Raw genomic sequence first — 72,089 nt, forward strand, 5'->3', positions numbered from 1 at the left:
TAATAAATAAATAAATAGAAGATTTTCACTATAATTAATAATTAAGATTCTAGAATCACGTAAAGAAGTTTGAGATTATTTGAAAGAAGAATACGATGGGAAAAAAATAAGAATTGAGATATGAGAGCATTATAAGAAATTTTGAATTGAATGCGATGAAAGAGTTAAAGAAAAATAAAAAATACTCAAATAAATTGTTAGGTATTATTAACCGGATAAAATTTTGGTAATGGGGTTGGAGAATTATGAAACATTTATTACTTCGTTAGAAAACACAAATAATTTGTCAACAATTACTTTGATAGAATTGATACATTTGTTGCAAGCACAAAAGCAACAAAGATTAATAAGAGGAGTCTCTACCATTACCATTGAGGGTAAGATAAAAGTTTTTTCGCAATCAAGAACTACAAAAGGAGTAAATACAACAAAAACAAAAGACATAAATTTTCCATCTTGTTCCTACTCCAAAAAAAATCACCAACATAACAAATGTTAATGAACGCCAATTGTAAAATGCTAAGTTGGGATATGTGGAAAATATATGCAAATCCCAATATTCATAAGAAAATGTTAAGATTGTAAAGGAATAGTGAATTAGAAGACGAACTACTTCTTGCATTGCAACTGCATTTGTTACAACCAACAAATCTAGAAAACATTGGCTTATAGATAGTGGTCTTTACAAAACACATGACCTATAATGAATAACTTTTGAAAGAGCTTAATAAATCATATATTTCTAAAGTAAGATTTGTGAATGGAAAATAACTTATTGTCGAAGGTATATAGAATTGCAATTAAAAATCATTTAATTGTCAACTTAATTTTTGATATCTTATAAATAATCGAGATTAATCAAAATTTGTTAAGTGTTGCTCAACAAGGTTATAAGGAGTACTTTGAAAACAAAATTTTTGCTTTGAATTTGATGAAAAATGAGTTTGTTACAAATAAAGAAAATATAAAAAAAAGGTCAAAATAAAAAGAAGATGAATATTTTTTGAAAAAAATTCATGTCCAATAGAAAGTATACGAAGAACCACATTCTAACGTCCATCAAAAGTACAACATGAAATTAGTAATAGACAAAGAAGATGAGATTGATGAAAGAAGAATTACAATTTCAAAATGAATAAAAAAAATATATAAGAACTATGAATAAAAAAGAGAATATATGTCAAACATTAAAAAAAATGATAATAAAATTTAAAATTCAAATAAATAAATATTAAGAAAATAATAAATATTGAAAACATTTACTTAATATATTTCATTGTTTTTCACAAAAAAGATATTAATTTTTTAAGATAAAAATATACTTGATAATATTTTAATATTTAATATTCCGTTAAATAAAATAAATCACAAATTTCTCCATCTAACATTTCTCTATTTTCAAAATGTCAACAATTTTTCCTCTTTCATAGAATTTAGTTTTTATTTTATTATTCTTTAATTTTAATTAAAAGATTTAGTGTTTTTATTAGATTTATTTAAAAAAAAAGCGACTAAATAGTCATTATTGTCCCGGTAGGACTACTTATAAGATGGGTTTTCAACCAAATTCTTCCTCTCTATCTTTTATATACACCTGCTTTTTAATTGCACGCCCATTTAACTTAAATAACAGATAAGCTTCTTTTCTCATAACTTAATACATTCTTTTCGTTTTTTCCTCTGTCCTTATGAGCTTACTTTTCTTTACATTTTTACTGGTTTCAGTATATTACGCGAAGCATTCAACTAACAGTTAAATTAGGTAAATCCGTTAGTAATAATCGATCATGCTTAAGAAATAAATTCAACAGCGTCTATTACATCGTACAAAAAAGTTGATTAATGGATTAATTAAACAATAAAAATAATAATTAGAATTAAAATCGTTAATATTTACCCGTGTATAATGTTTTGACCTGGGGGGCTGTAACCGAAACTGTCATGCTTGAAGCTGCTGCTGCTGCTTATGTCTCGACACATGAACCTTTTTCAAATTTAACTACAACGAACAGTACAAAATTATTAGAAACTTTTTCGAGTGAAGGATTTTTTAAAAGTTATATATAAATAATTTCCTCATTAATTTTAGTACTGTAGAAGTAAGAGTAATAAATTAAAAAATAAAATGTCTTCTTTCAATCTTACTTTTGTTTGATTGGGATGACATGACAGGGAAGTGAGTTTGATGAAAATTTTGAGGGCCAATTATCAAATTCAAGTATTATCTATTTTATAGGTCTGTATTTTGTTATAATTTTATTTTAAAAAAATATTTTAGTGAGTTAGAGGAGAGATGAGTATATACATTATAGAAAATATTGATGATAGTCTTTAAAAAAACTCACTAAATAATAATTAGAGTGAATTTAATTTTTCTTAAGATTAACATTAATATTTTTATAGTGATAAATAATGTACTGCCGGAGAAAAAAAAATGTGAAGGCAGTTAATATTAAAAGGAATATGATGAATAAAAAAAAAGTAGGATTGAGAGGAAAGTTACGTCAACATCAGATAGATTTGATGAAAGATGAGGAAATATAAGCCATAATGCATGTGTTAACTAAAAATAAGTTGAAGATGCATAATAACATATATAACATAACATAGCAAAACAAAGAAGAGAAGATACGGATCCCACCCAAAATTATTGTGTGTACTCTAGACAGATCTCTGACTTGTCTATTTTGGTTGAAATTTATTTTGATGTTTTTGTATAGATTGAGAGGAGATAAAAAGATAATATTTGATTGATTTGGTATTATCCATTTTTGTAATTTTGTTGATAAGAAAAGGTGAAGTGGGCAGTCTAATCACATAAAAATGTGGGAACGGCCCCCAATAATTGATGCAGAAAGGTCCTTGATCACCACTCTTTATTACTTTCATTCTCCTCTCAACTCACAACTCACGCTAATTGCATCCCTTGTCGTTTCGTATAATCGCAAACTAGTTAAAATAGCCAAGCATTTCAACTTTCAATTCATTGAGTCAGACACACTTTAGCCAAAACAAGATAAACGAATAAAGCATCCAACCATCCTTCATATTTTACAACATCCCAAACTACTTTCTTCTAATCCTCTTACAACACCCTAATCACTAACCCCTTCAAAACCCAACCTCCTTTGCTCCATTTCCTTATAAGGAAAACCCATCCTTAACAACATTTTTTTTCATCAATTTCAAATTAAGACGAAAAAGGGTTTGGGTGGGAAGTTAGAGGCATTGGTGAAGTGGTAGATGGACTTCATCATGTGATGCTCCAAAAACAGCCAAAACGGACGGATAGACGTCTGATGGGACCTTCTGACACACGCACACAGAGAGTACTCAATCTCTTTGTCGTGTCGTGTATGGGTGTTTCACATTTTTTTTTATTTTCATTTTAATTAAATATGTCAACATATTATTGTTTTTCACTTCATTTAACATGTATTACGCTGCAGATTTGCATTTTTATTTTTCAAACGAATCATCATTGCATGATAATAACCATTAGAGTGTATATATTGTTTATTTCTTAAATAAAAATGATGGTTTGATTGGTATGCTCAGCGTTGCTGTTGTTTACTGATATAATATATATATATATATATATATATATATATATTTTTTTTTTGTTGTGTCAGCTGGCGGGAAACCGCAGATAGAACAAGACAGAATGAGAAACAATAAACTTTTTATGTGTACTGTGTTGTGTCACCTACCACAACCATGAACCAAACCAAACCAACAACACATGCACCACTCTCTCTCTCCGTTGAGTGATGGCACAAGCCCTTTCTCCCCGTTGAGGTAGAATGATGAAGAAAATAAGAACGGGACGGAAAAGTTGTGCTGTGCCCGTTGAGGTAGCTCCAGGGTGAGAGTGAGAGAGAGAGAAAGAGGGAATTGCGGGGAAAAGGGAAGTGGATAGTGACAAGACAAGAAAAAGAATGGGACGACCGTGATTTGCATTTCTATATTCTCTTGCAGCTTTTCTCTCTCTCTCTCTCTCTCTTACACAGTACGTACTAATAACACAAACACACACACTCACACACATTCATACACACACATACGTATACACTGAAAACTGTGGCCCCCATACTTGAACAGAACCCCCAGCTTGCTTGTCGCACCACCATCACCTCCATCCATTCATTCACCAACAATTCACCTTTTTCTTCGCTTTTTCTCTGCCGTTTCTACTGTTTCTTTCTATGCTTGCATATCAAGTGTAATCACCTTGCATTTTTTAATTCCTAATATATATAAATGAGTGTTTGAAAGTCAGATATGATTCTTCTTCCAGTGAGCTTGGCTCACTACGCAAACACACAGTCCTGAACACACATGTTCTTTCCTTTTCCCCTCTGCATCTTTTTCACGAATTTGGGTTTTCTATCCTATACATATGTCCGCAAGCAAACCAGAAAAAACACTCCTCAGAAGTTAAGAATCATCATGCACATCACTCCCATCTCATCTCGTCTCGTCATTGCACACCCATCATTAGGACCACTTCTTTTATTTTATGTCTCTAATTCACAGAAACAAAGACTAATCTAATCATCTTAATCTTTTGCTTTCACCCACCATCTACTCTTAATCTCGCATCACCTCAGGCTAACAAAAAATATACACTTGATTCTTCCATTAACTCCAACAAGGCTAAGCATCGTCATTCTATTTTATAAGGATTTCAGTTCAGATTGCCAATGTAAAGACTTTGTTAATAGTGATTTCAAAACCACTTTTATATCAAGTATGTTTTAACCCTAATTAATAAACACTAAAACAACATTGCTTTATAATTCTATCTTTTAACTAAGTAATCTATTATCTAAATTTCAACAATGTTATTTTAAGTATGGAAAAAATCCTGAAAATATAATATATAAGTTTGTGCACTGATGGCCCTTAATTGCATTAAAAAACTGCAAACATCATTAAATGAACCACTAAATTCTAATACTATCAGGCTAAATTTTTCTAGTAAAAAGAGTTGGTTCTATTAACTATTCTCTCCTAAGTTCAAATTCTAATGTATGCAATTTATCATAATTTTTAGAATTTATTACATAAATATCCCTTCAGATTTACCTTAATTACACATGCATCCTTTTATTTTCAGAAACATACCAATGACACTCCTCCCCTGACGAAGTTAATGGTATAACGATCTTAAAATTAAAATTAAATATATTTTGAGTTCATTATTGTGAAAGTCCTAAATTGTTCTTCAATTAAGTTAGATAGAAAGTTGTGGATCCCTCATTTTGTAAAGTCTCTAGTTTGGATTTTGATTTTTCTCTCTCAACTTCATTTACCTTTGAATGTTTCTCATGGATTTAAGTCTGCAATTTTACACAGATTTGGGTTTGAACACCTAGTGTTCATTATATACAAAAAAAAATTAAAATGTTGATAAAAAGAAAACACCGATTAATAAGGGAATTGATGTTTGTGTTTTTCGTTTTCTATTCTTTTGTATATAAGAGTTGAAACATAACTAAAATGTTTAATTTAATTTAATTTATTCTTTGTTGATAAAAAAAATAACTGATTTATTAGTTTATTTAAGAATTGATGTAGTAGGACAAATTATATTGGTTTCTTAGGTGTAGTATATGTGTTTTTAGGTTAGTTTACAACTAAATGTTCTCTTCAGTTTCCTTCTTTGTGTTGTATTTTTTTGTCATCCTTTATAAATTCTTTTTTTTTTACACTTCAAGTCTTTATAAAAAAATGTACATTAATATATTTAGGTATTACATATGTTTATAAAACTGTGATTTTTTATGTTAGAAATATATATTACATAGAAATGTATATATTGTAAAATAGACTATACAAATATATATTTATTTGTTGATACAAACTATTTGTTTCTGTATCTAGATAATAATAAATATATTTTTTCAGTTGACTTAGAGATTTGCTTATTGTAATTGAAAGATACTCTTTTTTTTCTGATTTTTTGGGATTATGCAAAAAAAAATTATAATCTGAATAAAGATTGTAACTAGTACCTGTGCAACACACAAACTTTTACAAAAGTCTTAATTTTAAATTATAATATTATAAAAATATAATTTTTTGGATATTATATTAAATCTGGTATTACAAAATACAAATATAAGTCCTTCAATTATTAAGAATATAAGATAGTTAGAAGAAATAAAAATTTTATGTAAAAAGGATAATTGAAATTAATAAATATGAAATTGACAAAATTTTAAAAAATGAGATGAGACATGGTAAATATTAATATTTTTGGGTTAATTATCTTATTTTTAATGTCAATCACGTGAAAATACGAAGTCAACACAATCTTAATAAGACATCAAGTTACAACAGACAGAATATAAACTTATATGAGAGAATGAAAATGAGATAACGTATGTTTGTTTGAGTTAGGAGTGATAATACGGGTTAGTCGCATTGGTCTATCTCGCATTTAACCCACAAAATATGGATCGGGTTGATCCATTTCACAAAAGTGACACAAACTGAATTTGTTGGTCTATACTGTATAAGAATTTTATTTATTTCAATTTTTTATTACATAGTACATTAAACAATTTAATATTTATACTTATTTAAGATTTTGAATAATTTAGAAATTTTATGTATTTACTTTTTATTGAAATAGTTCATTAAATAATTTAGAATTTTTCTTTAGAGTTGATGGTTGAAGTATTTTGAAATGTTTAATATTTATTTATTAATTACTAATAAAAAAAATATTTATTTGTTGCCTTCTTTTAAAGTGGTACAATATTAGAATAAAGTGTTCATTTTCTTAAATGGCTTGATTTTTTAAAGAAAAGTGGACATACAAGAACAAATTTCTTAAAGCCTTACTAGAGTAAATTGCTCTAAGATTTTCCAAAAGAAACTTATTTGACAATACCGTAATACAAAAAGGAGAGGTAGCAACAATTAATGCGCAGATAACGACCATATTCTGCAAGAGATTTTAATAAACTAAAGACAATAAAAATTATGAAATATGACAAAATCAGCCTCGTGTCCTTCTTTCATAATTCGATCTACATGTTTTGTACCATTCACTATTATGGTAGGCATTATAGATATAAACATGAGACATATGTTGGAAATCCTAAATATACTATGAATAAAACCAAGCCAAATTGTAATATATTTAAAAACTACAGGTCTTAATATTAAAAAAAATAAACAAGAGTTTAATATATGATTATTCATTTGTAATAAAGATATATATTTTTTTTTTAAGAAGTGAAGTTTAAATATAACTCAATCTTATAAAATTTAGTTTGTAAGTTGAAATTTGTAGTTATTTATATTTTATAAATTAATTTTATCTTATCTCTATTTAATATGAGATTTTCACATCATTCTCACATTGAAACTGTTAACTCATTCATGAGACTAGATATTTATGAGTAGTCCAGTATTTAGTAGTGAATAATACCATATATTTAATAAACTCTCGTTATAATAAACTTTAAATAAATCTAATATAAATTTAGAAGTGAATTTTAAACATAATTTAACTTATGTTGAATTGTGTAAAATAAAATTTACACTAATTTATATAGTATAAATTGTTCTTATCTCTCCAACAACTTTATTTTATTTCTTTTTCTTTTTTAGAGATACTTTTATTAGGTATTATTATTTGATTCCATCTCACATGTCTATTTTTGTGTGATATTATTGTAAAAAATGTATAAAATTGATTTCATGTGTTGTTTTATTTTGAAGAAATTGTAAAGAAAAGAATGGTGCTATATTTGGGGTGACAGGGTGAAATGGTTGCTCCACTTGCATCCAGCTTGCACCAAAATGGAAGATACCCAGTGACTCTTCACCTGTTCTTGCGTGTCCTCACCCATCCCTCAATGCATCATGACCACCATGTGTCAATTTATGACAATCGCATCATCATGTCCCTAAATTCTTAAATATATGCTTATCTAGATTCCATTTCCTTTTATTTTTTCCCCACATTTTCTTATATTTCTACCAATATACCATGCTGACATCCTTTTGATTTTCCATAAATAACGAATTACAAAAAATAGGAACACTAAAACTATAATTAAATCTTATATTTATGACTCAATTTTGGTTTAGGTTTTGAATTAAGTGAAAAAAAATGTACCAAATAGATTAGTTTTTAGACTGTGTTGGCCGAATTCAAACCCAATCAACAAACATCGGTTGATTGAATTTAATTTAATTCATTGAGCTTAAAAACACTATTGTTTCTGACATTTTTTTAATTTCTATTGGTATGCTATTTTTCATTCTAGTCCTTTTTTCTATTGGTATTCCAATTTAATTCAATTTAATATTCTTTGTTAAAGTGGAGTAGAAAAGCAATAAGAAAAAAAAGGTTAAAAGGTCAAAACAAAAAGCAAATATCGTGTCCCTTAAGACATCAGTATATATATACTGATGTTATTCTTAGTGAGATTGCAGTCCACTATTTCACCATGTTATTCTTAATTAAATCTATTTACTTAAATTTTACTCAATTATTTTAATCTTAGTCTTTAGTTCAAATTTAGGAGAAACTGAAGTTTGTTTAGTAGTATTAGTATTTTCTAAACTAGTTATTACTTTATGATTAAATTACACTTCTAATCTTGTAATTTTGGACCACTCTCTTTTTAATACAATTTTTAAAACTTATAACCGGGAATGGCTTAAAACCTAAAATTTAATTTGTTTAAGATTTGGCCTATAACATTTCTAAGGTTCTTTAAGTAATCAGTTTATGGTTGGGTATCTCTCAAATGCCATCAGTTTATGTTTGTATTTTTTATTTGTAAACTAAATCACTATCTTCACCACCATTGCAATAAAATCATTACAACAATTAATTTAAAAAGATAATAATAATTAAGTTTAATACTTTCTATAAATTAAAAAAGTTAATGTTATTTAAAATAATTTTTATTATTAATACAAATTAATAAAATAATTTATAAATTTATATATGAAATTATTTATAAATATTTTAATTATTAATTACTTTAGATTCTAAATTAGTCTTGTGATTAATTTAAAAATTAAAATACTTAGTAACTAAAATCTTGTTAATTAATATTAGATAACAATTTAAAAATTATTTTATAAAATTTTATTAATGATATAAACTATTTTAGATACTAATAATTTTTTAATTTTAAAAAATAATATTTAATTTAATAAATAATATTTAATTAAGAAATATTAATTATTTTTTGTTTTTAAAATGTAGTGAAATTAGATCTGTGTTTTTTCATTAGAAGTCTAACTTTTTTATATGGTAAAAAACTAATAAATTCTATCATTATTAATGGTGAAAAATCTATTTTGTCGGATAATAAAAATGAAGGGATATACTTTTTAATAAAAAAATAACGGAAACAAATTATTTAAATCAAAACTCTATTTTATATTTATAAAACTAATGTGATCATTAAAAATTAAAATGAAATAGAAAACAGTTTTTTTAGTTTAACATAGTATGTCACAAATTTAATTTTAATTTAAATATCAATGGGAATTAATCAAATTTAAGATATAATATTTGAAATGTATGAAAAATATAATTAAAAATTAAATGAAATACTCTAACTCACTTAATCTGCCTACTTAATCCATTAATATTGTCATACATGTTCAAATCAATTTATAGTTTTATAAATTTAGAAAAGATAAATTTATATACATAATACAAAAAATAAGTAATATGATAAAAGCACTACTAGAAAATTATTAGATAGAAATCAATTTTGGAGACTAAAAATAATTATTTATTATATTGACTAAATTATATACTATTTTAGAGAAAAAAAATTATTTGTTTCTAAATTACTTTCTATTATTGATAAATAGTTTCTAAATCGGTATCAAATTAGCTACCAATATTTTAACTACCACAAGTTTTAATTACCAATTATTTAAATTCTAAACTTTGTAGCAAAAAAATTTGTGACTAATTAGATATCAATTTAAAAACTATTTATTAATAATAGAAACTAATTTAGAAATTAATAACTTTTTAGTCTCTAAAATAATATCTAATTTAGACAATATATCAATTAATTATTTTTTATCTATAAAATTAGTTTTTATTTAAAAGATTTACTAGTAGTGATGGAAATGAGTTGAAAATTTTAATATGTGTATATATAATTTTAGGTGATCTTTAACAATTTAACTTGTGAATCCATTTAAAAAAAAAAAAAAACTTGTGAATCCATTTCTAAAAGTGATGAGTTACATTTTTCATCCTATATTTACATGCTGTTAACCTAATCCTGCTTGACACGAATTTAGAGCATGTTAACTCTAATCGATTTTCTTTGTATTTGATAATTTATTTATATATTTGACTAAAATATATTCCAATCAAAATTTCGAGAATGAATAAAAAATTATTCTTTTAATTAATTTCTTAATGTGATTATTTTAAATTGATTCCTTTAAAAATTTTGAAAAAAAGCTAACAATATTAGGACTTAGTTGAATGTATTTTATTTTTTAGACTATTTTGTCAAACAATTTTACACTACATCTTTGAAAAGAAAAGAAAAATTGCTTGACTAAAAATAGACTTTTATTTTTGTTCAACTAACTCGTACCACTACCCCACTTCATAAAATAATTGCATATAATTATTTTAAAACCATGTGATTATTTACCCAACTCATCCCCAGACACGAAGAGAAATAACCGGGAAAAAGTGTAAAAGGGATTTATTTGTGGTAACTGCCACTTTCAAATGTTATTAGATTCTGAAAACGATTTCAGAAAATCAAATAAAATAAATAAATAAAAGCTAACACCACCAAATGCAATAAACCAAGAGATTTTTTTTTTTAAGTATTATTAATATAGTCCCACATCAATTAAGAATTGAAGTAAAAAACAATTTATATATACTTTTTACTCATGTCAAATACCTTTTAAAAACATGAACAAAATTTTCATAGGTCTTATTAGAAAAAAAAGAGACACACGTATATATTTTGAATGGTGTAATGTTTGATGTATTATATAGGAATATTGAAGTAATGGGCCCTGAAATGATAGCAAGTTTAGACATAGAATAGGGAGGCTAAAACTGGAGACATATATAATATAATGGCCTACAAAGTTAAGGTTGATAGAGCACACCGACATCACTCACCACGAACTTGTTACAAATTTCGTAGGGAAGCAAAGTACCGAATCATTTGGAGGAAGAAGTTTGAGAAGAAAAGCAATGATTTAATGGAACAGTGGAATTGCATACTTTTGGGTATCACAATGCCAAAATAAACTGGTTTAAATGGTTGTGCCCACTGTTCTGTACGATAAAACACTATCACACTGTTCCACTTCAAATCAGATACTATCCCATACATGCTACAGAGCTACACTTATATTTCCTTCGCTACTTGGGAATTTAATTTACAGTCAACGGAGGATGATTTTGAGTTGAAGTTATGAAGAGCATGCAAAAAGGAATAGTACTATTCTGGACAACAAGTAGTAGGGGTGCTAAAATAATTTTTACACCATTAACTTAAACCCATTCCAAAGCAACGTCAGAGGTAATGATTCATAGACCCATTTCATGAATTGAGTTTGTTTTTATCCACTAATATTGTTGAATAGTAAGTAGGAGGTGAAGCTAAATTTTGTTTGAATTATGTTTTTGGGCAGTTGAGAATGAGCTTAAATGGTTACTTTGCATGCTTTTCCTAAAATAATTGCTTTGCTTTGGTTCCACTTTTTGCTTGCAGCTTTAATTTCACCTAAAGATGGAACTGTAATAAAGCGTAATCTTACGAAATGACATTCCCGCGTGCAAATCAAATATATAAGTGGGTCATCTACACTTGCTTTATGCACAGTTAACTTGATTCCTAGATTAAGACATTCACTGTTTATACTTATATCACATTTCATAACTCCCATTCAAAAAGTAAACAACATCATTTACACAGCACTTCATTCACTTAAACCATAAATTCTTTTAAGACATTACTCACTATCAACTTTCCTTTCATGCTTTACATCTGTTATAAACTACATGTTAGAAATTTCATGTTTCTCATCTCTTAATCTTTTATATAGATTTTATAGCATCATGAGTTCGATAATACATATAATTAGGTCATCTACCTATATTCATATCAGACAATAATGTATTAGCACAAATCAAAAGATCTTGAGTAAATGGTAATATCAAAACCCAAAACAAAAGAAATATGATGAATGTATATATATAACAGAGAATACACCAAAGAAAAAACACATCACTTACTAATCGAGATTGAGAGTCCATTCACTCTTAACAACACTAAATATTTTAGGTTTGAGATCGCCGATACTCTTATCTGAAACAGTTTTATTTATAATTTTTAAATAGCCTTCGAGAAGTATGATTTAACTTAATTATTGACTTTAACGAAGGTGTCTCCATTGTGGTGAATCCTATACACTTTTCTTCTTTCATTTCTGCCTTTAGTATGATAAGAAAATGAGTTTGGGGTTGAATTAAAAATGGAAGAAAGCATGGATTACGGGCCTGTGAATTAATCTAAGGCCATAGTAGATTGTGGTCCACCTGAGGTATAGGCCAGGACCCAATTTCTTGAGATAATAAATTTGTATTAAGCTTGAAAGACACATCACCACCAAGCCCTAAACACCGGCCTATAGATACATGTGTTTTTTCCACTGAGAGAGAGAAGCACTTCAATTTTCAAACACCACCAACATTTATTTAGGTAAGAAAATTGATTAGAGGATTAAACCGGGCGTGTAGGAGGGGAAACAAAGGAAAAAGAAACAAGTAATGATTAGTGAGTGCCCCACTAGGGAAATTTTGAAGGATTCACTCTTAATTAAACGTCTTTTTCACATTGAGAACTAATTATATTTATACATAGTTGTAGAAAATTAAGAAAAATATTGTTTTACTTTCAACTTTGCCTCTCTGTTCTCCATTATTTACATGTGAGAAGAAGATAGCTGTATACCATTGGAATTTGGACGAGGAAAGACTTGAATGAATGTATAAATTCTTGTACTAATTGGAATCGAACAAATTATGGTTAGTATTTGATGAGTCATGTTAATTGATTTTAGTAATCGATCGACTGAATGAATCTTCATTCAAAGTAGTTACGATAAACAATTTAAGACAGTTGTAAGAATTTTTTAAGAATTTAGAATACATTCTACCAAATTCAGATAACACTCCTGTAAATCAAGAACTTTTCTAAAAAATAGCTAATGCTAAAATATGATAAATTTGACTCATTACAACAAACTACAAATGTGTAAGGTACGATTTTAATACCTTCTTAATTTATATTTCGTATACTAAGTACTTACTTGATTGTTTGAATATTTTTTTCAGATCAATATACAAGACTTAGAATAAAAAATAAGAAAACAACCTAACAACCAACTCGTTAACAATTCAACAACCAATTTCAGATATTATTTAAATTTATTTTATCTATACAATTCTTAATAGCTATATCTAACTTTTTTTTTTTTTTTGGATCTCTTGACCTTGATCAACAAGTTTTACAACCTTTGGAATCATCGAGACCTAGATTGAAAACAAAAACAATGAATAGGACGATGAAGATTATGTCATCTCCTTCGAAATACCAAAAACATTTTCTGAGACTATAGCGTTCGAGTGAGTGTAGTTTATTTGGAATAATTTTTCTTAAAATTGGGTTAGACAAGTCAATTTGAAATTGAACTATAACTTTTCTAGCTCAATTTATCCCTTACCAGATTAAGGGTCAAAAAAACCCTGCATATGGATCAATAATATTTTTACAGCCTACACAGAATGGATCCATCATTTCTTACACTATAAAAAATAAATATTATTAATATAAATTACCTTTTATATGATAAGATAATAAAATAATTTCACTTAATTAAGTTTTAAGTTATTATAAATTTAGACATCTTTAATTAATTTTTAATTACAAATTTTCGTTCTATTGAATATTAAAAGTATTTTTTTGTTTTTATTTAAATATTTTTTCATTTAATTATGTTGCCAACTAGATAATATAACGGTTACTTCCGTCTTCTCGTTTCTAAAAATAAATAAGTGATTGCGTGACGACAAAAATTAAGAAATAAGATACTTAGACAAAAAATGAAAAAAATATTTTAAACACTTAATTAATATATATATATATATTAAATTAAAATACTTAAATTTATAAGATACTGAAAATTTAATTAAATATATATTTTTAATGTTGTGCAGAGGTGTCTATTCTTTTATTTTTTTTTCAATAATAATATAAATAATCGCCAAAATATTTATCAGACATTAAATAATGATTAATGTATTAATGGTGGTACTTGTATATAGTAAAAGATCTATTTTATTAGTGAGAACTTAAATCATCTTTAAAATTATTTTTTCAATTCTGCTTTAATCTTTCAATAACTTTTACCTATTATCGCTAAAAAAAATTTAAAAAATGAAAAGATTTAACAAAAGATTAAATATTATCTTATGAAATAAATTTTATAAAATTTAGTTAAATTTAATTTTTTTAATATGATATAAAGTTATTATATAGTAGTGTTTGCTGGAAGTTGAAACTTGTGTCATCCATTACTAAATTCTCCTAATTTAATGTGAGATGTCCAATACTAAATGTAAAAGTGTATTGATCTATTATATTTATTTTATAGAATAACTCCAATAAATTGATTGAACCTCAAAATATTATGTACAACTATTTATTTATTTCTCATAATATTTAATATTAATGAATAACTCAATACCCATTGTGACACCATCCTATGAATCGTGTGAATGAAACCCAGCAGAGTTTCAAGATTATTGCCATCTGCAACAAAGAAGAAACAAATCAAATCTCAAAATTCAATGAAATTGTACGCTTAACCAATACTAATTAAATGGTAACAATGAACAAAATTACTAATTAAAGTATGAGATACCACTAATCAAGTTTTGAATTCGTATGAACTTCACGGTGGTAAATCACTACATGATCCTGAAATGCTTCCAACAATGAAACTTTGATGAAGATCGAGTGATGATTTATTTATATGAGATTTTCTAAATCTCAAATAAGAGTTTAAAGAGATATGAGAGGGATTAAATGAGTACAAATGTATTGAGTTGAATTGAGTAATTTCTGAAATTATATTTATAAGTTTTTGGTGTTGTTAAAATATAAAATATTTAATTAATTTATATATGTTGTCGAATATCAAGTCAATTTCAACATAGAAGTTAGTTTTTAAAGGTGTCCTATTTATTCAGACATGGAGGTACTTAATGTCTATTATTGCAAGTGAATATTATATTCTTAGTATTTTTTTATACTGGATATCTCTAATATGGATATTATATTCTTATTATTTTTTAATTTTGGATAGTACACATATTTTACTTTAATAAAAAATATCATAACATCTAAGTTAAAATAACTCCACAAAATTTAACAAAATCATATATCGATAAATGAAAAAATGTATAAAAAAAATAAAAAAAATATGAGAGAAACCAAACTCATATAAAAGAAACAAACAATAATCCAAAATAAAAGACTATACAAATTTAAAGTCTAAGCTCGTGTTTGGATTGGGGGGTGGCACTGTAGTCACAGACGAAAGTGGGGTGTCACCCCGTTTGGATCCGTTGATGGTGGAGGGTGTGGGTGAGGGTGAGGGGAAAGTTGGGCCGAATGAGAGAGCATTCAGAAGTGAAGAGAAAGGAGAGGGAGAGGGAGTGAGTGTCAAGTAGGATGAGTGCAATGTCATTTGTGCCTTCACTAGATTTTTTGACGTATTTGGACATTGGACATGAAGCATGCATGCGCATAACACTGTGAAGAGAAGCTTTTCAGCAAGCACAGGAGATTCCTGACCATTGTTCAGGATTCTCTTTGACCAACTTCAAAGCTCAATGAATGCATAGCCAAGTTGGTGAGAGAGTGGATGAGCGTAATAAAGAGGTGCAGCAGTATATATGTGGTTCCCAACCTCACAAACCTCACACAGTTGAGGCAATTCAGTTCTTCACAAAGCACATACCTAGAGAGCTTGGAGAGGGTCATGAGTAAGCATAGTGATAGGAGATTGCACTTGGTTCTTTGTTTGTGACCTCAGGTGAGCTGTGTGTGAGTTTATTTTCATTATTAACTGATTATCACTGAAAATGAACGTATGCCATAATCGATTATGTGAAAAAAAAAGAGTTGATAATTGATGAATATATATTTATTCACACACAATAGCCTTAATCATAGATTATTGGACTATAATAATAAATAAATTCATTGTTTTAATTAATATTCATATAATTGGTAATTAATATTATCTTTGGTAATTTTGTGTTTTTAGGGTAAATTATCTGAAGCATCTACCTTTGTGAATGAGCCAAACATGCAAAAGTCCAAGTTGCTTATTTGAATAAAAACAAAAAAACAAATTCTGAGGAGAAGAAAGAGAAAATAAAAGCTACAAGATTCCAGAAACAGAATTGGAAGCAAATCTTCTGTAAAATAAAAAGAATTATGGAAAGTGGAAACTGTTTAGAAAATCTTAAGTGCAATATTTTCCCAAGATCCTTGGAGCAGAAAAGTTTATAAAAGGACACAAGCATGAAGGAGAAAGGGAGAGAGCTTCATAGGGTTTTCTTAGTTTCTTTTCTTCTTTGTAATTCTTTTGTTTTGCCTCCGCATGGAAGGTTAAACCTTTTTGGTTGATTCTTTTGTAATTCCCCATTAAGTTCTGAGGTTTTTATTCAATAAAAGTTTCATTTTTCAATTTTTTATAACAATTGTTTTTATTGTCTAATCTTCTGGAAAACTAGTTTTTGTGAGAGGTTGGACTTGAACGCATGATTGAGAGTCTTCCTTATCTTAAACTTTGGTTTCTTAGTTAGTTCTCATTGTTCTAATTAATTTCTTGGCGCATGATTCAAGAGAGAGGATATAAGCATTCCTATGGAGTATACGCATGGAACAAAATGTCTATTGATTAAACCAGTAGACGCATGCTTTACTGGTGAGTTTCAGTTGAATCAGATCGGCGCATGTTCAATCTGGTTTAGCTCTGTTGGAGGATTGAAAAAAGATTAATCTTTAGAGAACCTGTGAAGAATTCAATGGTGGAAGAACTTGGGATCAACCACTTTTTTATTTTCTATTTCAATCTTTTTTATATTTTTCTTGTAGATAGATTTTGAATTCGGTTAACTGAATCACTATTGGATTCGTTGGGAGACAACTTAGGGTCATCTCTCTGGTGTTAGACAACTCTAGATTCATATTAATTTGACAGCAAAACGACAACTATAAATAATCGAGCATAAACATTTGGATAATCGATTATGATTTTAATTTCCCAGATTTTTTATTTTCTGTTTTTTGAAGTAATTTTTGCATGATTTTTTTGGATTGTGTTTTTTTTTTTAAATTGTGTTTGGATGTTTAGTTTTATTTTGAATTTAATTTGTTTAAATTATTTTAAAGTACTTGTTAATTAGTTTTTGTTAATTAGTTTTTAATTTTAGATGTGAATGTTTAGGAAAATTGATTATCTAAGATTTATATTGTTAATGTAAAAATTTCATGAAATTTGAATATAGAATTTTTGTAACATGAATTGAATTGAATTTATAGATTGAAATTAGAGATCTAAATCTGTTATTTTAAAATATTGTTATTAAAAAAATTATAAAAATTGTTACAGTAATTTAAAAACAGAAAAATCAAATATAGAGAAGATTTTTTTAACATTGTTAAATAAATTTATGAATGTATACATAGTAATTTTTTTTTTTAACTTTGAAGCTGTTAATAAAATAATTTTTTTGATTTAAACTTACAGAATAGACTATTTTTTAGAAATTATTATTTTTACAGAATGTAAATATAATTTTTAAAACAAATATTGTATTAATTAAAAAAACAGAAAAAGATTACATAATAAATTAGAATTTTTAATAATATGTGTACATAGTTATTATTTTTTGAACATTTAATTCTTTATAAAGAAATATATTTATTTATTTGAAATGATTATTTTTACATAATGTAAATAGAAATTTTGAATGCTATATTTTATATTTTTTTTGATATTTTACATACATTGTCATAGTTTACATAAATGGTTAATGTTATTATGAAAAAATTAAAACAAATATTGTAGTAATTAAAAAGAACAGAAAAAGATTACAGATTTTTTAATAAATTCGATTTTTTAATAATATGCGTAGATAGTTAATATTTTTTTAACATTTAATGCTTCATAAAAAAACATTTATTTTATAATTCATTTTAATTTTATATTAATTTTTAAGTTATAATTGAAACTTACAATTATTTTAATTATCAAAATTATGTACCAAATTAATAAATTTTTTTTATACATATGGATAAAAGTATACTTTATTATATATAACATAAAGTAATTGAAATTAAATAATATAATATTAATTATTTTAATTAATTTAAATATTCTTTAAACTAATTAATATTTCATTTTTCCCATTTATATATATAGAAGAATAAATTTATAATCTTACCATTTACACTATTCAAAATATATTAAAATACTTTCACAACTATCACATCATTCACACTTTTCAATAAACTTTCTTTACACATCCACTCTAACATCCCTCAATCCAAACATCCTCAACTTTCAACTTTCTCCACACTTTTTTCATATTTTCACTCCCACACCCTCAACTTTCCACTCACGAGTTGATAAGTGTTACAACAAAATATAAACTAATGTAAAACACTAAACCAAATAAATATATTTTCAATCCTAATATTCACAATGTTATGACCTTCACTTTTATATATATATATACTACAAGAAAATCATCAAATAGAAACTAATTTTTAGAGATCAAAATAATTAGTTGAAATAGTAACTAAATTGGAGACCATTTTAAAAACTAAAAAAAATTGATTTCTAAATTAGTAACTAATTATTTTTTGTCTCTAAAATTGGTTTTTATTTCATGATTTTTTTATAGTAATATATATATATATATATATATATATATATATATATATATATATAATCACAAATTTATTTGAGTCATCTATCTTAAAGAACTTAATAAAAAGTTTGAGGACTCAAAAAATTTAACAAATAAAAAGTAGAATCACACTTCTACCCAATACAAGAAAATTATTAATTAAAAACTAGTTTAAGATAAAAAAATAATTAGTGATTATATTTCTAAAATAAATATTATTTTATAGACTAAAAAATTATTGATATCTAAAGTAGTTTTTATTATTATAAAAAATTATAAATTAATTTTTAAATTGGTATCTAATTATTTAATTAATTTAATTAGCTAACATTTTTAGAACCTAAAATAGTTGATAACTAATTAGATACCAATTTTAGAATTTAAAGTAATTGATAGCTAATTAGATACTAATTTAAAATCTAGTTTATAAATTTTTATTAATAATAAAAAATACTTTAAATATTAATAATATTTTAATCTATAAAATAATATTTAATTTAATCAATATATAATTAATTATTTTTAATTATAAAATTATTTTATTTAATAATTATACTGTATTGACCATATACATGTAAATCTAAAGTGAATAAATAGAATAGTAACTACAAACTCTGCATATGAAGATTTATTAATATTAAAATAAAAAGTGGAACTTTTAATATATTCTTCATTGTTTCCTCTAAAAGTCACTATAATATAATCAAGACAATCTCTAACATTACCATCACTATTGACAAATAAATTAACTTATTAGTAATTAGTTCGTCAATTTAATAACTATATATAGAAGAGAGAAAAGTAAAATTTCATTTAAGAGTGGAGTTGATTGTAGAAATTAAATTACGTATAAAGTTAAGGGAGGGATATCTATTATTTTTTAATATGAATTGTAATTTTAACTTGAGATCTTCCTGTCTAGTTAAGTAATTAATAAGTAGAAAGCTTTATTAAAAAATATATTGAAGTTGTATTAGAAATTTTAGAAAAGTGGATCCAAGTAAATAACTTTCACTTTTAAATTTTTTTACTAGGTATTTTTCTGTAATTTATATATTTAATCTCTTGCAAACGTAACAACTATGATTGAATTGAAGTTTGAAAAACATTTTTCTGAATTTTATGATTATATGGTAATGTCACATTCGAGGATTACATAAAATAACGTAACGTGCAACATGAAACACGATTGTTCTAACACAACTTTCATCCATTCAATTTATTTCTTATATAAATAATTTTAAAATTAAAATTAATAAAATTTCATGGTTACCTAACATTTGTCTAGTTTGTCTGAAAAAAAATGTCCAACAATAAATTAAACTGGGCAAAATATAATCTGTCCATTGAAATTCTTAAAATATTAAATACAGATTTTTGTATTATTTTGTCACTCTAAACTTTTGAACTTTAAAGATATATATTTTAGGTGTTTCAAAAATTTATACATATTGATCTTTAATGGTAATAACACTAGATGGAAAAAAATTGTACAGATGATGGTCTTAATAGTGTTGATTATTATATTTAATAAAAAAAAGTGTGATAAAGTTGTCATGTATATAAGTTTATTTTTGTCGTTAGTACTAATGAAATCTAAAAGGTATGTTTAAATTTCAAAGGAATCAAAATAATATAATTTTTTATAAAAGTATTTAGTGTAATTAAATTTTAATATCTCGATTAGAGATTAAGATATTTCATTTTATAGTATATAAGCGGGTGTAAACTTTACTTCATAAGCTGATTTGGTTTAAACTTAAAGTTCACTTTTTAATATGATATAAGATCCATTTAAAGTCGAACTTAACTAGAGATTTTGTTAGTCTTACCAAACCATCTACTATCGGATCGTTATTGGATCATATATAAATATATAGTCTCATACACAAACAGTCACTCTCCGCGTGAGAAAATGTGTTAGAAAATTCACATAGATTAAGTGCAAACATTACCTTATAAGTCGATTTAAGTGCAAAAATTACCTTGTAAGTCGATTTTATGAGTTAGTTTTGAAATTATTTTTCAATATTCATATAAATTATTTTTTTAAGAATTAATATTAAACAAGCAGTAAAAAAATAATTATTATAAAAATATTAAAAATAACCATTTATCTAAAAATATATAAACTAAAAACACTCTTTTCGCAAGAATAAATATGACAGACAATGCCATTATTAGAATTTAGAACACACATGAAGGGGTTGGAGAATAATTTATTAACGTCTGGAGCAGCAGCACCTAGAAGCATTAAATATTCATAATTATTTGTAGTAACAACTATTTTTAATTTTATTGTTCTTTGATTATTATTCCACTACAACAGAATTGATAACCGATAACAGTTTTAAAACTTACTTAGCAACTGTTAAAACTATGGTCATAAAACTACATAGTGAATTTGTAGGCTATGATGAGTTTATATGTCTATTTGTTGGTTGCGGCTCAACCCAACATGTAAATTCGTTTTTGAGCTAAACTCGATTTGGTGAACTTGATATTAAGCACGTAAAATAAAATAAAATAAAAAGCACCATACTATTAAAATCACAAATGATAATAGAATGTTAAAAAAAAATGTTAACTCTTAGTAATTAACAAATAGGTTGAGAATCATGTTGCCCCAACAGGAAGAAAATGTTCTGTAGGAAGTGTAAGAGAAAAAAAAAATAATGTAACATGAATACTTTTTTTGTGTTGTTAAATTTAAATGAAAATCACAGGAACTTATATGTAATCGAGAACTATGTTTAATCAATTATCTTTTTTAAACCTATTATTTGATTACTTATTTTTAAAATTTATCTCAATTTATTACAAGAAAAATATTATAATAAGTTATTTATAAATATTTTCATCCATATAATTTTGCACTTTATATGCATATAAATGATTTCAAGTTAACTATTAATAATAAATTAGTTGTATTATAAATAAAAAACATTATAGTATATTTATTTTCAATTTAATTTTTATAAATAATTTAATTCTTATGTTTTTAAAATAAAATAGCTTTTTTTTTCAAAAAAAAGGTTCTTATACTGATAATCATTTAAATTAAAATCTGTTTCTTGTTTGATTCTTTTGAAAATATCAGTCATGCCAATGTGATAATATCCAAATTTTATATAATTTTTCAGTTATATGTTTTTTTCTAGTTATAATTGTTTTGTAAGTTTTTTTTATTTATTTCAGAAACTAATAAAATTTATTTTAAATAATAAAGATTCTCACATGATAAATAAAAACTTCAAATAAAATCTAAGGTCATTGTTTAACAAAATTTACAACCAGAGCAAATCACATTTCTTATATAAGGAATGAAGTTAGTGTAAACATTTCCAAAAATGCTTATGACCAGTTAAACAAATTTTAATTATTTTTAAGAAAATGATTCCGATATTCATGTTTTCCAAGAGTCTACATATGAGGTAGTGACAGAATTGTCATTCTACTACATATAAGCTCATAATGGACCTACTCTTTACAAAGCAGAATTGAACAACTGCACAACAAAAATAAATCTTTTCCACTGCATAGCAACTGCAAAACATATCAATTGCAGAATAAATCATAATCAACTGCATAACAAAATAAATCTTTCCATAATATTGAAATTTACTGTATTTTTCACCTACTACTTCAAATCTAAAATCATCATCTACTGAAATATTTCAAAACAAGCTCCTGGATTGTAAAACAACACCCACTAGTAATCCACTGCCAAGAGTAGAGCTTAAAATATTTCAACCATTTTCCACTTCCCTCCGAATGTTGAAAACATTTGAGAATTTTGGGCCAACCCTATTGACCACCAAACAATAGAAAACTATATAACATGCCACCTGATTCTATTATCTGAATCACAATTAAGAAATCCCAAACTTCTATTGCTCCATCAACTCAAGCACTAAACTCACCTGGAGAAGAATTCACATTCAAAATACAAGTGAACTAGAGTTTTGACTTCCTTATAAGGTACCTCTAGACATGACTTCAATGGTTGGAGTAATACCTCTATATGCTTGTTCTTAAGGGAGAAATCAATCTTGAGCTAGCTTCCAAATACAAGATTGAACCTTGAGTAAGTGTCATAGAACCTTATCCAGCCTAAATTTCGATAATAGAACCTTATATGCGATTTAACCAAGTAAGTGTGTCTATGTAATAAATAAATCATTTTCATGAAAGTTGAAACTTTATAAAATGAACTCAAATTTAAACCATTCATTGACGCTGGCTTCATATATTGGAGCTTATTGCGGAAAATCCTTATTAGTATATGACTTTAGAGGAGTTTTACAGTGTAATTACAAGATAGAATACTGACATAAAGTCTCCATAAGATTCAAGTTTTGATATGACCATCCTAAATCATCCTCTGAATGTTGTCAGTAAAATTAACCATAGTTTCAAGACTGTTATCATCTGCAACAATGAAGCACCAAATTAAAATCACAGATTTTCAGAGTTGAGACACATTATATGCACAAAACTAATATTCAAATGCGTCCTGGCACCAGTCATAGTTAGTTACAATGAAAGATCTACAATTTAAAGTAGGAGACACCACTAACCAAGTTTGGGGACTGTATGCCCTCTGGGGTGATGAATCACAACAGGATTCTGGAATGCTCCCAACAAAGCAACGCTCTCTTCCTTCATGAAATCTTTCTCCCCTTCACCACATAATAAGAATAGAAGATACAATACAACTTTCAAAGTTAAATGTAAAGGAAAATTTGCTTAAGCAGAATCACATATGAGGGACTTGAAATTACCAATAATGTGAAGAGATAAGCAATCAATTGGTTTTGAAAATGCATTAGAAGCCAATTTAGGCATTCCAAACTTGTTTCCACCAAACTTGGCACCAGATATCACAATCAAAAACTTGATCTTGTCTACCTTCCCAAGTGCTACACCCTATAAAAGTCATCATTCCCTTTAGTGAAATCAAATGCAGTTTTAACTAATTTAGCCTACTTAGAGCATCTCTAATGCCGCTGTTTACAAAAGTTGCTTAAAATGAATAGCATTGCTCAACAAAAATTGACATATAAGAAACATAAACTATTTTTATTTTAAAAAAATGTACATTTTCAAGTTAACAATCATCGTCAAGACAAAGAAACAAAGCTATACACCCATTTAAAAACTTTAGCATTAGAGTTAAAACTCAAGTATTCATTCTTTGACAATTTAAGAAATAAAACCGTATAAGCAAACCATGCTTCATGCTTCGTAGATACTCATTGAAAACTCAAATATTCATTCATTCTTTCACCAAAAGGGCATCATCAAGGAAGGAAAGATGAACTTAATATATAAAAGAGAAAGTGTAAACAGTAATAAGATGAGTTTCTTGTTCAGTACCTGCGCTTGCATTCCTGGCAATGCAGCCGCTAAAATTGCTCCCTGAGAGACAACATTCCTTATGTGTCAAAATTGTATAAACAAAAGATTACAAAAAGTTCACAAATAACATTGTAGCAGCAAAGTCCGCACCTGAGAGAAACCCAATACACCATCGAAAGGACCATTTTTGAGCATGTAATCTTCTATGTATGCTAAACAGGCTTCGAAGTTTCTATACTCAGAGAAGTCCTGTACATGAAAAGATAAACGTTAGCAGCATACTAGGATAATGTCGGTGGTGGGGATTACTAAGATGGACAGTCTTGTCTCTACAACAACCTCATTGGCTTGGAACCATTCATAGTAAGGAGGATCGAAAATGCCTTCAACGTCAGATCTTCCCTGCGCGGGAAATTGGCCATCGAGGAACACGAGGTCCAATTTTTGTATCACTGGTTCTGGCCATCTTAAGACTAGCTGCTTGAGGATTTCGCCACTGGTTCTGAATCCGTGGAGACACAGGATTCTGGGTTTTCTCTGGGTTTGGTCTTCTTCCATAATGCTCAAACTTTGACAGCAGATTATTGCTCAGGGTGCTTTCATGAAATCAAAATGAAAATTAGTACCAATTTCTTTAGATTTGGGCAAAATGTAAGGGCCGGCGCCGCCGAACCCATCATTTAATAAAATTGTAAAACATTGTAATTTTTAGATTTCATCTTATAAAATCAACTCAATCTAAATAAATAAATATATTTCAAATTTAAATTATATTATTATAATTAATTTTAATTTGAAATATAATAATTTAATATAGAAATTATAATGCATATATATGTTTAAATAAAATAACATTATTTTTATATTTTAAATAATTATTATTATTTTATAAAAAGATTATGTATAAGGCTATTTATAGGCCGAACCTGTTTAAATATATTACAAAAATAATTCAGTTTAATTTATATTATAATTTTTTGTAATTGAACCGTTTGATTATGTAGTTTTTTCATGTGTTAGCTACAAGACACTAGTCTATTTCAGCACAAATAAAAATAATTTATATATCACTCAAAGGATAGTTCTCGTAATTTATTCTCATGAAAGGTGTTTCCGTCTGTTGACTCGAACAATAGTCTTTGTCCCTCCTAACTCCGTCTGAGAATTGAACTTTCTTGATCGAAGAATCTCTCACCTGCAAAGACAAAGGGCGTCTTGACGGTCGTTTGCACTCCAACGCTCAAGTCAGTATAAGGGCAAAGAAAGACCAAGTGTATAAAGTAGTTTCAGTCTTAGAAATTGTGTACCTTGCTAGGATTCTTAGCACCCTTTATATAGGTTGAAACTAGGGTTTACCTTCGCTCATTTACCCATATCTAGGGTTCCTTCGAGAATGTCCCTACGCCGCTATTACATAATCTTAGCGTAATCTGATACATTGAACTTCCCTTAACTGGAGTGCAACGACTAACAGAATGGTCATCTGGGTACCAACTTGTGCACCTAATCTCTGGGGCCATCTATTACGCGGGTGTCTTAAGTATTCACGTGTCATGCATGCAGCTCCCTTCGGAAACCCTAACCCTAATGGGCCTTAGCGCCTCCAAGGACTGTTTACTCGTGTCGCGCCTGAATGCACTATACACACCACCTGCATGGATCCCTCGTGACTTAGGTTTTCCTTATATCTGTCGTTTTAACTGATAACTTAGTATAATTCTAGGGTCCACCTTACGTGGTCATATATAACTGTTCTGACCGTCAACATCCGATCTCTTCCTATTCTGGCAAGGTCTGATATCGATCTCCAACTTCGAGGTCTATGGTACTAGTGTCCGAACGCTGACCCACACCCTGATATGCGTATCTGGGACCCACCTTGTGTGGCCCATCTTTGCTATCAGGCACCGATGCGCGACGTCTGAGATCAGTCTCTGAAGTCGATGACCGATGACTGGTCGATACAAAAAGAAAAATAAATTATTAACATGTAGCATGATTAATCCGATTATAAAAAAAAATCCCATAAATTATTACATGCTAATATTTTTTTAAAAAATTATGAAATTGTCATGAATGTTATATCCTCATTTATTTTTTTAAAAAAATTCCTTACATAGAAGTAGGCCATTCAATTCTATATATATATTTGAAATTTGTAGTATATGTTGGTTATTAATTCAGATTTTATTATTATTAATTCTGATTTTATTACCCTTAAACTATTTTACCGTTATATTGCATTAATGGTCAGTTTACAGGCCTGTTAGTATTCTTATTTTATAGCTTCCAGTAATTGTAATTTTATTATATATATATATATATATATATATATATATGATTGAGTAAATCAAAATGAATAAGATCAGTTTTACAATTTTGTGCAATTACGTTCAATAGTTGCTACAACCTTTTGCCTTCTCTTATTTCCTTCAATTAATTCCTACAACTGGTATCAGAGTCAGTCTGTTATCATAAACTCTACCCAATTATCAGTCCCTATCCTTGATGGAAAAAATTACAATCGGTGGTGTGTGCAGATGAAAGTTTTGTTTGATTATCATGAGTTATGGGATGTCGTTGAGAGTGGAGTGTTTGCATTAGCTGCTAATGCAACTGAGGCACAACGAGTAGCGCATCGTGATCAGAAGAAGAAGAAGGACAATAAGGCTTTGTATCTCATCCATCAAGGGATGAATGACGAGACGTTTGAGCAGATAGAATGAGCAACAACTGGCAATGAGGCTTGGACAATTTTGTCAACCAATTATAAAGGTGATGATAAGATCAAAAGGCTGCGTCTTCAAACCCTAAGACGCCAATATGAATTGTTGCAGATGGAAATCACAGAGACTATTGATGTCTATATAAATAAAGTTCTTGCCTTCACAAATCAGATGAAGACCAATGGTGAAACACATTCGGAGCAGGCAAAGGTGGAAAAGATTTTGAGATCTTTAACTCCCAGATTTGAACATGTTGTTGCCGCAATTGAAGAGGCCAATGACATTTCAAAAATGACAGTAAGGTTATTGTTTGGTTCTCTACGAGCGCATGAGCAGCGGATGAATGACAATAAGATTGAAAAACCAATTGAACAGGCTTTAGAAGCACAAGCCTCAATTGGTAGCTCCTATAATAAACATGGTAGCTATTTCAGCAAAGGTCGTGGTGGCTAGAATCATGGAGGCGCTTGGCGCGGGGAACGTGGTCGCGGAGGACGAGGAGACATTTATAATAAATCAAATGTTGAGTGTTATAATTTCCATAAACGTGACCATTATGCAAATGAGTGCAGATCAAAAGGTGATAATCATGCTTCCAATTGTGCTCAAGAAGATAGCAATCACGAACAAGATGAAGAGGACCATGAAGTATTAATGACAACCACATCAAATGAAACTCCAAACAACCAGACTTGGTATTTGGATACAGGTTGCACGAATCATATGTGTGGTCAGAAGGAGCTGTTTGCAGATTTGAATGACTCATTTCGCACAAAAGTGAAATTCGGTGATGACAAGTTCATTCCAGTGATTGGAAAAGGGCAAATTCTTATTACATTGAAGAATGGTGATCACAGGTACAACTATGATGTTTTCTATGTACCTGACATGAAAAGTAATCTATTGAGTGTGGGACAACTGGCCGAAAAGGGTTACGTGATGCACATAGTTGAAAATAAATCTCAATTTTTTATAAAAAAAAGGTAATTTGATTCTTAAAATCTTTTTATCAAAAAACTGCATGTTTCCAGTAGATATTCATATGGGTGATTTCAAGTGCCTGAATGCAATAGTGAATAATGAATCGTGGTTATGGCATTTACGCTTTGGGCACTTAAATTTTCAGAGTTTGAAAAATCTTTCCAAAAGAAATTTAGGCTTTGTTTGGATTAGGGAGTGGAAATGAGGGAGTGGATTTGAGATGATTTGAAGAGAAACTGTAAAGAAAGTTAGGGTGTTTGGATTAAGGTAAAAAGAGGGGAAAGTGTAGGGAAAGTTTATAAAAGTTTGTGAGTGATGTGATGGATGTGATTGAAATTGTATTTTTTTTAATTGATAAAAATGTAACTTTACACATTTGCCCTTATATTTAAAAAATGATAAAAAAAATTATTTTGATTGATTATTTGTGAATTACATTTTTTTTAAATTAAAATTATTTTTTCGACAATTGAAACATTATTTTTGATACCGTGTTCGAGCTAACTTCGGAAAATTATAAATTATATAAATTTTTTGGATCATATTTATGATTGATAAACATTATTGAGAACAAAGTTGTAATTGTGAATTATTTATTTTTCAATTATAGTTGTATGCAATTAAAAGATTATTTTCGGTATGGAACAAATTATTTCTCATAATGTGTTGGATGTATAATTCGATAAAGGATTTTTTTTTTTAAGAAATAAATATTAATGTGTATTAATGCAGTATTTTAGTTTATTAAAGCAAAATTCATTGATAAATTTTGTGCATAATAATAATGATTCAGAAAATCATATGAATGATACAATGAAATATGTTTCATTCAAAATAGTCATGGAAGTCCTTAATTTGTTTAGGGATTCGTGTCATTAATAAGATTACAGATTCGAAAAGAAAAACACATATGCATAATAAAGTACAACCAAATTTTTACGTAGTTTAGGGATTTGTAGTCATTATCTTGACCAGCTTTCTCATTCTTCGCTCAAGAGGCAGGCCAAAGAGTTGTTTTACCGCATTAGGATGACCACACAAGAAGTCGTAACAATTATCTAACAAATCTCCATCTTGTATGTTCATCTCCACTAACATTTCCCAGATGTCATATTCAGAGTACTGGAAAGTCGATGTACGAGGAAGTGTGCGCGTGTGTTCACGAAATATGGAGTTTCGTTCTTCTTCTGCAACAACATGGCGTCTGTTATATTGCAGATTTTCTTCCGTAGCATTAGCCACTCGCTGTGATGACAAAGCGACAACCTTAGATGAAATGGCTTGTCGCTCAGCAATATGACATAACCTATCTGACTGATCAGTACCCCTCCCAAGGATATCAGTTAATCCTTCAAACCTTGTGTTAAGCCTTTCCAGTTGCAGATCAATGACGTCCACCATAGGGGCTTTTCTTTTTGAGCCTCTAGAAGAAGAAGTACCACCTGATGGCTGGGATGACTGAGGTGGCACCAATGGGGGTGTCAAATTAGGGTCAGGGCTGTATGAATCAACATTAGGATCAGCTGAGCGAGGAGTTTCACATTGAGTAGCATCCAATCCTGGCTCCTCTAGGATGTCCTCCATATTGTGATCATTAAGATCTACATTAAAATGATGAGACTGAGTTCGATTTGAGGACTGCAATGTTGTTCTTCCACCGTGGCCAGTAGCACGATCAAGCCCCCAAAGTCTTCCATCAACTTGTAGTGCCTGATGGGATTAACACGCCATTTTGCGGTCGAGGGCTTTGCCTGTTCATTAATGAAAAGAAATACACTCATAATCATAATTAGTGGTTAATGTATGCGATAAGTGAACATCAAGTTGAATATGTTACCTTTATCAACAAATCTCACACTTCATCCTCGGCCTCGAAAATTTTCGTGCTTGGATTCCAAGCAAAACCACTCAGTCCACTAAATAGATCATGGATCTCACGCCATTTGTCCTTAAGGCTTTTCTGCCTGTTCTTCACATTATTTTTTGTAATCCCTACCAATCCAGTCTGATGTAAGGATTTAACAATGTTTGTGTAACCCTGCGTCGTCCAACTACCATCAATGCGGTTACCCATAGATGCCTCATCGATCATGGCATTCAGCAATCGGAAATCCATGTCGGTAGTCCATTTTTTGTGTTCACGGACAACTGCAGATGACTCTGAAGCAATACCCTTCCCGTGATCCATGATAAAACCTAATAAAAAAGGTTAAACTTTTGCAATAACATAAATAGTTTCATACGTAAATATTAATAAAGGTGGAATGTCAACATTAAACCATGAAATTGTTCTTACAACAATATAAATATAAGTTCACGGATGTTACATAAAATTAATTATTACAATAACCTGTCCACATTTCATTCGCTATAGTATCCCTAATTTGTGACCCGAGCCTGTAGTCATCCTCACGAGTTTGCGAGTGTGACACATCTATATCTCCTTGCATCAACTCACGGTCAACTTCTTCCAACAAAGAGTCATCATTATCCACCCCGCGAAGAAAGTTATGAAGAATACAACATGCTAAAACAATATCGGTCATAGTGTCCACAGAGTAATGAGGCTCTGTTCCGCTAATGATAATTGGAAATCGCTTTTTGAGGACACCAAATGTTCTTTCGATAACATTTCTTAGTGAGGAATGACGATGATTAAATAACTCACGGGCATTTTGTGGACCTCTTCGGGAATACTCTTTTAGATGGTATCGAACTCCGCGATATGGAGTTATAACTTGGGTTTTGAGCATAAAACCCGCATCTCCAAGGTAGTATTTGCCTACAACCATCCATTAATAATTGTTACTTATAAGTGAATTTCATGTCAAAATCACAAGCAACAAATACGTTTTGCGTTGGCCAGTCTTTTCTTCCACGAAAACGAGGAGCATCAACTAGGGGGACTTTAACACGGACGTGAGTGCCGTCTATGGCACCCAAACAATCCTAATACACAACAACTTCACATTTATAAATAACTTGCATTGCATACAACATGAATTAAATATTTAACTATTGTTTCTCATATTCATACCTTAAAGTATGGGAAAAATCGATTGTTGTTTAAGATATGAGGTTCAACCTCAGTCCCAGCTGGTTGAATTAAGAACTCTCCATGCATCATCAATATTGCTTTCAAAACATTATGAAAGTGACGAGACACTGTTTCCCCGGACCGATGAAAGAAGAACGAAACACTTCGATTCTTGACGTTATAACCAATGATGTGTAAAAATTTAGCCACTTGTTCTTCAACTATAGATCGAAATGCATCTTTAACCATATCCGTTCCTCTTATTCGTTGACATAAATTAATAAATGCTTCCGGACTCATGCGAATAATGTCACGACATCTTTCAGTATGGACCAAGTACGACATCAATTCTTGTCGACGACGCTCTTTTTGTGGAATAAACTCCGGTATAGGATTATTTGTCTCGGTTAACACACGCAATACGTTCAATCCATATCCAATCATGCAAAGAATTGTCATTACTGCTACTTATGTCCGCAAATTGATTTGCTCTTGTATTTGTGAAACTAGTGTGAAATCAACACCAACTACATCGGGATTCATGTCATTCGTGCTAGACATCTCGACATTTTTGAAATACATAGACCAATGGTTATCGTTATCCATGGTCACAAATCCTTGACAATCATATAAGTTTAACTATTAGGTCTAAAGAACCACCTTTTAGAGAAATAATAATACTCAATTTTTTTTACTTTTAAAAAAAATTAAAATATTATATATAAACTCTGTAAAGTGTTATAATTATAGTTGTATTACAAATTCAAAATAATATTTATAAATTTTTTTTTACTTGATTTTAGGAAAAAATAAATATTATATATAAACTCTGTAAAGTGGTATAGTTATAGTTGTATTATAAATTCAGAATAATATTTATAAAATTCTTTTACTTGATTTTAGAAAAAATAAAATCTTATATGTAGACTATCTATAAAGTAATATTTTAAAATATTTAAATACTTTGTATACTTATAATTATTTTATAAATTCGGAATAATATTTATAAAATTCTTTTACTTGATTTTAGAAAAAATAAAATCTTATATGTAGACTATCTATAAAGTAATATTTTAAAATATTTAAATACTTTGTATACTTATAATTATTTTATAAATTCAGAATAATATTTATAAAATTCTTTTACTTGATTTTAGAAAAAATAAAATCTTATATGTAGACTATCTATAAAGTAATATTTTAAAATATTTAAATACTTTATATACTTATAATTATTTTATAAATTCAAAATAAAATTTATAAAGTCTTTTAGCTGATTTTGGAAAAAAATAAATATTATATGTAAACTATCTATAAAGTAGTATTTTAAAATATTTTGTATACTTATAATTATTTTAAAGCCTGTTCAAAATAATATTTATAAAGCTTTTTACCTGATTTTAGGAAAATTTAAATATTTAAATATTTTGTATACTTATAATTATTTTATAAATTTAAACTGATATTTATAAAGTTTTTTACTTTATTTTTAGAAAAAAATAAATATCAGAAACAATTTAAATATTAATAAGTTTGTTTTAACTATCAGAAAACTCATTCAAACTTTCATTAATGCTCATTAATTCTCATCAATATACTCATCAATGTGATTAAGAAAAAACTTTGAAAACTCAAAAGGCAGCAGCATTCTATTAATTCTATTAACATAAATAAAATAAATTACAAATTTCTTCCCTCCACATTTCATTCTCATATTTTATTCTCCAAATTCCAAATCTATGTATGAAACTTACCTCCAGAAACCTAGAGAAAACGATGCCACCGCGAACCACCAACGACCACCGAGCACCACCAGCGGAACCACCACCCACCACCAGCAACGAAACCGTCCACGTCCAACGACCACCAACAACGCCGCCTACGGAACCCCACCCACACCTTGCACCTCCGACAACCGCACACCTCCAACACTTACGAACCTCCGACAACCGCTCACTTCCAACGGTTGTGAACCTCCGACAACCGCGCATATCCACCGCGTACCTCCGACGAGCACCTCCGACAACCGCGCACATCCACTGTGTACCTCCGACGAGCACCTCCGACCGCTTCTAAGGGTACTCCCTCAACTCAAAACAAATAACCCACCTCCACTCCTCTTCCATATTTATCATCTCTCTCATTTATTCATCACCCACACACTTGAATTTATCCACCAAACAATGTACGAATCCCTGTTTGTGCTGTGTTTGTGTTGTGTTTATGCAAGGAATCTCATGCGTGAGAATGGAGAGAATATTGGAGTTGCATGGCACGGGCATAGGCAGCTATGGCACATAGGTTAGGTGAACGGATGGGTAATATGGTAAAATGAGAAAGTTTCTCTCCAAATCTTCTCATCTCATCAGGGAAGCCTTTTTCCCTTTCTTTGCTTTTCTTCGCCCCCTAATCCCCGCTAACTCCCAGATACAAACATCAGATTTATTTCCTTTTCAATCCGGGTGAACAGTAATCACCCGGATACAAACACAGCATTAGTGAATGGTTTACCCCATATTCATCACCCTGATCAATTGTGTGAGGCTTGCTTTTTGGAAAGAATCATAGGATACCATTTGTTAAGGAGCCTTGGCGTGCAAAATTTCCTTTGGAGCTTGTTCATACTGATGTTTGTGGCCCGATGAACATATCATCAGTTGGAGGTAATAAGTATTTTTTAACCTTTATTGATGATTTTTCAAGGAAAACCTGGATTTTATGTATTGAAAAGCAAGGATGAGGTATTCCACTGCTTTAAAATATTATATTTAAAGCATTTGTTGAAAGACAGAGTGGCAGACAAATTAAGATGGTGTGTAATGATGGAGGGGGTGAGTACAAGTCTAATGAGTTCAAGAGGCATTGTGAGGAACTTGGGTTGCAGCATAACATAACCTGTCCCTACACACCTCAACACAACGAAGTTGTTGAGAGAAAAAATAGAACAATCATGGACACGGCGAGGAGCATGCTTAAAGCAAAAGGTATGCCAAATTATTTTTGGACTGAGGCCGTAACATGTGCGGTATATTTGATAAACAGATCACCCACTCGGAGTGTTCCTAACACAACTCTGATTGAGGCATGAAGTGGATTCAAACCCAATGTGCAGCACTTGAAGGTATTTGGGTCAATTACTTATGCTCATGTTCCCAAGGCAGCAAGATCGAAGTTGGATGATAAGGCAGAGAAGACCATTTTCATTGGATATAAGCATGGGGATACAAATTGTACAATCCAATGACAAAGAAGGTGATTGTTAGTCGTGATGTTACATTTGCCGAAGATGAGGAATGACAATGGAATGCAACAGTTGAAATTGATTCAAAAAAACGATATATTTACGTTTTGAACGATGATGTGGAAGATGGAGTCACTCTTAAAGCACCTACAGTTCAACCTGAAGCTGTAATTCAACCTGAAAATGCAACTCCAATTGCAACTATGATGGAGCGACCAAGAAGGCAACAACGACAACCTGTACACCTTCAAGACTACGAAGTAAATCTTGACGATGAAGTTGATGACAATGGAGATTTAGTTCACTTTGCTTTTGTTGCAGACTCAGAACCTGTGAGACTTGCCGATGCCATTCAACACCCCAAATAGCAAAAGCCTATGAATGAAGAATTGATGGCGATTGAGAAAAACAATATCATGACTCAAATTGGGAAGGATGTTCCAAATCATAATTAAGGGAGGATGTTGGTTATTAATTCTGATTTTATTATTATTAATTCTGATTTTATTACCTTAAACTATTTTACCGTTATATTGCATTAATGGTCAGTTTAACGGCATGTTAGTATTCCTATTTTATATAGGTTCCAGTAATTGTAATTTTATTATATAAATGATTGAGTAAATTAAAATGAATAGAATCAATTTTACAATTTCGTGCAATTACGTTCAATCAACATCTAATTTAAAAAACCATTTTTGCATAGGACGGAAAATAGTTCGCGTCCTATAAGCAAAGCTAAATTTTATTCTCACTAGTTTTAAACACTACAAAAAAAAACTTTTATTAGAAAGGGCCAAAGGCGGACACTAATCACAAAAAGCCCACGCAAAGATGCAATTAACGTGGGCTTTGCCTTCACACAACTTTGAAGCTAATATCCTTGTCGCAAAAAAACTGTCGGGTGCGTGGCGTCGCAAAATGTTGGCTTGCGTGGGCTTTGCCTACAAGTTGCCAACACAAAAAATTACAAATGTTAACTTAAGCGGGGGCTTAGCCTTGGACAGAAAATGAGGGCTTAGGCTTAGCTAGGGGGACAATAAAATTAGCGTGGGCTTAGCCTTGGATAAGGGGACAATAAAAGTAAAAATAAAGCGTGGGCTTAGCCTTGGATAGTGGGACAATAAAATTAGAATAAAGCGAGGGCTTGACCTTGGTAAAGTGACAATGAAATTAGAATGGGCTTAACCTTGGATATGTGGACACCTTTTTTTTTTGTATGCACTATTTTTGGCAGCTATTGAACTCCACTTTTAAATAAAAGTTTGGATTTTAAATATTAAATATTAATATTTTTTAATTTGCTTTTTTTTTTGCAATAGCATTAAAAAGAAAAAAACATCAATGAATTGATAAGTTAAAAACTAAAAAACAAAAGTAATGAATAAATTATTATATTGATGAATAAAAAGTGTTTAAGCACCGGAAGATGGACATTAATTAGTTAGCTTGGTTATCTTAGTGATTTCATTATTCTTCTTCTTAGGTTTAAGCTTTGTTGAAATGCCTTCCATTTGCGCTGCTTACTAGTTATGTTTTATCAAAACATATGCAATGAAAAAACTATCATTTTAATACATTTAAGAAACATTGTTCTATAATAAATATTTTTATTATAGAAAGTTATGCACCCAACAGCTGGTTCTCTAGCTTAAGTTATGCTTAAGTTAGTAATTTAGCTGGATGACCACAGTTGTGAATGAGTAGTTTGATAGGCTGGTTCTCTAGCTTCCATGATCATCTTTTCTGGATTCTATGAATATATTGCTTATCAAGTTTCTCTGGACACATAACATAGTATCTAAAATTGGGGATCGTACAACAGCAACAAAGGTTTAAGGATAGCTACATACACAAACATTTAAATCATATGGTATAACATCTTGGCTCTTATATGTTAAAGAGATGATTATATTCAAAATTGTATATTGATCACACAGAATCCTCTATGGAGTTACTAATTAAATTGCAGATGTCACTGCATATACCCTAAAAGAGAATAGCCATATTTACAAACTTTTTCTGTTTCACTGTAGATGAAAGAAGTCTTAGGATAGCTCCATATACAAACTTTTAATGTTTTATGTAGATGAAAGAGGCACAGGCCCAAGTCAAAAATCTGTTCAGTTTTAAATTCTAATCAATATCAAAACTAGCTGAAAAGGTATGGATTATCCTGCACACACTATATTGGCCATATCATTGGTCAACATGAAGTTTTCATCATGCATGATGTATGTATATTGCATAAGGAATAAGAGAAAACAGTGTTGAATTGATGACATAGTGCAGGAGGCCAATATAAAACAATAACTCTTGAACAACAAAACAGATCCATGCATAATCCAAATATAAAACAATACCATTTCTAATTTTTGGATTGATTTCCATAGTGAATCTAATTACACCAAAATGAAGAAGTTTGTGATTGAACATTGAAAGGCAATGACACTTGCCAAATGTTTTAAGCAAAGATAGATGTCACAACCCAGTGTGTCTGTCTTCCCAGAGGATGAAAAGAGAACATATATATCTACGTACCTCACAAAATTGCAATATTTTCCCAAAACAGAAAAATGAGAGATACTGCATGAACACACTGCCAATAAGATACTTACCCAAAATTGCAATCCTTTTTTCCTTGCTTATATCACGAACTTTTACTGCATGAACACACTCACTCATCACAACACTACCAAGAAGATAAAAACATGCACATCACAACACTACCAAGAAGATAAAAACATGCTCATCACAACACTGCCAAGAAGATAAAAACATGCAAAGAGTCATGCATGCAATGTGAGTAATACATAAATGACTCAACCTCTCCATGTCTTTCTATTGCATTGCATAAATTCTTGTCAAGGAAACTACAAACCAAACTTAAGAAATGTTTTAAGAAAACTAACAAAATGATGAACTCAAGGCAGGGGTTGATCCAAAATTTGCTACACCAAAACAAATCCAAAATTAATTCACTACTAGAAAACTAAAGATCAATAATTCTCTCCTTAATTTCAATTACACCATGTAAAAGGGTCAAATTTCACTATGAATCCAGGACTGGTAAAAGCTAAGAGAAGCCTAAATTACTTAGAAATGGACAACTTAAAAAAGAGAGTAAAAATTGCGAAAAAAAATGCATAAGGGGCAATAGAGAAAGAAGCAAGAGTTCACTGACAAGTGGCATGGCTGAACAGGGCAAGAAACATAAACTTTTAATGGCCATGATATATTTTCTTTATCTTTTTTTCACAATTAATTCAGTACTTCATATTAAGTAGTTAAAAATTCTGCCAGACAAATCCTCCCCAAATTACACGACCTCTAAACCCACAAGAACTGCCAGACTGCCAGTCAAACTACAAGGTTAGCAATGAATCCAACCAAAACTTAGAATCCAAACAAGAAGTTTAGTCAGTCACAAATAAAGACTCAAGAATGGTAAGGGTAACAAAACCTAAAGCTTCACAAATCCCCTGGGATGTGTTTCCACATCCTACCTCACATATCAGTCTGGAAAAATATGCTCTATCTACAATGTTTCAAATAAAGGGGAGACATCTTCCCTGAGCATTTTATTATTACTAACCTATGATTTGCTAAAAAGAATCAAACAAAAACAATATTCAAATTTATGTTTTTTAATCCCTGCTGAAAAAGAACTAACACAAAGTTACATATGATAGATTTTTGTCATCAAATAAATAACTACATCCAAACTCAAGTAAGCATCTCCTTCCAGTATTTAGATCTCCTACCTCACATCCGTGGCTTGTTTTTCGTGTACACTAGCAGATTTTAATCCTTAACCGGTTTTACATGCTAAAAAGAAATGAACACAAACGAATCAACACCTAGACATAAAAAATTTAAGAACTATATTTAAATTCAAATAGATATTGGTAATAAAGACCAAGAATTTAAGAAAGCATAAGATGAATTGAAGGAATAAAAAAACCAGAGAAATTCAAATAGTCAGTCCCAGTTAAAGACAAAAATATGTGTGGATGCAAAGAAGATCGATAATCATGCAACACAAATTAGGCAAGAACATTGTTCCTTTGCACGAACCAAGTTCAAGTTCAAAATTCATTTGTCAATGAAAGAAACTAATAAAGTATATCTGACAGACACATCATATATTACAAACTTCAATAATCAACAAGAACTATATTCAAATTTATATTTTTTAATCCTCAACTGGAATCATGTTGAAAACGAACTAACGCAAGCACATAAACGGTTACATATGATAGATCTAACATAAAATAAATAACTACATCCAAACTCAAGTAGACATTTGTCATGAAAGAAAGACAAAAAATGTAGGATAACAAAACCTAACGCATCAAGGATCTCCATCCAGTATTTAGATATCCTACCACACAAAGAAATCAACACCTACACATACAAATTTTAAGAACAATATTTAAATTCAAATAGATATCAATAATAAAAACCAAGAATTTAAAAAAGGATAAGATAAATTAATGAATTCAAAAACCGGTGGAGCCTTAGTTGCTCAAAACACGCACGATGAGGTAGAAGATTCAACCCTTAGGCCTTATATAACATACTCCATGATATGGTGCAGGGCATTAAGTGAAAATAATTCAAACATCGAACACAATTCAATCCTTGGAGATCAAGTAGAGAGAAATTAAACAATAGAGAGGAAACTCATCAAGAAATTAGGATATCCTGAGCTGCAGTCGTTTTAAACTCTTTTAGAGTTTAGGGTTTCAAATATCAAGTAGAAAAAATTCAATCATCGAACACCATTTAATCCTTGGAGATCAAGTAGAGAGAAATTAGGGAAACAAGACATAATACTTCACATCATGTCCTACACTACACCACACATCCATTGCGTGCTTTCCCTGTACAGCCCAAAAATTCAAGAAACGAATTAGCTGTACAGCCAAAAATTCATGAAAACGAAATAACCTCTTAATAAAAAGAAGTATAGAAAAATGATAAAAATGAAGATGCAGATGCAGATAAAGACTAAAAAAGACTTGGACAGTTACACAACCAAACACCACTGCAGACAAACACCAATAAACAAATCATAATCCAATCCTTATTTTCGGTGATCAATACCAGATAAATTAAATAATAGAAAGGAGACTAAAACAAGACTTGGATCAATTGGCCTTTCTAAACTATTATGTTTTTCATTTCATCGATAGACAAAACAAATCTCAAAACCAAGTCACCAGCAGAAAAGGGATAAAGGAATTTGATCAAAAGATTCAAAACTTGCCATCATCACAAAGAATCACATTCGGCGTAAATGAATCACAATCCAATAAAAGCACATTAATCACTTACAAATAATTTTTCTATCCCACGACGCAAATATCATGTAATTCTACAAAACCTTATAGAGAATCACAACAATAACCGAAGCAATACTAACAAAACTGATCTTGGATATATATGTAATACTAACCAATGACTAAATCTAATAACCCAGCAACCAGAAACTAAATCTAATAACCCAGCAACCAGAAACACAGTGTTAGGGTACAATCGAGATGGATTGAAAACGAAAGGAAATGCAAAACTTACGATGTTAGGGCACAATCAAGAACACGGTCGTACTCCGGTCGCAATGCTTGAATGCTCAACAGAGAGAGTACTTCGGTCGCAATGCTTGAATGCTCAACAGAGAGAGTACTCTGGTCGCAATGTGAGAATGTTGTTGATGCTGAGGAAAAGTGGAGTGAAGTGAGTATTGCATGGAGAGAATTGCTTCAGAATTGAAAAATGAAAGAAGAAAAAGAAAAGAAGGGATTAAAGTAAAGCAAAAATAAAAATTAATTATTTGTGTGTAATTTGCATGGGCTTAACCTTCTTATTATTTAAATTTAATTTTAAAACTTTTAACGTGGGCTTAACCTTCAAATATTTAAATTTTAATTATTTTTATAATTTTAGTAGCTGCCATTTCAACAACGCAACCATTATTATTATTTTTTTTTTGAAGTTTACGTGAGAATAACACACGCTTTCCTCACACCTTATTTAATTTATTTTAGGTTTAATGGACACTATATAGTGTCCACTTATGGCCTTCAATATTTGTTTGCAGCTAAATTAAGATTTCTTTGTAATGAAATAACTTTTTTTTTACCACCAAAAGTAATTTAGAAAAAACGAGAAATTGAACAATAAGATGAACGATGTGATAAAGACCAAATAAAAATATATTAAGAATAAAATCATTTTAGTGTTACTTATAAAAGAATAGTACACATCAGATTTCTCTGGTTACTGATAATAGAATTTATATAATAAATAAATTATTCATACGAGATTACATAAAACTAACTCAAATTTAACCATAGATTGATGACAGCTTCATATATTGGAGTTTTTTTACGTGAATTTTTTATTATTATTAAGACTCTTAGGACCAATCAAACAATAGAACACAGTTTGAAGAGTCTTATCATGTACGCAACGAAGTACCAAATAAAATTTTGAGATGTGTTACAACTATACCTGGTAAAAGTGGGATAGTCCAACCTCATTAAACTCTTCAAGAAAAAAATGTGATCATATAGACTACTCCATAATTTCAACAAACACCAATTTTCAGGTTTAGTTCCATTCTATATTATAACATTTCATTTTCACTTAGAAAAAATAAATTCACCTCCACACTTACAACTTTATCTACTTAAACCAATTTAATCCAACTACGTGTTAAGAATATAAGTATAAATTTGAGTCTCATTTAATAAATATAAGAAGTTGAATAACAAATAACTATGAATAAATATAAAAAGTTGAATAACAAATAACTAATCTTAAGTTTAGCACAAAACACAATTAGTTCAACTAAAAACTTACAAAAAATATTGGAAGCATCAATGGAGCTTATTGCAATAAAAAAAAATCTAAACAAAACATTGTTTTGTTAAAATGTGCATCTATTAGTTAATAAGTTTATTATAAAACTTGTATTGATTTTCATTTTCACTCAAATTATTTTATTTTTTTATATCTTTAATCATGTAACGACATGTTATATTCTTTTGTAGGATATCATATGAACCCGAGGGATAATTAAGACAAAGGTTTGGATTTCTAAAAATAATATTAATAATGCAAATAATATTAATAATCTAAATAATATTTATAAAAAAATTATACTAGACATTACAAACATCTCACTTATATTGACATTTCAAATTTCAACCACCTCTATTGAAAAAAAAAATTATTAAACAAGTAAAAAAAAATACAAACAAGTACGAGAAATTAAAACAAAATCCATACTAACCATAAAATACATCAAAACTAAACAAGAGAAACATAGTTAATTTATACCTATTATGGAAAATGTTCAAGAATATATTAAAATAATATATTAAAATACAGTCTATTATACCAAATAAAGTCTTACCTATAAAGAAAGTCTAAATTGACAGATTTATCATTACCCCTCTTAAAATATGAAAGACATACTTTTACAATAAATAAGACATTTATTTCATTTATTCTTAATAAATCATCAAGTCACATGAGTCATAGAAGGAAAAGCAAAGCAAACTAATATGATTCACACTCTTACCATAATAAATTATAAACCAATGTAAATAACATTTAATGAGGGATAAATTTTTTCAATAAATAATAATATTTTTTAATTTATTTTTAGTTATTTGTGAATCTCATTTCGATTTGATATTTAATTTGAGTGTCATATTGTCATTAACCAATATTTAATTGTTTTTTCTCTTATTCTATTATTGTGTCATTCCATTTGGAGCAATAGAGGGGCTAGTTTAGTGTATGTGTTGGCATTTGATTTGTTCCTTTTCGGTATGTTCGTACAAGGTAAAATCGTAAAAAGGAAAAATTAGAAAACTGTCTTGTTAGAGTATTGTGTTAGCATAATATTGATCTCAAAATAAGGTTATTTTGTATGTTATTGTTTTATAAATCTCAAAACAAATTTTGCAGGTTCAAGAAAAAGCTTTGGAATATGGAAATTAAATATAAATATTTATCAAAGAATAGAAAAATACTTCAAGTTAGCATGTTCCTCAATTGGAATATCGATCTCAAAATAAGTTTATTTTTGTACTTCACTATTTTATAAATCTCAAAAAAAAAATTGCAGGTTCAAGAAAAAGCTTCGGAATAACAAAATTAAATTTAAATATTTATCAAAGGATAAAAAAAAATTAAAAAAAAATACTACGATCAAGTTCATTTTCTTGAAAACTTTACGAGCTCTAAAATAAATAAAAAATACAACTAATTATTCAGAAATTTATGAACTTGGAAATTTTTAATTTTCATTAAGAATAATTATTTTTTATGATATGTTATTTGCAATTAATTAATCTAGTAAAAAATTACAATCAAATAACGAGACTATTGATAAATTAAAAGGTATTCGTTTATTTTATTTCTGTAAATTATAGGAAAAATGAATTTGAAAATGCATTGTCTTCTGCTAAAGAAATTGCTTTTGAAATAGATACAGAGTATAAGTTATGTGAAAAACATGGTAGATCTGTTGATAATATAAGTTATGTGAAAAACATGGTAGATGTGTTGATAATGAAATTCTAAAATCTCCTAAAAAATCATTTAGATTTTATGACTTTCTATACATTCAAAGAAAACAATTAACTCCAAAGTTGATTTAAGAATTCAAAATATAAGAAAATATGAAAAATATTTGAAGAATAATTTCGTGATATTGATGGATTATATTTATTTTCAAAATTTAATATCTTAAAAGAAATGACAGAATTGAAAAATAATAACTAATTGACCTTCTAAATCATATAAAATAAATAAATTATTTTCCAAATATATATATAAGAGAGGGATTACAGGTAATAAAATAATATAAATATTCTAATACTACCAATATAATCAAGAAATTAAGGTGAATGAGAATTTATATTTTTTTTCTCCAATCCATAAAGAAATGTTTTAAAAAAAATCATTATAAAAGATCGAGTGGATTTTAAGCTTAACTCAATCCCATAAAACTGGTTTATAGGGTTGAGGATTGCACCCACTTATATACGATGAAAGACTCTAATCTCTAGTCGATGTAGATCTCCAACATCAACCTCAAATAATATTTCTTGTAATTAAGATCAAAACAGTAAACGATTACAATATCGATTGATTTCGTTGAAATGATTTTTTTAAAACTAAAAGTTACTTAATATTATCAACGAAACCCGAGGCTCACCTCTCCTTTGACCATGTTAATTCACAATCTCTTTCACTATGCCATTAAATGAGTTTGGAACAAGTTTTGTCTTTCTCACCGTCGTCATGCTTCCCAAGGACCCATTCACTTAACTCTTCGTGCGTTCCAATGCAAACAAGTCAGGGTTTTGATTTGCTTCCTACGAATCCAAAATTAGTAACTACAGAATGTTGTTTGTTGTTGACTCTACAAATTTAGGGTGGGAAAGAAAAGTTTATATCATACTACTCCACTTCATATGCTACTTCATTTGATTTTTTTATTGGTTGTTCTTTGATGAAGTTTTTCATTGCTGTTGATGTTCTTGGTGGTTCTTTGGTCAAGGTGTCTATTGCTACACGGTGTGTGGGTGAATTTGTTGGTGACTAGATTTTTTTGTTATCATGGGCTGGTGCATAGTTGTACCTTTTTTTTTTTCATTGAAAATTTAATTTGTATGGGTGAAATCTAAACTATAAAGATGATGAAATTTGCTAATTCTAGAATACGTTGTGATTTTGCAACTATTTTATTTTACTTCTACTATGTGTGAATTTAGTAAGGTTGAAACCATCTTGAAGTCTTTTTTATATTTATTTAAACTATGATTTGACTCTCGCTATTTGTTTATATTTTAATATTAATTAGGACTTAATCCTCTTTAAGTTAGAGTATGTTAAGGTTGCGACCTCTCTAGGTTAGAGTAAGCAAGGTCTTGATCCTCTCTCTAATTTAGAGTTAAAGTTTTCCAATTTCCAATAAACAACTCTTTTACGTTGTTAAGCCCACTCTATTAACGAGAGTCCAATCTACATTATTAGTTTCCACTTAGAGAGGACTTATGATTGTTATAGGTTGACGTAAATAAAAAAGTCATTTTCAATCCGTTCACGGTGTATGGAACACTATATGTCCACATTAATTATAATGTAACGACTTCTTTTTCAATTTTAGTCCATCTTTTACCCATGCTATAGACATTTTTCTTGTAATTTGATAACTTTGGATATTAGAATGAGAAATTTTTCTCGGTCATCATCCACTGAATTTGAGTGTTGGAGTGACTAATAACTCAATTAAGGGAAACTTCAAAATATTAATTCATAAATCACATTTATTATAGATATAAATGTAAATTTGAGAATAGGGAATTATGATTGTATTAAAAAATAAATATTATTTGTGTGTTTTTATAACATGATTGATAAAACTTACGTAACCATTTAAAATTAAAGCGAAATAGGATTAATTGAGAAATGTATCGATTAGCACATGTATGTTCTTTTCAACGGCTTTGGTGACCTAATTAGAAAACGTCAAACTATACTGGCAACCTAACTGGAAAACTTCAAACTATACAGCCATTCCATTACTTGTGGAGTAAGGCAAAAATGCCTTTGTGTTTACTTTTCTAGTATACGTGCAAGTGTACAGGTCCACTAATTTCGCATATGGTTCTTTCATTGGCTTTTTATTGAGTATAGATATGAAATATATTTGGTCCACGTCAAAAAGAAAAAGAATTGAAAGCGAAACCAAAAAGCGAAAAAAAAAGTAGAATTAGAAAATTAAATAAATGTTGAAGTTATTTGATAAAATATAAATAATTATGTTTTCTATTTCATTTCTCCTATTGCATCATATCACGTGACCTATTTATATTCATATTGATTTACTAGGATTAATAGTGTTGGAAAGGAAATATCAATTTTGTTTCTTCTACAACTTAACAATTAACTTAAATGCTTGTTTGGTATTGTTATAAATCTGAGACTTAGACTGAAAAGTGAATTGTGAACTTATGTTTATTATTAGATTAAAAAGTGAGTTGTGAACTTAGGTTTATTATTATAAATTATTTATACTTATTTTATTTGTGTAGTAAGTTACGTGTGTTTTTATTAGTTGAATGGTGTTGGTTATTAATTCTGATTTCTATTATTAATACTGATTTCACCGTTATACCGTTATTGTTTCATTAATGGTTAGTTTACTTATTTCCTTCCATTAGTTTCCTACAATTGGTATCAAGAGCTAGTCTGTTATCATGAACTCTACCCAATTACTAGTCCTATGGAAAAAATTACAATCAGTGGTGTGTGCAAATGAGAGTTTTTTTTATTATTTATTATCATGAGTTATGGGATGTCGTTGAGGGTGGAGTGGTTGCATTAGCTGTTAATGCAATTGAGGCGCAACGAGTAGCGCATCATGATGACAATAAGGCTTTGTATCTCATCCATAGGGATGAATGACAAGACGTTTGAGAAAATATAAGGAGCAACAACTGCAAGTGATGCTTGAATCATTTTGTCAACCAATTATAAAGGGTGATGACAAGATCAATAGGGTGCGTCTTCAAACCCTAAGACGCCAATATGAACTGTTGCAGATGGAAACCACATAGATTATTGATGTCTATATAAATAAAGTTCTTGCCTTGACAAATCAGATGAAAAGCAATGGTGAAACACATTCGGAGCAGGCAAAGGTGGAGAAGATTTTGAGGTCTTTAACTCCCAAATTTGAACATGTTGTTGCCGCAATTGAAGAGGCCAATGACATTTAAAAAATGACAGTAGGGTTATTGTCTGGTTACCTACCAGCGCATGAGCAGCGAATGAATGACAATAATATTGAAAAACCAATTGAACAGGCTTTACAAGCACAAGACTCAATTGGTAGCTCTTATCATAAACACGGTAGTTCACGAGGCAGAGGACGGGGACATGGTGGTAGCTATTCCAGCAAAGGTCGTGGTGGCTAGAATCATGGAGGCGCTGAGCAAAATAACATTGGTTTCAATCACATTCCAAGTTCAAATAACTCTTGACGTGGAGAACGTGATCGCGGAGGATGAGGAGGCATTTATAATAAATCAAATGTGGAGTGTTATAACTGTCATAAACGCAACCATTAAGCAAATGAGTGCAGATCAAAAAGTGATAATCATGCTGCCAATTGTGCTCAAGAAGACAGTAATCACGTACAAGATGAAGAGGATCATGCATAACTAATGACAGCCACATCAAATGAAACTCCAAACAATCAGACTTGGTATTTGGATACAGGTTGCACAAATCATATGTGTGGTCAAAAGGAGTTGTTTGCATATTTGGATGACTCATTTTGCACAAAAGTGAAATTCGGTGATGGCAGGGTCGTTCCGGTGACTGGAAAAGGGCGAATTCTTATCACATTGAAGAATGGTGATCACAGGTACATATATGATGTTGTCTATGTACCTGATATGAAAAGTAATTTGTTGAGTATGTGACAACTGGCTGAGAAGGGTTATGTGATGTACATAGTTGAAAATAAATTCTCAATTTTTGATAAAAAATGTAGTTTGATTCTTAAAACCTTTTTATCAAAAAACCGTATGTTTCCAGTAGATATTCATATGGGTGACTTCAAGTGCTTGAATGCAATAGTGAATAATGAATCGTGGTTATGGCATTTACGCTTTGGGCACTTAAATTTTCAGAGTTTGGAAAATCTCTCCAAACGAAATTTAGTGAATAGTTTACCCCATATTTATCACCCTGATCAATTGTGTGAGACTTGCATTTTTGGAAAGAATCACAGGATACCATTTGTTAAGGAGCCTTGGCGTGCAAAATTTCCTTTGGAGCTTGTTCATATAGATGTTTGTGGCTCGATGAACATATCATCAGTTGGAGGTAATAAGTATTTTTTAACCTTTATTGATGATTTTTCAAGGAAAACCTGGAGTTATCTATTGAAAAGCAAGGATGAGGTATTCCACTGCTTTAAAATATCATATTTAAAGCATTTGTTGAAAGACAGAGTGGCAGACAAATTAAGATGATGCGTAGTGATGGAGGGGGTGAGTACAAGTCTAATGAGTTCAAGAGGCACTGTGAAGAACTTGGATTGCAACATAACATAACATGTCTCTACACACCTTAACACAATGGAGTTGTCGAGAGAAAGAATAGAACAATCATGGACATGGCGTGGAGCATGCATAAAGCGAAAGGTATGCCAAATTATTTTTGGGCTGAGGTCGTAACATGTGCGGTATATTTGATAAATAGATCACCCACTCGGAGTGTTCCTAACACAACTCCGATTGAGGCATGGAGCGGATTCAAACCCAATGTGCAACACTTGAAGGTATTTGGGTCTATTACTTATGCTCATGTCCCCAAAGCAGCAAGATCGAAGTTGGATGATAAGGCAGAGAAGACCATTTTCATTGGATATAAGCATGGGGGATACAAATTGTACAATCCAATGACAAAGAAGGTGATTGTTAGTTGTGATGTTACATTTGTCGAAGATGAGGAATGACAATGGAATGCAACAGTTGAAATTGATTAAAAAAAAACGATATATTTACGTTTTGAACGATGATGTGGAAGATGGAGTCACTCTTGAAGCACCTGCAGTTCAACCAGAAGCTGCAATTCAACCTGAAGTTGCAAATCCAATTGCAACTATGATGGAGCGACCAAGAAGGCAGCAACGACAACCTGTACACCTTCAAGATTGGCGAAGTAAATCTTGATGATGAAGTTGATGACAATGGAGATTTGGTTCACTTTGTTTTTCTTGCAGATTCAGAACCCATGAGACTTGCAGATGTCATTCAACACCCCAAATGGCAGAAGGCTATGAATGAAGAATTGATGGCGATTGAGAAAAACAATATCATGACTCAAATTTGTTTTAATCCAGATATTCCAATTAAGATTTATGTTGACAATGTCTCTGCAATTAATCTTGCAGAGAATCCAGTTTTTCATCAAATAAGTAGTCACATTGATATTCGATATCACTTCCTGCGAGACCAAGTTAAGAAGAACATGATCAAATTGGAATACTACAGATCAGAAGATCAGATTGCAAATATTTTCACTAAGCCATTGAAGATCAATGCTTTCATCAAGTTAAGAAATCTGTTGGGTAGGAAGGTTGCTCCAAATCAGAATTAAGGGAGGATGTTGGTTTTTAATTCTGATTTTATTATTATTAATTCTGATTTTATTATGCTTAAACTATTTTACCGTTATTATTGCATTAATGGTCAGTTAGTATTCCTATTTTATAACTTCCAGTATTTGTAATTTTATTATATATATTATATATATTATTGAGTAAATCAAAATATATGATACCAGCTCAACAGTTTTGCAATCTTGTGCAATTACCTTCAATCAGTTTCTACAACATTTTGCCTTCTCTTATTTCCTTCAATTAGTTCCTACAAATGAGAATATAATTAATATAATTATTTAATAAGAAACTTATATACCACCTCAAGTTATTTTGGAGTCAAAATATTATAGGAATGGTTATCAATGAATGATTTACTAAAAGTGGTAAATTTTCTTGAGGTTTTATGAATGTGAAACCTAAATATGTAAATTTTGATAGTCAAAAGACTAATCCCTTTAAGAATTAATATATTTCAATAAAAGTGATTGGATATGGTTTTAGTTTGGAGTCAACAACTTAAAGAGACTTGTGTCAATGTGTAATCTATTCTAATCCACATAGGTTGAACTCCTATTAAGGATACATAAATTTTTAATCTGATCAACAAGCTAAAGAGATTGTATTAAAAATATTTCAGTAGTCTAACAGTGGTTGCGAATTCACGTGATATGTGTAGCTCTCAAAGTAAATAACTTGTTTTCCAAGCTATCCAAAGAGATCAATATACTTGTCTCCCAAGAGATTTATTACTACCCATGTCATTTAGACACAAATATTTATGATATTGGTAAAATTAAAAAAAAATAACTTTACCTACAAATAGTTAAAATATTTGAAATAAGTGAAGTAAATGAATAATATAAATTTATTCAGAGATTATTTATTATGATAAACCTAATTTATTTTAAAAGAATATATGACTAATACATTTTTTACTTACTCAAATATAGTTTAATTTATTTTAAAAAAAATCCAAAAGCTAAAACTTTAGAACATAATATTTTAAATGTTTTACTTTACACGTGTAATCCTTAACTATTTAAATGTTATACAATTATTATAGATATAATAACTATTTTAAAGAAAATATTTTATTTATTTTATACATTTTTCTTACAACAACAAAATAAAAACCATAGATAAATCCCACTCTTTTAGTGTTTTTTTTTTCTTTCTCTTTTCTCAATTTGCCAATTTGCCGTCATTGTTGAAGATCTCACCCACTAATCAAAGTCATATTTGATGTGAATGTTCTCTTCAATTCAAAGTTTATCTTAATATTATGCTAAACTTAGACTTAGTCTAAACCTTACTGACTTGATTTCAACTTTTCTTTATATTTCTTCTTTTTATACATAACTTTTCAAACTTTTAATCTTACACAAAAAGCATGTCATTCTTCTCTGACAACATTTTATTTCAATTTTTCTTGATGGTGTGCTTCATTTGAAATTTCATTTTACTTTATATTTCAATTTTGCTCATAAGTTATGATTGGAGTTTATTCTAATTTTTTCCAGTGTCTTAATATTTTTCCATAGTGTGTTTGATTTTTTAATTTTCTATGCAAAAATTAGTGTTAATAATTGTGTCTAACTTTTCTTGTACTCTGTCCTTTAGTTTGAATGCTTCATCCTCTGTTCTGCTTCTAATTTTTCTTATATTTTATCCTGTGTTTTGAATGCTTAAACTTTTACACTTGTTTTAACCTGTTTTGCTATTAATTGTTGTTTACTTGTTGTGATATAAGGTTTGCGTGATTAGTTAGTTGATGGCATACAAGTAATGAAGAACTTTTAAGTAACACAGTTAGTTAATACTCAATTATTAAAATATTGCAAGACATTTCTTAAAAGTGTTTTATGTTTTATGTAATTGTATTTACCTATAATGAAGTTGATAGCGAAAGAAATATTTAATACTTTTTTTTTCTTTTTTTTTTCTTTTGGAAGGAATCGAGGGATACAAACTATATCTTCATATATGGAAAATTAATTTAGTTATATCAGTTGCTAAGTGAAGATCAAGATCATTTGTTTATTAGTGTGTACGTATTGATGTGTTTTGGGATTATTAAAATTTGACGTGTTTGATAAAGAGTGATTTATTCATAAGTAAACTATGTTTTGGGATTATTAAATTACGTATTGATACTTTTATTTTCGTGAGGGGAATGCATGTGCTGATAAGTTGACTAATTTAGGGTTCATTCATAGATAATCATTTTATTGGTATAATAGACTTCTATCTAGTATGTTCTTAGAATTCTTTATGAATAGGTATAGTCTACCTATGTATCGTTTTTGTTAACATGTGAGTTTTGGTCTAATCCCCCCATATTTTGGTATTTTTTTTCTTTTTTTTAATAATATGTTTTTCATGTGATGGCAGATGATTATTGTTACTTGAGGTGTCAGCCTAGCTGAGATGTCAAGTTGCATAATGATGTCTAACATGGAAAATTTTATAAAAAATAAAAAAACAAAAAAAAACTATGGTTTTTGTTATTGAGAAATTGTTTTTAAGAAAGTGTTGATTACAAATTACTATTTTTTTTAAAAAAAAATTGTTTTGAACATCGTAACATCTTTTTAATGAAAAATATTTATTGCATATAGGGGCTTTTAACAAGTTTGGAATTGAGTGGAAATTGGTGTTGGTTTATGTTGCAAGTTGATGGTTGAATCATATTCATAGATAGAGTTGGTACTTTTTAATAATGTAATTTAGTATATTATTGATATTTTAAAATGATAAAGAGTGTGTGTATAGTCTCAATAATATATGATTTAAATGTATTAAAAATTGAACTTTAAACATAAATCAACTTTAAAAAATCGACTCATAAGTTAAGGTTTGCACTTATATATTATGAAATGTTTTTATCTTTGGTCGATGTAGGATTTTCAACATTTCCCTTCACGTCAAGATCTATCAATTCGTGTGTGAAACTATATATTTATAAGTGGTCAGATAGCAACCGACCTTATAAGTCTAACAAACTCTCATTAGGATAAACTGTAAATGACTCTAATACCATATTAAGAAGTGAATTTTAAGCTTAATTCAATTTTATAAAATCAATTCATAAGGTAATATTTACACTCACTTATATAATATGAAATGTTTTTATTTCTAGTCGATCTGAAATCTCGAACAAAATGTGAAAATATTCAATTTTACAAGTATGATTATTATAATTATTAAATAGGAGAGATATGATTATTAAGATCTCATTACTTGTATTATAAAAAAAACCCACGAACTAAATTTTGTATTGATAAAAACTTGAGGATTGTGGTTGAAAAGGCAGAACAATTGTAAGAATTATCTTTTCAAGCATAATACAAAGTATTTCTTTGTAATTGATAAAAATTTAAACTGACACATCAAATATTTAAATTATATTATTGAAAATGGGTTCATAGATGATTTAAAGAAGTATATGGTACAAGTTGAAAATTTAAGAGGTTTTAAAGCAATAATAATCATAAAATTTGGAGGAATGACGTCCATTCAAAAGTGATAGGATGAAAAAAGAAAGACATGTATGTTGTTTTAATAGACTTCCACCAACTAAATATTTAAATATCTCATCTCAAAATTCTATAACAGAGAATAAGATTAACAATTTAGAAAAGATTTTTAAAAATCTTTTATCTTTTCTTTAAACATGATGAGTGGTAATTGTTCTTGCCAACAATGTGGAATCACATCTTCAAGGTAGTCTCCGAACAATCTTTCAGTATTGTAGTCCTTGAGTGCTTGAAGATCACCAAGTGATGAGGGGAGCTCCACTCGTTGACAAGACTTCGACAATCAAATCAGTGAGAACATTAAATATTTCAATGTAGTATGTATTGCATAGAATAATACTTGTCTTTGTTTGGGGACTCATGACCCTTATATAGGACTCGTAGATCCTTTTTTAGGAGTTTGTAATCAGACACTTCCTTTGAACTTTTAGTTACACGATCCGATTTGTTGGACTCGATCCGACTGACCCGAAAACGTCTATTGAGTCCGATCCATTGGACCGAAAACACCCGATCCACATTATCGGGTTCTACCCCGTTCTTGACTGAACGATACAGTAATATACAAATTGTAAATAAAAAATATAGTAATTACATTTAATCATCTATAAAAAAATTTAATACTAATATGATATTTTAAAAAGATATTTTTTTCGGAAACACTTGATGATGATGGAAGGATTGAAATTATTCTAATAGTAATGTTTAAACACAGTAAAAAAAAGTCAAGTGATATGATAATGATTGAAAATTTACTTTTAAATACAATTATCATTTTTTACTATAAGATCAATTTTTTTAATGTGATTACATATATTTTATAAATGATGTGGATTTTTATGGCCTGTACACATCATTAATGAGTGAGATAATATGTTTAATCATTTGCCATTTAATTTTTAGTACTTTCAATGAACAAATGAGATTCATATGTAAGAAATTTAGCATCGATTATGACTCATAGGACACAAAATGTATTTCATTGAGTTGAGTGTGGTATTTCAATACCTAATTAATATTTTTTTTGTCATTAGTAATTTGGTATTGATTTAAAATCGAAATTGTTGTTGACTATTAAGATTTATTTGCTTTTGTAACTATTATGTTTTCCTCTTATAAATTTTGTTTATATTTTAGATTATAAAGTTGTTGTAAAACATTGCAAAAACTTTTCTTAGTGGTTTTTATCTAGTACAATCATTTATATTTTAGTGGACTTTTATTGAATTGAATACACCCTACTCCAATAGCCTATGACGAGTCACACAAATTTCATTTGACAACAAAGAATCTATAGGGACAAAAAGTGGAACTTATAGAGAATCTTTAAATTCAAATTGATATTTTGAATAAGTGAACAAAAAGTTAAACCCATTTATTATAGCCATTGTTTCCAAAAATATTTAATAGTGAATATTTGAGCAAATAATGTAGAATGTATTATAGCTAAAGACAAACATCATATTATTGTTTGGTACACGGAAAATGTTATATTATCACAATTATCGGTATATATTAATAAATTTATTCTCAAAATTTTAACTAATAAATTTATTCCACCATTTTATACATGGACTATAATGATAGATTGTTAAATGCCCTTAAAATTTTACATCACACTTTATATAGTAAAAATATTATCATGATATCTATTACAATGAAAGAATGACATAAAAAAAAATATTTTGGTATTAAAATATTAACGAAAAATAATAAATTATATGGTATTATTAGTAAAGTAAGGAACTAAAAATTATTGAAGTTTTTGTGGAATAAACTCATACGGAATAATATGTCAAAAAAATTAATTGAACTTAACAATTGTTTTTTATTAGCTATAAGAATGAAATTAATAAAGATATATATTTTAGAGATATATTAACCTTATACAAAATCATCATTATCAAACTTTCATCTTGCATTAAGTCTATAATGATATTATACTCAAAACAGATTAATCATACTAAAAACCACAACATAATCTATTAATCCAAACTTCTTAAAAATGATGTTCTTCTCATATTGAATATATAGTTTTTATTGAAGTTAATAGTAACTCATCATGATTAAAAAACATGTTGTTTAGAGTTAATTTTGTTTGATAGACAATTATATCATCTAACTATATTACTTTATTGTGTAATTCCACTATATTGATATAAGTCTCAATTTGATGTACGGGAAAAGATAGAAAAGAAAGAAATGGGAGGAGTACATTTGTTTAGTTAATTAAAAAAGCTAAATAAATATGTTTAAAAAATTGTGAAACTGTGAAGTATATGATAAGAAAATCTGAACTTGTAAATATTTATAACTAAAGTCTGCAAAAAGTATAAATATTTTAATTATTTATTTGTTAAAAGAGTGAATATGGATATCATGCTATTTAGTTAGCGAATGTTCACTGTCCATTATTAATTATTTTTATTTGAATATATTTTTTAATTAAGCAATTGAGTAAAATTATTAACGAGAAAACATTAAAAATTGATGAATTATTTATAACTTAATTTTATAAATGTATAGTTTTTATTTAGACTTGTGGAGCTAAAATTATCTTCAAAAGATTAATTTTATTTAAAGTTATATTGTGAAGAATTTTTTTAGAATGATTAATTTTTTTCTAATAATAGCTTATGAAACATTTTTATTATAATTATACATTAATATCAATATTTTATTTTATTTTATTTTATGTTTTAAAGAATAATTTTTAAATAATATTATTTTCTTAAAAGAAGGATCCACGTGTATCTATTGAAATAGGCAAGTATTTTAAATAACATTATATTTTTTTAGTAGAAATACTTCTTCATAAGATTTATTTATAAATAACAAGTCACTTTAGATATGGTTATCTCCTACTTCCATATCAATGTAGACTCTTATATGTGTGACGTCATTTATTATGAACTTGAAATGTACTATCTTAAGTGTATCCTATAGAAAACACCATCACATTCAAGTCAAATAAGATAAAAATTAAGTAATAAATGAATAATACATATTTTGAGATCTTCACCATTAACTTTTATTTATATCGAGTATCGGTGGTTAAATATGACTTTAGTATTGAGTTAAGATTTTAATAATAAAAATATAGTGTAAGGGAAAATAATGTTAATATTTTAATACTTTTGCGTGTTGAAAGAAAGAAAACAAATCTAAAAATAACTATAGTTTAAACTTCGTTAATTTTAATAAAAAGCATCTTCAAAACCGTATTTAGTAGTATATATAATTGTATTATTTCCAGTTATTTATTTTATTTTGTAGATGCTTTCTAAATTTAAAGGAAGAACCCAGACTTTAACCAAAACATATTTCTATCCAAAATAAATGTATGGTTATGGGAAAAAATAGCCTACAATTGATCATACAATCCATTCATTAAATAATGGAGTACAATACAATGTGCTATAATGAACCCAACAACGTCTTGTTCTAGGTTTTGTATATTCAGTCATTGATTTCTAAATTTTTATATGAATGTTTACAATAATATTTCAAGGTCAAGTTAGTACTTCCTCCGAATAAAGAATATAAAGTAAAAAAAGTTAAGAATTCATTAATTAATACTTAGTTTGAAGAAAAAACATATAATAAAAAGTTATATATTTATTATTTTCAATTCACCTATTTATAACGGTATTCTTCTAGTTAAGAAGAATGTCTTCCAACTAAAGATTTAGTTTAGTCAAAAATAGTTATTTCCAACTAAATTGTAGTTCTGTCTCATACCATCATCTTCCTCTTTTATTTAATAATTATTTCTCTATTATAGTATTTGTCTCATTCTTAGATACATTCTTAGATTAATTACAATCTCGCATATTCAGTTAATGTTTGTCACTTTCAATAAAAAAAATAAAAAAAAATTTCATTATTTTAATAAATAGATCAATATCATAACCGTTTTCATCTATTATTGGAATCGACTTATGATCTCACAGTTCTCAAATTCCAACATAATCCAATGAGACTAATAAGATCATGAAGTAATTAATTATAGGATGTATCTTAAATTTTGACCGAAATTCATACCATTGAGCTTGATGCAAAAGTTCACATATACTATTATACCTCATCTATAGAAATGATTAATTGAGATCCAAATAGACTTAGATGCGCTTAATCATAATTTATATATTGTTTACTTTACTCTACTTATTAATTATATTATTACACCCTTAATTTCACTTTAGAGATACTTGCATCATTCAGTGGTGAGATGTTGGGATATCGAGTGTGATATCGACACCTCATATATTCCGGTACAATGCATTTGAGGAAAATAAAAACCGATCATATGTATAATTTTTTGTTTTCTTCCATGCTTGGTTGTCACTTAGGTCAATTCAGCACGAACCAACATACTCCATTTCATCTTCTCATAAATCGAAGACAATAATTCCAGGAAATGAAAATGGGGTATGTTAATAAAGAAAAAAAATAAGAGAAAATTGCACATAAATAAAATTCAATTGAGTTCTTAAATTACAATGATATTGAAAAGAGTAGAAATATATAGTTAATTTGGTGAATAAACAAAGTAGGTTGGAAAAATGCGATGAAAGCATGATAAGATAGTTGTGGTTGTCTGTGGAAATGCGAAACCCCTCTTTCTTGTTTTGTTTTGCACATATTTTACAAGCAAATCCGACAAACAGAAAGAATTGCATAAGTCCAAACCTACTGGTATTATTTAGACGTTAATAATTGCCAGCTTTTGCCAGCTCCTACTTCATCATTAAAATATAATTTAAAAAAATAGACACAGAAACAGTAGTGAAGACTTTGCTCCTCAGTCCCAAAAAATGACAACGGGATACACTGGATTTCCACACTTTCTCACATGCTCGTCTTTTTCATTTTCTGCCACGTGTATTGTAATGTAGCAAGGTCCCTCTGGTTCCAGCTGCGCAAACCTCACTCTCTTCCTCCATCATCATCATCATCTTCTACCACTACAGCCACAATAAACATGCATACCGTATTTTTTCTTTTCAAATATTATACGTATACTTTTTGATATTTTATTTCCGTTTGAGTTGAGTAGTTGTTCTCCATTTGCAACGGTTACCTAATATTATTCTCTGTTTCCATCTACCCCATTATCAACTACGTATTGCATATAAAACATTAGCGATAATGAAAGAAAGGGTCATGTATCTGCTTTCTCAATCATTAATGCAAAATTACCGAATTTAATGATGTTACCATTACGAATGGAGAAAGGGTCAAACCAAAAATAAAAAGTGCACCTTTTCAACTGGCGGACAAAGGACGAGACACGAGTGGCATCAACGCGGGTAAAGCACCCCGCGTTTTACTACCAGACGGAACCCATCAACGGGCTATAAAGGACACACGTGTGAGTTCTAGATCAACGGTCAAAACACAAGGGCACTCTAGTAATATCGTTAAACGACTTTATGAGTTGTTGAAAAGTTATGGTCTTTCCGAGGAAAGAAAAAGTAAAAAATAATAATAAAAATGGATTTTTTTTCATTATTTTCATAGTACACATTTTGTTTTCATTAATGGAATTTTAAATTGTATTATTTTTTGTTGTTAGAACAAACAGAGGGCTAGAGTGAAAATAAATTTAACGGGGAGAGGAGAGAGAGTGGGAAGCATATGAGAATAGGAAGATGGGTGGAAAAAACGCCGTACAGAGGGGTGGCGGATGACAGCGACTGCTCACTGACCCACATAACTGACACGTGTCCTGACGCAAAAGGGTGTGGAGGTAATATTGAGCAAGCATAATGGAGAAAAAGGCAAAGAAGGAACACACATTAACAAAAATCAATTGGGCAGAAGATCCACATATGCCAGCTAATATTTTGCACATTTACAGAAAGAGAGGAAAAATTGTAGTAGAGGCGGAAGAAAGTTGAAATGAAGATAAAATAAAAAAAAAAGAATAAAGAATAAAAAAGTGGGAATGGAGAGTTAAGTGTTGACCCATTATTATTACTCACATCACACCGGCCTGACCTAGTCCAGGGTATTAGGGAAGATGAGGAATGGGGACAGGCAGCATAGAAGGAGTAGATGCACATCACAACATATAAAAATATTAATATATATAGTAAGGTTGGGAAAATAATGAGATAAAAAAAATTGTGTGTGAGCATATAGAAGGAAATTAAATTAGGACATTGGAGTTGGAGGAATCTTTGAGCATTATTGATGCATTAATCGCCACTCCTTCAACGGTTCATATCTTACCTCTTTTTATATATTCTGTTCCCTTATCATCTTCCACTGCTCAACTCTCTCTCTCTCTCTCTCTCTCTAACACAAGCTTCAGTTTTTCTGTTTCTCTTCTCTCTACTCAGAACATGGGTTCTTCTGCAGTACAATTGTTTCTCATCTTGGGGCTTCTGGCTACTTCTTGCATAGCACAAGCCCCAGGTGGCGCACCCACGCAGCCTCCCACAACCACCCCACCACCACCGCCCGCAGCAGCACCAGTACCTGCACCCACCGCACCCGCAACTCCACCACCATCTTCACCACCACCTGCACCCACACCCGCACCCACACCAACTGCTCCCACTCCTGCTCCAGCTTCTTCTCCTTCATCTGCTGCATCTCCCTCAGCTGAGTCACCAGGCTCTCCTACATCTCCCCCAGCACCACCGGCCCCCTCATCTGCACCTTCACCCTCAGTCAGCGAACCACCACCCTCACCCTCCTCCGCATTCTCCGTTGGCAAGGCCTTCGTTGCCGGGTCTGCGCTCGCGGGAACCTTCGTAGCCATGGTCTTGGCTTGAAGACAGACCTGACGGTTGGGATTCGTCCACGTGGAGGCTCTTGGGCCCTTGATCTTGTTTTTCAGCGACGGACGGACGGACGGGATCTGTTTCATTTATTTTATCCTCTGGTCTTGTTGAGTAGCGGTTTTCTTTTTCTCTCTTTGGGGTTTTATGTGTTAGTTTTGTTCGTTCGTGGTTGATGTGTTTGTTGATTCGATATCTGGGAGGGTTGGGTGTTGATGATGATGATGATGATGGTGATGGTATTCATGATTATGATGATTATTTTGTGATTCATTGTTCTGGTGTTCACACGTGTACGTAGATGACCTTGATGATTTCATTGTACATCTAATAATTGAAAGAATAAAACAGTTTGTCATTCTTTTTACTTACAATCTTGTTCCTTGTTAATGTGCAAAACCCTCGTTTTTCAGAGCCACCACCTCTAACTTCTTCTCATTCTGGAATATATGCATAATTATTCCGACTTCTACACATTATACTCCACTTTCCTCCTTTTTCAAATTACTGCTTTAATTCGACCATAGATATACTGCCACGTCTTTTAAATTCAAAGCATCTTTTTCTGCTTTTCATTCAGACCACACATCCAAGACCAACCAAATTTTGTCCTCTCATTTACAATTTTTTATTCCTTTGCATTATGTCATTACTCCATAACTTGATATTATTATTATTATTATTATTATTACACTCTTATTTCTTAATGAAGTTTCACACTCAAATCTCACTAATGCAATCTACATTTACCATTTTACATTATCGATTCAAGAAAAATATTTTAGATTCAAGCGTTTAAATATTAACAAATAATCTTTTGGAAAAACAAGATTTGCTTATATTCTTCACAGGGAATTAACTTTTTTTATGGAAATCATTCCACTTTTGCTAATTCGACATTTTATGAGATGCTGCGATAAATCATAAAACCTTTACCTACTTTTATGTTAAAAAAAGCTTTTTTTTTCCTTAAAATTAGAATGGCGTCATCTTTTCCATGTGAGCGTGTTGATGATGAAAGAAGGTTCTAGGTTGTTTTGTAAAGAACGTGGGTTTCCTCGTCTTTTCCTTTCAGTGTTGTGGAGATTTGTTTAATGCCCTGTCAATTCCGCAGGAAATTGACATGTTATGCGACCTTTTTCCTAAATATAATAGTAGTATAATATTTTTTTATGTGAAAGTTCCTAAATATAATAATATTATTATATTTATTATGTGAAAGTGAGAAGCACGTAGTAGGAGATAGATGCCTCCAACAAGAATTTGTATTATTGCAAGCAAGGTGGATCTGGTTAGCAATTGGTTAAACTGCTAACCCCTCACTCACTTCATTACAGGATTAGATCCACGTCTTTGTCACAGGTAAATATCAAGGAGAACCTTTTTTTTAAATTAAAAATTATTTTGGAAAATATTATTAAAAAAAGTAAGATGTTTTCATGTTCTCTGTTTTCTTTTTCTATTTTTAACTATTTTACTAAAATAATGAAAATACAACTTTTAAAAAAGGCTAATAAAACAAACACTTCCCACTGTACTTAGAAAACAAGGAAAAATTTAAAATAAAAGGAATACTTTTGAAAACAATGGATAACAAAGTTTAAGAAAAGTTAGGTTATTTGAGTTAAGAGAAAAAAAATCCTAGAAAAAGTTTGTAAAAAAAGAATTTTATAGGATCTTAATATATATTATTGGTTTGTGTTAGTAAATATGCATGATCTTTATTTATTTTTTACTTGTTATTATTATTTTGATTATATTTAATTCTAAAGTTTACTTACACTTAAATTTATTATAATTTAGTTTAATTAAAATATTTGAAAATTAATGATGGTTTGTCCGCTCTATTTTGACTCATTTCAAACTTAGTTAGTAAAAAGTAGGTTGAATTAGTCCGTCTTACATAAAAATTGTAGATTAGTTTTGGTAGGTCATTCGCGATCCAATCTACATAAACAAAATCTTCACAAAATACCTATATGTGAATGTCTCGAGAATAATTTTATTTTAATGTTTCATATTTTTCTTGCATTCTATTCTATGAATCTATCATTGACAATAAAATTTAATTAAGCTAAATAAACATAAAATTAACATCTAATTCAAATAAATATGTCAATGTTTAATATTTCATGAACAATATAACATAAAAGTAAATATTATTTTCTAAGCTGAAAAACTATAGTATTTAATTATCATTGTGTCTTGACTTCAAAAACATTATTGTTGTTCTCAATCCACCTTGTCCTATTATTGACAGGTGTGGACTACAAATTTTGTAGGACAAACGATCTAAGTAAATGACAAAATAATACTCAATTCTCTTCACATTTTTCTTGTGGGCTAGTGGACCAACTTGCATTGTGATCTCGTTAAAACATATCATGTTCATCTTGGATATATAAATCTTAAACCCTAAACTCTAAACCTCCATACCTTCCTCTTGCACCTCCATATTTTTTTTAATTCCTACAATATTTTTCTGATTAAGGTTATGAGGATTCACAATTTACTTCAAGTTGCAATAAGAGTTCACTCCATAGAACCATTGCAAGTGCAACAATAATTATTTTTCTTGATAGAACTTATGCGATGTTGCTTGAGGAAAAACTTTAACTACAAAAGACCCAAACCCTCAAGTAAGTGTTGATTTATTTTATGAAGTAATTAAAATATGTCAAATGATGGACTCTTCCCTCAAACGTTGCGATGGAATAAGAATGGAAATTTTGCTGGTGGAAGAGAGAGATATGAGGTTTTTAAAAATGTGGGATTATATTTCATTTAGAATTATTTAAAATTTTAAAAAATATTTAAATTGACTCTTTTTACAGTTAATATGGAGATGTAGTTAGAAGATTGGGAGATAAAGGGAAAATTTGACTTTTTTAAACTTTACTTGTACTTAAGTATATTTATATTTTTGTAATTTTACATAATTCTTTTATCTTTGAAATAAAAAATAAAAAAGGGACTTTTTTTAAATAATCCGCCATTAATTATCATTTTATGATTATTTTGGTACCGGTCGGCATCAGACGAGTCTGTCTTGGACACAACAACCGGCCCACTAAGTCACAGAACACTCCAAAATCGCGCATTGAATAAGAATCACCAATTACAAGAGCATTTAGTGCGCTGTAACCATATTCGGAATATGCGGGAACATCTTTGCGAAATCAATCAAATACTAATTAACTGAAGGAGGTTATAAACATTCCTTAAACAACATACCTCCCTATTAATCAGAGATCACGATGTGTCAATTGATAACTGATATTTATCCCTCATGCAAGAAAGTCCATAACTAGCACTATAAATTGAACCCTTTGTTGAGGTGTAAGGTATGTTTTACATTCTGCTAGTATACACCTAAAATCTTAGCATTGACTTGAGCGTCAGAGTGTAATCGCATATACCCCTCCGACCGTCTGAGTCCAACAACAAAGGAAGGAAGCTCAAAGTTACACAGAGGATCGTCAAGAGGCACCAACATGTCACCAAATTGTGTTACCTGGGTCCATTTTCCCCCACATAGGTACAATTTTAGTTTATGATAAAAGTTAAAAGTAAATTATTTTTTAAATTAAGAAACTAAAATATATTTAAATCGGAGAGACCGAATTTTTTTAACGTAATTTTATAAAACAAAAGTATAAGCTTTTAATGATTATTTTACATTTCAATTCTTCAAGTTTACTTTTAACATTTCAGTCTTCCATTATCATCGTGTATGTGCTCGGTTCTCCTTTATGCTTCTTTTGGTCGAACAAAATGAAATATAAAAGAAAAAAAAAAGTGAGAGAAACATGTAAATAATGAGTGAAAAAATATTATTTGATTGAAGACAAATTAGTCAAAAAAAATTATTTATTTATTAATATTATTTTTATACTTTAATTATTAATTATTATTATTATTATAATTTTTTTTTGTCTATTTTCTTCATATATTTATCATTCAATCCGTGACAATCCTCTCCATTTCATCACAAATTTAAATTAGTTAACAAAGTTCACTCATCATCACTTTCTTGGTTTAAAAATTATTGATGGGTAATCAACTTACATAGTACATAAAATTCATCAGGAATGTAATAAAATGTTATATTATTAGCGAGTAGGGATGTGAAAGTGAAACAAACTATAAGTTGATTTAAAATTGGATAATCTCACCCTAATTCACACCGTGACAAGTTTGAAAGTTTCTAACCCAAATACACTAAATGTTGGTCAATTAAATGGGGCTATCTAACTAAAAAATATTGAAAAATTTAAATTGCTAAAAAAATACAGGAGATGTGATGTAAAAGGAACAAGCTCCAGGACCACCTATCCACGGTGTGAGGGAGAATGACCCTTGTGTACTGTAGTAACAATTTTAAAATTATATTAAATTTATATTGAAAGTATAAATATCAATTTATAGAAAAATGCTAATATTATTTATATTATTTATAATTATTAATTTTTTATAGAGGTGTATAATTTTTATTTTGTTTTTGTCTATTCTGATTCTAGTATTTATTGTTTACTATTTGTTTTTCATTATCTCTTTAGTTAGACCTAGAATGAGTGTACTTCTTGTATATATGCAGATTATTTGTTTTGATTTCAATAGAAGGGATATTCATTCTCAAAATTTTTATCTTTTGTTCATCTCTGTTCTATTTTATAATATGATATTAAGTTGTTTAAAGTCTATCATAACGAGTGTTTGGTGGACTTATCAGGTTACCCGTTATCGGACTACTCATAAATATATTGCCACTCTCAGTATAAGAGAGTGTGTTGAAAATCCCACATGAGAGAATAGATCATTTGATAGTATATAAGTAAGTGCAAACCTCACCTTATATAAGATTGAGTTAAACTTAAAATTTATTAATTTAAAAATAAAAAGGATAAATATTTAATATCTAATTTAATGCTCGTGATTATGCTTTTCCACGGAAAGGATGATTTGTATTAGAGGTGCAGTAGTATATTATTATTATCATTATTATATTTTATTTTTTATTGTATTTGTTCTTACTTTGAGTACGTTTCTAATATAAAAAAATAACTAATGATGAACAAATTCAAACAACTCAGAATTTTTCTTGTTTTTTTAGCGAATGGGATTGGAAATAATAATATTAAAAGTCGCTTTTATAATCTTTTAAAAAGGAGCAACTAGAAATAAATTTTTTGCATGCATCCAGGATTACATTATTCTGTATAAAGATAAGAATTTTCCCTAAAAGTTAACTTTACTTTTCCTTTATTTTCTTTTCCAAAAGCTGATGGTTCCTCCATCTTTCATAGGGATTGGTCACATAAAATAAAAATGTCTTTTAAAAAATAAAAATATGTCTTTTAATAAATAAAAATATTCAAAAAGCATGCAGTCCCGTAATCGGAACAAAAACAAAATTATTCTCTTGATTCTTCTCTTTTATCCAACTTTGTCATTTTATTCTTTAAAAAATCAATTTACTTATTTAAAGTGTGTGTATGGGCACACACAAGTGTAGGAACTTAGCATTTGTGTGTTGTTTGATATTGAAGAAATGCCCACAAATAAAGAGAAGTGATAAGAAGATTAGTTCTTAATTTCATCTTACAAAACTTTTTTTTTTCCAAAAATATACTTATTTAGAAAAAATGACCCAAACAAATCTATTTTACTTTAATTTCCAAACTAGACTCATGTATTCTTGACATGAGTCAAATTTTGAAGAGTGAATAGTACACCACTTTTTCTTTTCCTATTTTTTCTCAATTTTCATTTTTTTTTGTTTGAAAAAACCGGTTTAGAATTTGGCTTATTGAGAATCGGTTTTCAGCAGCACGGGAGTGGATACATTGAAAATTTGGTTGCACTAGAAAATTGGCTCAAATTTTATTTCGGGGATTTGAATTGTGTCCTATTTTTAATTTATTTTTGAAAATTGAGAAACAAGGAGTGAAAGTATTTCACATTGAAATTCCGGTTATTGGGAAGTCGAATTCTAAATGTGAATAGTAAATAAAATAAGTCCAATTTGAAAATTAAAGTTGAAATATGTTTATTTGGGTAACTTTTCAAAATGGGTTTATTTTGGGAGGAAAGAATCCCAAAACTATATATGTGTGAACCAAATATATTTAATTTTATTGTAAAATAATTATGTAATTTTTTGCATAAATAGTTGGTTTAATATAATAAGTATTTACATGTTTTATTTTTAGTACAGCAAAAGAAAAATTATAATTTTATTATAACAACTTTAATTCTCTTAGATTTATTTAAAATTCGATAATAATTAATAATATAATTAAGTAAGTTTGGTCTTTAGTAATTCTCAACCTATGTTTGTTAAAAGAAAAATTAATGTTAATAGGCAATTAGGTTTTTTCTTTTGTTTTATAAATTTCAAACAAAATAAAACTAAGAGACTTAAAGTTGTTGTACTTAAAACATAGTTTTTTTTTCTTATTATAATAAAAATAAAATATGTTAATAATTTTTAGATTGAATAAATTATTTATCTTAGTTTTTTTTTTCTATTTCTTCTTTTCAATTACAAAATATTTTTTTATTATTTTCTATTCCGTAGGTAACAGTCAAAATTCGTAGATAAATCCATAGATAATTTAACATATTTTACTTTTAAATTTTCAATTATTATTTGAATCTATTTTTTTTTTCAATTATTATTTATGCTCATCTTTAGGATTATTATTGACATTGACAATTATTATATATGTTATTAGTGGGTGGGACTCGAACCAAAGTCCATTGGATGACCAAAGAAACTTTAATCATTACACTAAATAAATTTTGTTATCATGTTATGGTTATTATTATATTTATTAGTATGATTATCAATATTAATATAATTATTAATATAAATATTATTAATATTATTCATATATTTAATATCATAAATAATAATTGATAATTGGATGACCAGAGAAACTTTAACCATTACACCAAATAAATTTTGTTATCATGTTATGGTTATTATTATATTTATTAGTATGATTATCACTATTAATATAATTATTAATATAAATATTATTCATATATTTAATATCATTTATATTATTATTCAAATTAATAACATTATTAATTATTATTATAATTTTATTATTACTATTTGTGAATATTAGTTGTGATTTTATAATTATTCATATATATAAATAATTCCTGTTTTTGTTATTCACGGACACACGGTTCGTAGGTAAGTTACCTACAAATTGAAGTGGGTGGCTAATTCTTGTTTTTGTTACCCACAAACATACTGTTCATAGGTAAATTACCTACAAACTGAAGTTGATGGATAATTTCTATTTCTGCTACCCACATACACACTGTTCGTAGGTAAATTACCTACGGACTAAAGTTGGTGGATAACAGAAACAAGAATTATCCATCAACTTCAGTTCGTAAGAATATTATTATTAATAATATTATTCATGTTATTAATATTATAAATTATTAATATTATTAATGTTATAAATAATATGAGTAATATTATTTATATTAATATTACTAATATTAATTTTATTCATATTATTAATATTAGTTATGCTTTTATAATTATTCATATATTTAAATAATATTTTTAATATTATATATATAATTATTATTATGGGAATATCCGTAGATATCGATGTTAAATTTACTAATAAATTCAGGTCCGTAGATAATGCTGAATTTACTTACGAATTCATATCCGTAGAAAAAATCTCATTTGAACATGTAACACCCCATAATTTACATATAACTATTACAATAAAAGTTTTACCCGTTTCTATACAAACTTGGAGTTTTTCAAAACATTCCTAATACATGATTAGAATTTATAGAAATACAAATATTTACATATCCATAACTCAAAATAAAAACTCTGAAACCTTTAAGGCTCTCCTGCACCTATATGGTCATTTACTCGTGTACATAGTACAATCATCGCAGTTCAAACACATCAAGAAAAGCAAGGGTAAGCTAATGAAAAGAAATTTCATATCTTATCTATTTTTTGCAAAAAGAACCAATCAAACAAATCATTTATAAATATTTCTTTAAATGTTGTCATATAAAATTTCAATATCAATTTCATCATTCATATAGACCACACATGAATCTATCTTCAATCACAATCATTGGATTTCATTTCAATCCCACTTCATCTTCCGAAAGACTCATTAAGTATGCCCCTACCAGAGACTAACACCTGACCCAAAGATTACCAGCGAATCCAATAGAAAGGATTAGGGTAAGTTCAAACATCCAATACCGAGTGTCTACAGTGGGACTCAATGTGTATGAACTCCCTCTCGGCTTCTCACCACCTGATATCTTAGTCTACATGACTTAGATCACCAGTGAAGCCAGAGGATCTCCGTTAAACATAGGCTTTTCATACTTAATGTACCATCAAATAACAACTCATACATTATCCCAAATGTATGACATCAATTTCATACAATTTTCATCATACAATATCATTCAAAACGCAATCCACAATATTCAAAATCTTATTTAACAGAAAAACAACACTTAAATACTAAACCATCAAAATTTAATATTTTTACTAGTTTAAATAATATATAAACAAACAACACAATATATAAAAACACAACATCCTTGCAAGAAAAATTGAATATTGGGACCACGTCCCTTCTGCATTAAGATCTTCTATCCTAGGGTGCTATTACAAATTAAATTTAGCTTCCCTTACCTCAATTGCTTGCTTTCCTAGCAACTTCTAGAATTTTATTCCCCACAGTCTAGATAAGCTTCAAGATTTACGGGCCTAAAGCAAGTTATCCAAACAAAATAAAAATTCAGTATATAGTAGAATAAGTTGAGAGGATTAAACTTCTCAACTGACCCCACCAAGATTGATGACTAAATCTTAAGGAAAAACTGAGAACAAAGGATATTTAGAGTAAAAATGAACTTACTCTGTTTAAAAATCTGATCGGGTAGAAATGTTCCTTAACTCGCCAGCTACAACGTGGTCCGATCAAATTGAAAAATAGATGAAGATTAGGAGAGAAAATTAAGAGAGAATGAAGAGAAGAGAATATGGAAAGAGAGAGAGAAAGAAAAAGAAGTTTCGTGTGTGAGGGGGGCATGGGGTTTGGCTTTTGCTTCTTTATCTTCTTTTATTTTTACGCTGTTACGAAACTCAGTTAATCATGATTATCTGAGTTTTGTAAATAAATAGTAAGTTAATATGTAATTAAGATTGAACAAAGTTTTTTTAATGATGATTTGCATCTAGTTTCTCTTTATACTTCTGTAAACTTTTGTAGGGTTTTCATTTCATCTTGCAGAACAATTTGATCTCCTACAATATCTAAAAGACTTTGAATTATTCTTCTCACATTAATGTGGTTTTTTTTTTAAAGGTTGATACTTGTTTAGTGAATAGAGTCAAAAGATTTTCGTTCAAAAACTTTGTAGAAGAAATTTAAATAAAATCCAATAGAGTTCAGATATGACAACTTACATAATATAGAAGTTAATTACAAAACAAAAAAAAAAACTAAATCTCATATCCTAATATAGTCATTATGTAGTACTTTCACAAGAGCAACACATATGAAAATATCACTTTCAAATTTAGGAAAAATAATGGAATTAAAAAAGGTTGAAATTGAAGACATAATTTTAAGAGATAAAATGAGTTAATTTCCAATAAATCACAATTTTAAAATTTTATTTATGAGACAAATTCTAAATTTGTTGTGTGAAAAAAATAATGTTATAAACGATATTTCAAAGGAAAAACAAGAGCATCAAGTTACATAATCGAATAATATTCTTAGATCTAGATTTCTTTTTCTTTCGTTTTTCTTATGGAAGACTAAACATTATGGGTTGATTCTATTGTGATTTTTCATTGAATTTAAAGGTTTTGTTAAATGAAATTTTGTTTTTTAATTTTTTGTAACAGTTTATTTTAATCATTTGATATTTTGAATTTGAATGCCTATCAAAGAAATTGTCTTTGAATATTTATTGAAAATTAATTTAAAATTTAATTACTATTATTATTACTATTTTTATTTGTAAAGATAATTAACAATTGTTATTAGTTATTCCTAACTATTTCCTCATGGTTTTCTTGTATTAATTGAACAAGAAAACTAACATTTTTTACTATAGATATGTATTAGATGCATTTTTTTTATTGTATTACAGTTAATGAAGATGAATATTCCTTGTCTGATGTGGTGCATCAAATGGAGTGCACGTAATCACACGAAATCGCAATAGAGAAAGGGAGGTGCTGATGAACCCTAATTGCAAATGAAAAAGAGACAATGACTTAAGCATGAAAGAGAGAAAAGAAGAGAAAAGAAAATACAAAAGAAATTCTTATTTACTTGTGTATTAGAGAGTAAAATACATTGTGTATATATAAGAAAAAGACTAAGACCTAGCTGAAACAAAAAGAAAGTTGGGCCAAACAAACAAAGCCCAATAACTTAAAACAGAAAAACTAAATATGTTAACATCCCCCTCAAGCTGGGGAGTAGATATTTGTCAGGCCTAGCTTGGATTTGAGAGTAGAGAACTGTGCGGAAGCAAGAGGCTTGGTGAATATGTCAGCAACTTGCATGGCAAAAGTAATGGACAACAGTTTGAGGAGACCAAAGTTACGTTTTTCACGAACTAGGTGACAATCAATTTCGATGTGCTTGGTGCGTTCATGAAAGACTTGATTGGACACTATTTGAAGGGCAGATTTGTTGTCATAGTACAGGGTTGCAGACTGGGAGAGAGGAAGATGTAAATCCTGAAGGAGGTAAGACAACCATTGTAGCTCACATGTGATGGTGACAAGGGCTCTATACTCGGCTTCAGAGGAGTTGGGGGAGATAGTTGGCTGCTTCTTTGATTTCCATGATATTAGGGAGTCTCCTAAAAAGATGGAATATCAAGTGACAGATTTGCGTGTGGTAGGACATGTTGCCAGGTGAAGTGAGCTAGTATGAGAAAAATATAGTCCTTCACCAAGGGTGCCCTTAAGGTAACGCAAAAGACATGAGACAACTTGTTGATGATGAGTTGTGGGTGCAGATATGAATTGGCTTAAATTGTGGACAGCAAAGGCGATGTCAGGTCGCGTGTTGGTTAAGTAGATTAGACGTCCAAGGAGTCTTCTGTATTGAGAAGTTGCATCAGCATCAAGAGGAGAGCCTTGATCGAGAGAGAGACAGGAGGTATGAGTCATAGGAGTGGCCACAGGTGCAGAGTCAAGCATGCCAGTTTCGTGAAGAAGATCAAGAGTATACTTGCGTTGACTTAAATGAAGACCGGAACTGTTGCAAGCAATTTCCAGTCCCAAAAAGTAAGTGAGATTACCTAAATTTTTTATCTTGAAGTGATGGTGAAGAGATGCAGTAATTGTATTGATTTCCTCCGTGTTATCGCCAGTTAAGACCAAATCATCAACATAAACAAGAATATCAGTGAGTTTATCGTTATTATATTTAAGAAAAGGAGAGTGATCAACAACATAAATAGAGTAATTATTTGATAAAAGAAAAGTAGAAAGTTTGGCGTACCACTGGCGACCAGCTTGACGAAGGCCATACAAAGACCGTTGAAGCTTGCAAACATGCTGGGGAGAAGGGAGGCCAGGTGGGGAGGGGGGGGGGGGGGGGGGTCATGTATACCTCTTCATGGAGATCACCATGAAGAAATGCATTATTGACATCAAGTTGTTTTAAAATCCAATTTTTGGAAGTGGTTAACAAGGAAAAGGCGGAGGGTAGTGATTTTAGCAACAGGTGCAAAAGTGTCTAAGAAATCAAGTCCTTCAAGTTGGGTGAACACTTTGGCAACAACTCTAGCTTTGTGGCGCTCAACACTGCCATCATAATGGTATTTGATTTTATATACCCATTTACAACCAATAGTTTTCTTTCCTGAAGGGAGAGAGGTAAGTTGCCAAGTATTGTTAGCAGCAAGAGTTTGAAGCTCATCTTGCATGGCAGATTGTCAAGAAGCATGTTTAGAGGCTTCGTTATATGTCTGAGGTTCAGGATGAGAATTGATAGAGGAAATAACATTTCTAAAATTGGAAGATAAGGAATTGTAAGACAAGTAATTATGAATAAGATATCTACTACTTACAGTGTTGGTTGCAGTGTGGAAATCCGCAAGATAGGGAGGTTGTCGGTGAGGACGAGCTTATCTTCTTGGAAATTGGGGTGAGGTGCTTCCTGGAGATGCAGGTGGTGATAATTCTGGTGGAGGTGCAATGTTGGATGCAGGAGCAGAGGCACTATTTATAGGAAGATCAGAGGATAATAAGGTTGGTGGAGGGACAGTATTGGGTGCAGGAGTAGAGGCACATGGCTCGACAGGAGGTGCAATATCAGAAAAAAAATCAAAAACAGAATTATATGCGTTAGAAATAGGGAGAGATAAAGTGTTAGGGTCCTTAGGCAAGCCACTGTCCAATTTATATGGAAAGTGGTTTTCATAAAAGATTACATGTCTTGATATCTTTATGCTATGAAACTTTAAATTTAAGATAATATAACCTTTTTTATTTTGCGGGAGGCCAGGTGGGGAGGGGGGGGGGGGGTCATGTATACCTCTTCATGGAGATCACCATGAAGAAATGCATTATTGACATCAAGTTGTTTTAAAATCCAATTTTTGGAAGTGGTTAACAAGGAAAAGGCGGAGGGTAGTGATTTTAGCAACAGGTGCAAAAGTGTCTAAGAAATCAAGTCCTTCAAGTTGGGTGAACACTTTGGCAACAACTCTAGCTTTGTGGCGCTCAACAGTGCCATCATAATGGTATTTGATTTTATATACCCATTTACAACCAATAGTTTTCTTTCCTGAAGGGAGAGAGGTAAGTTGCCAAGTATTGTTAGCAGCAAGAGTTTGAAGCTCATCTTGCATGGCAGATTGTCAAGAAGCATGTTTAGAGGCTTCGTTATATGTCTGAGGTTCAGGATGAGAATTGATAGAGGAAATAACATTTCTAAAATTGGAAGATAAGGAATTGTAAGACAAGTAATTATGAATAGGATATCTACTACTTACAGTGTTGGTTGCAGTGTGGAAATCCGCAAGATAGGGAGGTTGTCGGTGAGGACGAGCTTATCTTCTTGGAAATTGGGGTGAGGTGCTTCCTGGAGATGCAGGTGGTGATAATTCTGGTTGAGGTGCA

The 72,089-nt window shown here is 29.4% G+C and overlaps 3 protein-coding genes and 1 long non-coding RNA gene across 4 annotated transcripts; all 4 read right to left on the reverse strand.

Annotated features, from left to right (window-relative positions):
• Positions 1–22,598: 22,598 nt before the first annotated feature.
• LOC150029101 (uncharacterized) lies at positions 22,599–23,193 on the reverse strand. Its single transcript, XR_016518610.1, has 2 exons — positions 23,055–23,193; positions 22,599–22,959 (listed from the first exon to the last, which is right to left on the reverse strand). It is a non-coding gene; the product is annotated as an uncharacterized LOC150029101 (long non-coding RNA).
• A 25-nt stretch (positions 23,194–23,218) lies between these two features.
• LOC137811335 (rhodanese-like domain-containing protein 6) lies at positions 23,219–25,095 on the reverse strand. Its single transcript, XM_068613026.2, has 6 exons — positions 24,737–25,095; positions 24,548–24,646; positions 24,416–24,457; positions 23,821–23,965; positions 23,617–23,718; positions 23,219–23,467 (listed from the first exon to the last, which is right to left on the reverse strand). The coding sequence occupies exons 1-6, from the start codon at positions 24,953–24,955 to the stop codon at positions 23,409–23,411; spliced, it is 666 nt and encodes a 221-aa protein (XP_068469127.1). The 5' UTR covers positions 24,956–25,095; the 3' UTR covers positions 23,219–23,408.
• Positions 25,096–29,705: 4,610 nt separating this feature from the next.
• On the reverse strand, positions 29,706–31,600 carry LOC137809347 (uncharacterized). Its single transcript, XM_068610472.2, has 5 exons — positions 31,142–31,600; positions 30,942–31,053; positions 30,455–30,886; positions 29,963–30,300; positions 29,706–29,855 (listed from the first exon to the last, which is right to left on the reverse strand). The coding sequence occupies exons 1-5, from the start codon at positions 31,598–31,600 to the stop codon at positions 29,706–29,708; spliced, it is 1,491 nt and encodes a 496-aa protein (XP_068466573.2).
• A 26,802-nt stretch (positions 31,601–58,402) lies between these two features.
• Positions 58,403–59,386, reverse strand: LOC150029102 (uncharacterized). Its single transcript, XM_090298537.1, has one exon. The coding sequence runs from the start codon at positions 58,999–59,001 to the stop codon at positions 58,465–58,467; it is 537 nt and encodes a 178-aa protein (XP_090154663.1). The 5' UTR covers positions 59,002–59,386; the 3' UTR covers positions 58,403–58,464.
• Positions 59,387–72,089: the final 12,703 nt, after the last annotated feature.

This window comes from Phaseolus vulgaris, chromosome 2 (genome assembly GCF_051622355.1).
Source record: "Phaseolus vulgaris cultivar YP4 chromosome 2, ASM5162235v1, whole genome shotgun sequence".
NCBI lineage: Eukaryota > Viridiplantae > Streptophyta > Magnoliopsida > Fabales > Fabaceae > Phaseolus > Phaseolus vulgaris.

What these genes read in the sequence shown, in the direction of transcription:
- LOC137809347 (XM_068610472.2), bottom strand. Translation starts at nt 31,600, where the DNA reads ATGACAATTCTTTGCATGATTGGATATGGATTGAACGTATTGCGTGTG. An exon ending in AGCGAATGAAATGTGGACAG is followed by an intron (nt 30,301 to 30,454) that starts GTTATTGTAATA and finishes CTTTTTTATTAG; the next exon opens with GTTTTATCATGGATCACGGG. An exon ending in TTTTCGAGGCCGAGGATGAA is followed by an intron (nt 29,856 to 29,962) that starts GTGTGAGATTTG and finishes ATTAATGAACAG; the next exon opens with GCAAAGCCCTCGACCGCAAA.
- LOC137811335 (XM_068613026.2), bottom strand. Translation starts at nt 24,955, where the DNA reads ATGGAAGAAGACCAAACCCAGAGAAAACCCAGAATCCTGTGTCTCCAC. An exon ending in GTGTATTGGGTTTCTCTCAG is followed by an intron (nt 24,458 to 24,547) that starts GTGCGGACTTTG and finishes GTTGTCTCTCAG; the next exon opens with GGAGCAATTTTAGCGGCTGC. An exon ending in CTTATCTCTTCACATTATTG is followed by an intron (nt 23,719 to 23,820) that starts GTAATTTCAAGT and finishes TATGTGGTGAAG; the next exon opens with GGGAGAAAGATTTCATGAAG.
- LOC150029102 (XM_090298537.1), bottom strand. Translation starts at nt 59,001, where the DNA reads ATGAAACAGATCCCGTCCGTCCGTCCGTCGCTGAAAAACAAGATCAAG.